Source organism: Euprymna scolopes, chromosome 2, assembly GCF_053919585.1.
Source record: "Euprymna scolopes isolate OS-2025 chromosome 2, ASM5391958v1, whole genome shotgun sequence".
Taxonomy (NCBI): domain Eukaryota; kingdom Metazoa; phylum Mollusca; class Cephalopoda; order Sepiida; family Sepiolidae; genus Euprymna; species Euprymna scolopes.
In genome coordinates, this window is record NC_136483.1 from 30,642,198 (window position 1) to 30,714,286 (window position 72,089).

General features: G+C 39.9%; 6 non-coding genes across 6 annotated transcripts; 2 read left to right on the top strand and 4 right to left on the bottom strand.

Moving 5' to 3' along the window:
• The first annotated feature begins 17,444 nt into the window (after nucleotides 1-17,444).
• Trnak-uuu (transfer RNA lysine (anticodon UUU)) lies at nucleotides 17,445-17,536 on the top strand. Its single transcript is given in 2 exon segments — nucleotides 17,445-17,481; nucleotides 17,501-17,536. It is a non-coding gene; the product is annotated as a tRNA-Lys (tRNA).
• A 5,517-nt stretch (nucleotides 17,537-23,053) lies between these two features.
• Nucleotides 23,054-23,125, top strand: Trnap-cgg (transfer RNA proline (anticodon CGG)). Its single transcript has one exon. It is a non-coding gene; the product is annotated as a tRNA-Pro (tRNA).
• Nucleotides 23,126-29,379: 6,254 nt separating this feature from the next.
• Trnae-cuc (transfer RNA glutamic acid (anticodon CUC)) lies at nucleotides 29,380-29,451 on the bottom strand. The gene has a single exon. It is a non-coding gene; the product is annotated as a tRNA-Glu (tRNA).
• Nucleotides 29,452-30,452: 1,001 nt separating this feature from the next.
• Trnap-ugg (transfer RNA proline (anticodon UGG)) lies at nucleotides 30,453-30,524 on the bottom strand. Its single transcript has one exon. It is a non-coding gene; the product is annotated as a tRNA-Pro (tRNA).
• A 29,392-nt stretch (nucleotides 30,525-59,916) lies between these two features.
• Trnae-cuc (transfer RNA glutamic acid (anticodon CUC)) lies at nucleotides 59,917-59,988 on the bottom strand. The gene has a single exon. It is a non-coding gene; the product is annotated as a tRNA-Glu (tRNA).
• An 8,944-nt stretch (nucleotides 59,989-68,932) lies between these two features.
• Trnap-ugg (transfer RNA proline (anticodon UGG)) lies at nucleotides 68,933-69,004 on the bottom strand. The gene has a single exon. It is a non-coding gene; the product is annotated as a tRNA-Pro (tRNA).
• Between the last annotated feature and the right edge of the window lie 3,085 nt (nucleotides 69,005-72,089).

Genomic DNA, 72,089 nt, shown 5'->3' on the forward strand with positions numbered 1-72,089 from the left:
CCAACACGAGATGGTTGTTTTTATATTGCAGAGTTTATCGATTCTCTTCTAAAGCTGAATAATTAGTAGAGTGTTCATATTACCTTTTAATTTCTAGTGGTTTCTTGTCAATATATTGAGTCTGTACAATCTATGCATTTTGACTTGGTATTTTAGATTATATCAAACACTAAATCAATTATTTTTTATCTCGCCAATGGAAAGTAATGCAGTTCTTGAAAGTTTTTTGTGTATTCTTTGCTGCTACAGATAGCAGCATTTCTCCCAGCGTTTTCCTTCTTATATTCCATTCCAATAGTTTCTTCCCCCAAAGTGCAGGACTTTGGAATTCCCTCTTTGTTTCCAGCTTTATTTACTGTATACATGTGCAGCCATTTAAAAGTAATGTAGACATATTGCCCTGTAGACATGATTCTAAAGAGTAGCCAAGTGAAAATATGCCTTGTTTTTAGGTAAACAACTTAAAAACGAAAGGATCTGATGTAAACGGTTAAATAAAAGATGCTTATATCTAAGTTAAATATGTTTATGCATCTTTATATATTTGTATGTAGAGGTTTTACTCTTGAAGCAATCAACCGATCATTATAAATCTTGAAACACAGCTGCCAACCGTGAGGCTGGGTAATGTGGGTTATATTTAGTTTAATCTAGTTTTATGAAAAAGGGCAAAAGAGAAGGCGAAAACCATTCATGAAAATTCAGATACCATTGTTTTTTTTTGTGTGAAAATTTAACAATAAGTATTATATATGAATTAATAAATATTCTTCAAATGAGGGTTTTTAAGGTGCATAATATGAGCATGACATCTCGTTTTAAAATTCAAATATTTCAGATTTGCATTAAATTTTATCCATAGTCATTAGACATAAATTATGAAAGATTTAGTGAATTTCAATTTCTACTTAAGATCTCTTAATCTTAAGTCTTAAATTATATATATATATATATATATATATATATATATATATATATATATATATATATATATATATAATCAGTTTTGTTTATTCGGTTTTATTTTATACTAGCATTTCAGCCCGGCGTTGCCCGGGTGTTTGGAGGTGTATGTTGAGCCAAAAAAAATGTTCTAGTAGGAAGGCAGGTTCGCACCCGGACCGCGAAGGATGAAAAGAACGTGAAAAAACTGACATATTTGCGACCACCGCCAAACCGAAAGAGACGTAGGTTTAAATTAAGGTTGGACGATCGAAAAGGGGGGGGGATGAATTTCGAAAATATCGGTGAAAAAAGCGACCCCTTCCTGTAGAAAAGTGCCCAGTGTGAGGATGAAGAAATTAATGTTTTAGCCAATTTTTCGGTATTTGTCGTATGAAGGATGGAGCTTCAAAACGATACTGATCTTGTGGAAAATCTGTCGCCTCTGTCGAAAGTTTTAGGCAGACATGCAAACATACATACATACAGTTATGTATTGGTAGCTCAGATTTTCGACTCAAACCGATTAAAAAGCTTATCCTATCTCTGAATACCCTTTATGTAAAATTTCCAATGTTTAGACCAGAAATTGTCTGAGTAATTTGGTAGAGATCGCATGGTCAAATTTTTTTTAACTTTGACCCCTATTATGACTCCTGAAAATTTATTGTTTTGGGCTCAAATCAAGTTAGATCCATGTCCAAGGAACCTATATCTAAAATTTCGAGTGTTTATGCCCAAAATTGGCGAAGGAGATTGATACAGTTCTCAAGGGTCAAATCGTTGAACTTTGACCCCTTAACAGCCAAATTTCTGGCCGACAACGGATTACAAAGATATTCCCAAATCTCAGTATCCTGTATATCAAATTTCAATTCTGTAGATTGAAAATTGACAGATATTGCGTTGGAAAATGTACACAAACACACACACAGACACACACACAGACACATCCACTTTTATCTATAAAAGTGAACGTGTCTGTCTGTGTGTCTGTGTGTCTATGTGTCTGTGTACATTTCCCTACGCAATAACTCTGTCAATTTTCAGTCTACAGACCAAAATTTGACATACAGGCTACTGAGATTTGGGAAAATCTTTGTAATCCGTTGTCGGCCAGAAATTTGGCTGTTAAGGGGTTAAAATTCAACAATTTGCCATTTGAGAACTCTACCAATCTCCTCCGCCAATTTTGGATCTAAACAATGTGAATTTTAGATATAGGCTTATAATAGGGGTCAAAGTTTAAAAAAATTGACCTCTGCGGTCTCTACCAAATTACTCAGACAATTTCTTGTCTAAACATTTGAAATTTTACATAAAGGGTATTCAGAGACAGGACAAGCTTTTTAATCGCTTTGGGTCGAAAATTTGAGCTATCAATATATAAATAAACGTATGTATGTTTGAATGTATGCCTAAAACTTTCGAAAGAGGCGACTGATTTTCACAGGATCAGTATCGTTTGTAGCTCGACCTGGGCTGAAATGCTAGTATATATATATATATATATATATATATATATATATATATATATATATATATATATATATATATATATATATATGTGCTCCTCATCTTAGGTTGAGCATTTGGGAAGTGATTTACAAATTACCATTAGCGTATGAAACGATCCTCTTTATTGTAAACAAATTGAGCTTAGGTATTTAGACAATGCCAAAACATTGTTAATTCACTGCACGCAGCTGTATAACGCAATGGTTAGAAGCTCCGTCTATCGTTTGGGCGATCGGGTTTCGATCCTGGTTTTAGGTGGTTACTTGTCTAGCCGCACTGGTGAGCTGCGAAACAGTGCTGTATGTGGATGACTATATATAGTAACACTCTTTTTACAACTTTTGTACAAAAAAAGCAGTAAACAAATAGTAACACTTTTTATAAATTACAACGACTGTTTTGAAATGCTAGGTCCATATAATACACAATAAAAAATAGGAGCCATTTCCTTGAACTCTTTATTTTCCTCTACTATACATTGAAGACTAATACTTTCTACATAAAGTTACAGAAAGTATTCAGTCAATAACATCACGTGGAATTTTGCATCGTAATTAAGTATTTACGTTTCTAGTCATTATTTCATACAAATACATAAAAATGCGCAGCTCCGAAAGAAATGATTAGCGAATGAGGTCATTTATATTATTTACTTTTAAGGCAATTGCTAATGATGTATTTATTTCTCTTCCAAGGTCGGAAAGTGGGATGGAAAAGTCAGCACCCTCGAGGAGGAGCACTATTACCTGAAAAGGTGTATGGACAACCCCGTCGGCATTAACCGGTAGAGGCGCTTCATGCGATTAGCAGTAAACTAACCCCTTCTCAAAGAAAGAAGGCAAATCCTAGGAGGGTGGCCCTCTTAGAACTGTACAGGATCGCATTATTTCGCAATCAACAGGGAAAATGTCATTACAAGGAGACGTAACGAACTATCACTAATAAGGGGTCATTACTATATGATCCCCTTAAGTGGAAAGTTGTACAATGTGATGGTTATTTACGTTACATTTAAATATTTACATACTGGTACATTCAAAGAAATAGAAAACAGGGAGTTAATTTCAAAGCTCGAGGAAGGTATGTTAAAGTAGAAAGCCTTCCGGCATCTGAGTACTTCTGCAGTGAAGGGGTGTGATTTTGCTAACGGATCGATTGGGGGGTATTATACTCCGGCAGCGCGTTATTTGGGGTATATTCTATTAATATACTTGTAAAACAAGCACAAGGTTGCAACACTGGGGCGATGGCACAGTGGTTAAAGCTTGATAGATTGTGTGAACCTATTAGATTAAAGACTCTTTTCTGGATTCGGACTAAAAGAAAAAAGGCTAGTAGTTGGAGCAGCAGCTCAAATGTGACACCAATACTCTATGAATGGCGAACGGTGGCTTTGTAGATATATAGGATACTGGTATGTGTAAGAGTTTTCTAGCTGGATAAAGGGAGCCCACTTTCCTTTCAGTAGTGTTAGCAAGGCCTTCTATGTATTTGTTTCAATTCATGCTACTTGTAAATGTTAGGCAAAGGCGGATGAATGCTGGATTTGCAGGTAAAGTGCTATTAACCATCGCAATTAGCGGTTAAAATGGTTTCTTATAATTGTTAAAAGAAAGAAGCAACCATTCATGTTTCCATTTCACTACAGACTGAAAGTACGTTTTTAAAGGTTAAGCAGTTGATTTTGGATAAGTGTATGTTTGCTTTTCACTCATGCTGGGGCAAGGGCGTGGTTGTTTATTAACCACGGAACATGTGATGTGTTATTCTTGTATACACCGACATATTTCGTCGGAAAATTTATTTTATCATCAAAAAACTTCTAAAAACTATAATATATGTATATTTATATATATAAAAAAAGAAATGTTTTTAAATGTTCTGTTCACTTCAATTTCCTCAAGTTAAAAAGTTTATCTTACACCACATCATTCGGAATGAAATTAAAAGAACGAATTAATAGGTCTTTATGCATCTTGGGATAAGTGATATAGAGGTTTAATTAATCTAATATATAAAAGGCTATATGTCTGTCTGTCCGTCTCCATATTTTCAAACTCTATCTTCTCTGAAACTAAAGGTCGCAGACTGGCGCTAGGGGCTTCAAATAATTGGATATTTTACGGACCGTTCTTCTGTGGGTCTTTATCCGGTTAAAATAGTTTTAAGGGATCAAAATTGAAAAATTCCTTATATTAGGTGCAAAAATAATGCCGTTTTTTGACGTTCAACTTCAAGTCAAAAAACGATCTTATTTTTGCACCAACCTAATATATTTAATATATATTATTTAATTGGAGTACATTATTGCGATGAGTATGATTTATTTATTGCGGACTATTATCCCCATCAGGTAAGACTCTGGCCGGTTTGGGTAGAATTGAAACCCGCTATCTTCAGACAATTTTCACCTGGAACAGTAGGGATTCTACGTCTCTATCCACTGCGCCACGGGCCCCGAAGGGCGGTCAAGGTTGGATTTTTTGGTATTATAAATCCACGTTTATATATTATCTGATTTTCCATGGTCGGGTCCGTACCGAATGGTATATATATTATAATATATAATAATATATTTAATTGGAATTCGTTATTGAGATGAGTATCATTTATTAAAATTAATAAATGATACTCATCTCAATAACGAATTCCAATTAAATAATATATATACCATTTACTATTGTGGATTATTATCCTCATCTTTCTTAGATATTGTTTCTTGATCGCCCTTCGGGGCTTGTGTCGCAATGGATAGAGACGTTGAATCTCGACGGTTCCAGGTGAAACTTGTCTGAAGATAGCGGTTTCAATCCTACCCAATGCCAGCCAGAGGCTTACTTGACCAAAACATGGTGAGACGACAACAACTATGGATGCCAGTAATTACTGAGAATGCAGTTAGAGACTCGGAGTTCCTATCCCGTGGCGGTTACTACCTGACGAAGGCCAGAGGAATAGTTGGCCGAAACGTCGTGAAACAACGTCTAAGAAAGATGTGGATAATAATCCGCAATAAATAAATTACAAATACATTTTGTACATTAATTTTCGTCTATTTTTAATTTTTAATTAATAAACAGATCGTATGCGTGTCACGTTGGGACAATGGTAACGTTAGCAGCTTTAGATGCTAGTTTTGGTTTCGATTTTAACTGAGGGCACCCAACTACTATTTTTATTTATTTATTTTTACTTTTGAAATTACGACTCTATAATAACAAATACGAAATCTGCACAAATTAAAATATCATATTCAAGCGTATTTTACGCCCGTGCAAAGCTAAGCGCCCCTCCCCTGCCAGTCTAATTTATAAAATTCACCTTGTCTGTCTGTCTCCATTTTTTTCAAAGGGCATCTCTACCGAGACGCCAGGTGCCATTGCGGCATGAGGTGTATAAAATGATTTCATTTTTTGTGGGTCGTTCTTTTATGGGATTATCGGTAAAAAAAAACAGAAACTAATCGACTTAAAATAAAAATAATGAAAACTTGACAGGCGTACGTATTCTTGTACGCTTGTGCAAAGATACGTTAAAGTCGATCCATTTTTAACTATTCCTTATCTGACTAACTACAGCTCAAATATTAACGATTTAGATTAGAGTGCTGTGTTAGTTTCGATTCTAGCTGATGACACCCATGATATATTTTTATTTTACTTTCGAAACAACCACTATATATTGGATATAATTTAATATTCAATAGAGAATTGGTTCTATAATAACAAATACGAAATCTGCATGAATTAAAATATCATAGTCAAGCGTATTTTACGACTGGGCTACTCCGGACGCCCTGCTAATTCATCATATTTTCATAACTGTCAGCCATCTTTGAAAATGGTTGCCATCTTCATAAAAGCAATACATTTACGCTTGGGGAAACAAACTATGTTATTCTTGTCTGGATAACCTTCCATTTGCTACCTTCATATTTCAGCTTTCTCACATAGTCGAAAAAATAAAATATCTAGAATGTTTAGGTTTGATCTTGCCCCATAATCTAAAATAAGCATGTCAAGTTTATAATTAAAAAAAAAAAACCCACAAATACTTACAATAACTTGACAAGTAGATTAACTGTATATTTTCATTAAATAAATATTGTATGTGAACCGTAAAAACCATATAGACTGCAGTTTAAATTGAACTCCCAAACATCGTTTCTCTTCATTACTAAATAAATAGTTTTATAAACTGAAATGTAACAAACTAATATTCAATTGAATTATTTCTTATTTCTTATTATAAAGCAAATACTCTATTGGTTATTATATTGTACCTAATATATAGTAGTGGTTTCAATAGTAAAGCATGATATAACTTGGGTATCATCAGATAGAATAGAAATGGAAATATCTAGCGCTCCAGCGTTATTATTTACCATCTAAGCTACCAACAAATGGATATCAAAACTTTAAAAATTAACCTACATTAACTTATATATGTATATTTGCGCATGCGTAGAAAAGTACTTAAGTTCAGTTACACTTGTAAGGATCAAATTTTATCAATTTTTTACCTCTTAGCAGCTATTTTTATCGGCTACAAATCAAATCGAATTTGTTCCATAGGTTCGAATTCCTTCTATATCAAGTTTCATTCCTAAAAATTGACAGAGTAGTTCTTTAGAGACTGTTCCTCATACTTACAGACAGACAAGGTCACTTTTATACACATGCACACACACTGCTTACGTCGTAGATTTCGACATTCGAAAGTGATTTGAACACCTTTAGATTGACAGATAAAAAGTATTAAAATTAAATTTTGCATGTCATGCCTTAATATTTTTGCTTTCCTAAACAAAACCAAAACAGTATTTTGAATTGAGTTAATATTCTATCAAGACTCATACCGTGAGTTACATTCGGTGATATCTATCGTAAAGTGATAATAAAAATCATTACAACCGTAGTATTGTGATAGTAAGTATTCTTTTGGGGGGGGGATTTATAGAAACCTCAATGAATAGTTTTATAGTTGAGCGACGACAGTTAAAGCATTTTGCTCTTGCTACTTTGCACTTAAAAAAAATCTTCCTTTGAAGATTGTAATGATGGGTATGGGGCAGCCAAACGAACTGCCAACATTGCCCTGCTTTTCATTGAAACCAACCGATAGCTCTTTTTAGTATCCTCGCTGTTCCCTTAAGTGTAATTGTCTGGATCTCTTTTGCACTTGGTCCCTCAGGAATATTAGTTAGTTAGGACTTCAGGTTCTTCTTCATAAGCCATGTTAGTAGTAGTAGTAGTAGTAGTAGTAGTAGTAGTAACTGGTACGATTGATATCTCCCCAAGATTCCAGTTTATTTTCATATCATATATGAGACCTTGATATTTGGTCTGTTTCTTCCTTTCAGCCCTGTTCAGACCTCCACCATCAGAGACACTTATAACCGCGGTTAGACAAACTGTGCGACAACATGATGAGCAAAATACATTGTTTAATTTTATGCAAAACAAAAAAAAACAAAAAAAAACATTGGATTGTGGAAGAAACAGTGATGCGGAAAATAGTCATTCCCAATTAGTTCAGCAGTTGATCAAAAATATTGATCAGTTTACCTTTTTCATGTATTTTCGTTAATACATATTTATTTAACTGTCGCTGCGTTCTCCCTCGTCAAGTATTCAAATACTAACACCACAACAATGATGAATACAATTTTTCACAGTATTATTCATATATTTTAGAGAGATCTTTAGTTTTCGATATCGGGGGAGGGGTGTAAATAAATGTAGCAAACGTTTAGTTTCGATGATCCGTGTTTTAACGTATTCGTTTCTTTCTTTTAAATTTATTAAATTCCATTAAAACTTTTTTGTATAAAATGAATATTTCGTTTATTATTTTTGTGATTGTTTTTTTTTATAACAACATTTTGAAAAATTAATGTTTATCACCGTTCAAAAGTATAAGTCAATAAGTACAAACATATTTCTATATAAATGTGTTTGTGCTAAAACTGTTTATATACAAAGTTGAACGATAAACATGTCGCCCTAGAAAAGACGATAGGATTCCATTTTTGTTTGATGAAAACCGGTTTCCTTTTTTTGTTGCAGACCATCTAATAGTTGGCAAGAGCTATAGGCGCCTCCTATCATGTCTAAAAGTGACACAATGTTCAACGAGCGAGATCGGAGATGTGCCGCTGTATAACTCATGCTCTCTACCGATTCTAGTTATGACAACAGGATCATTTCTAGCATCCTCAAAATGAAAATTCAGACGGTTCAACGTTTGAGGGCACAGCTCAACGAAGTTTCCGAACACGGTTATAGGCTTTGGTGTGGTTGCAAGTGAGAGCCACATCATGCCACCTCACATCTTCGGCTTGAAAGTCAATACCAAAGTGTACCTGGATGTGCCGATCCCTTGATGCAATCAGGTGGCCGCTGGCAGACCCTGGGTGTGGCAACAGAACTCGGTTCCGGCCCACAAGTATTAAGAGACTCATGTTTGGCTTCAGAAAGAGTGCTACAATTTTGTGCCCGTCTCTTGCAGGCTCCTCTTCTTCCCGACCTGAACCCGCTGGACTACTTCGTTTTGCCATAAGTTGAGTACATCATCAACATAACCTCCCACAACACCAAAGCCAGCCTAATTGCCGCCATCCGCAGAGTATTCGCAGTCCCCCCCCCCCCGCCGGTGTTTGTGAAAAAGGCATACTCCCAGTTCCGGACCCGTATCGAGGAGATGATTGAGGCTGACGGCTGTCAGCTGTACTACATGATCAAGTTATCTGAATTGACTTTTTCAATAAAAGTTTAAAAATAAAGCTGTAGTGTTTTCTTTAGGGTGACAAGTTTATCGTTCCACCCTGAATTTATTCACAAATAATTTCTGTTTTTTTCAACACTTAAAAAACCATTAATTGACCTGTTTTTGGTACTTGTGCAGAATACGGTACGTTCTGAAATAATAACGTTATTATTTAAAAGCTCAACAGATTTTTCAATAATTTTAATTAAAATAAGATATATTTCTGCACTAATAACTTTTATTTAAATTATTTCTTATAACTTAAATTGGTTTTCATTTGACAAATATTCATCGTTGGATTTGAATTTGTTTGTTTAATTGTTTGTTTTTTCTTTAAATTCATGATTCAGTTTTTGCAGTAGTCGACTGTGTATTGTTTCAAACATACATAATTCGCATATTTCTTGTTTTTTAATTTTATGTTAAAAATAGATCATTTCACTATAAATCGAATTTTCTTTTTTAATGCATTTCTTTTTTAATGCAAATAATAAACTAATTTTTAGTCTTTTAAACCAATGAGACAACAAAATGTTTATTTACAGAATATTGTCTTGCAGAAACAGCCCCCATTTTTCCTTTTTAAATTACGAGGTGTCTTCAATAAGGTTCCAGACTTTTTGTACAGGCATTTAAATTATCATAGACTCTTGAAAATTCAGTATGTTATTGCTATACATCTCATGAGATGACTGACCACTTTTTATGATTTCAGATTCAAATGAACAGCTATAGCAGGAATTGGAATACACGCTAATAAAGTCTGATTGTCACAGCTGGTGCATTTCAAAAATGCATTCTGGATGTGATGACACTTTAGAAGAACGGTATGCAATAAAATTCTGTTTTAGACTTGGAAAAAATGCCACAGAAACGTATGGAATGCTTGAGACTGCTTTTGAACCATCTTGCATGAATCGAACATCAGTTTTTGAGTGACATAAGGGATTCAAGGAAGGCAGGGAGTCTGTGAGGGATGATGAGAGGAGTGGGAGAAGTAAGGAAGTTGATTGGCGAAGTAAAGAATTTCATAGGTAAGGATCATTGTGTGTCTATAGAGACAATAAGTGCACAGGTTGATGTCCGTGTCGGAACTGTACACACAGTTAACCGTGAGGAACTTAAAACGCGGAAGATTTGCACAAAGTTTGTCCAAAGGTGCTCCATTTTTGTCGCAGACTATTTGACTAAGACAGGCGTCAAGACAGTTCCCTACCCTCGCTATAGTCCAGACCTTGCTCCCTATGACTTTTTGTTATTCCTTAATCTTAGCGAAAACCTTAGAGATTGTCGTTATGAGACAATTAGGTAGAGGAAAGAGACTGCGACGGAGGTCATAGACACGCTCACACAAAAGGACTCCATGGTGCCTTCCAGGAATTGTTGTACACACATGAAACTCTAGTCCTCTTTGAAGTAATCAAAGAGGACTAGAGTTTCATGTGTGTACTATCAATACAAGTGCCCATACGAAAAAAGTCTGTAAACTTCAGTATTGATAATCTGATGGTTCAATAATCTTGCTTGAATCTCAGATGTGTCATCATTTTTCAATGAATAGGCCTCCTATTGACGAAGGTCACAGTCAAACTCAGAACTTTTAAAAACGTAATTATTTTTTCATTCTTTATTCTCTACGTTGAATTAAAGCTACGACTACATGAGCTGCTATGCCTTTTCAGTTCCTATAGAAGAAGTTAGAGTTAGATACAAGGTCGGGTAGGTTGAAAAAGAAAAAAAAAGCAGCACACTAAGTAAAATGCAATTTTTCTTTCAAAAATGCCTTAGGAGCATTGTCGGCATTACTCAGGCGATTATCAATGAACTAACACCTTCTCTCAGAGACGATAAAGCCTGATTGTCAATGACGTATTCCCGTCTTGTATGAACCTACTCAAGCTGTGTCAATCTTTCTTCGAAGCCTAATGATAGGATTTTACATGAAATGTCACACAATACAAACATCAATTTTACTGCAAATCCAAATTCATTTTTACTCTAACCAACCAACCAACCAACCAACACCACTGCGATCACACAAATATACCCGTGTACAACACATGTGTGGCCACAGTGACCACGTGAGAAAGAATACTGACCAGTTGATACTCGTGGATTGATTGTGGTTATGAATTAATGTTAATAGTAAAAAAATTCTTTTTGGTGTTGATTTTCATGTTCATATTATTTTCAAATGAACATCTAAAAGAAAAAGGCAGGCCTTCTTTGCCTGATTAGATCTTATTTATTAATAACTAGCCTGGGTGCCCGGCGTTACCCGGGTGTGTGGAGGTGTGTGTTGAGCAAAAAAAAAAAAAAAGTGGTAGTAGGCAGGCTCGAACCCGTACCGCGAAAGAGGAAAAGAACGTGAAAAACACGAGACGTTTTTGCTGTTGCGTCCATCGGTAAACTGGAAGTGGCGAATGTTTAAATTAACGCTAGACAATTAAAAAAGGGGATGACTTTCAAAAATATCGGCGAAAAAAGCAACCCTCCTTGTAGAAAACAGCCCAGTTGAGGGTGAAGGAATACATACATACATACATACATACATACATTTAAACAGACAGGTGAGATTTGTATTATAGAGTAGCCTGCATGCCCGGCGCTGCCCGGGTGTTTGGAGGTGTGTGTTGAGCAATAATTAATAAATAAAATAAGATAAAAAATATGTGGTAGTAGGCAGGCATGCTCGATCCCGTACCGCGAAGGAGGAAAAGAAGTGATATCTTTGCCGTTGCGTCCATCGCCAAACTGGAAGTGGCGAAAGTTTCAAATAAGGCTAGTCAATCTAAAAGAGTGGATGACTTTTGAAAATATCGGCAAAAAAAGCGACTACTCTTTATATAAAAGTGCCAAGTTGAGGGTGAAGGATTTAATGTTTTTAGCAAATTTTTCAATATTTGTCGTCCGAAGGGTGGAGCTTCAAAACGATACCTATCTCGTAAAAATCCGTCGCCTCTGTCGAAAGTTTTAGACATACATACATACATACATACATACATACATACATACATACATACAGTTATATTATCGACTAGTCTGAGTGGAGGTGGGTGTTGACCAGAGCAGATGCTACAGCCAGATTTGAGCTATAAAAAACCAGAGAAGCCGAAAAGTTTAAATTTATAACTGGTGTCGCTCGACTGTGAAACGTTTATGCTAATCGGGTTTTCTACATTCTCAGGCGAAACTAGAGATAAAGAAGCGTTCTTACTGAAACAGTTCAATGAATATAAACGTCAATCAATTTCCACAATAAACTACCTCACTGAATGTTACATAGAACTAGTCGAATACCCGTTACAGGGCTGGTATTATGCTAGCACATAATAAAAATGAATTCACTATTCGGAACAGTTTTGCACCACTTTTACGTCCATGTACGCAGAGTAAAATCAAGATAATATATGTTACTAAACCTTATGTATAGAATCTTTATTTGAATTTTACAGAAAATATTTCGTCAATGGGACAGGGGCTGAAGCTTAGATGAATTAATTTCTTTTGGAAGATTTTTATACCAGACCTTGCCAAAAGTTTTGGATATATCAAGCGCAACATATCCTATCTTCATCTGCCTAATCCAGTGTGTGATATATATGTTCAGAAATTCCAATCAGAATTTTTACAGGAAAACCTGATTACCGAAATCCATATTGATCAGATATAAATTTTTATTTTCGAAATGGTGGACTATCGCTAGATTGATTAATAATTCAAAAAATTTAGCAAAGGGCGAGAAGAAACTTAGGGGCCGATAATTTTGCGTGTCAGTTCTTTCAAATGGGTACTACAGAAACAATTGTCTAGTTATCCGAAAAACATGATCCGGCAAGGCATTTGTTGTAAAGTTTGCAGAGATAAAGGCTAGCTCAGCAGAGCATTTTTTTTATAAATATAGCTGTGATAAAAAATTTTGAGATGTTGAGATTTTATTGTATAATGTTTCGAATATGGGAAGAATTGATTATCGAGTTAGACATCTGTCCACAGTAGAAAATTTGAGATAGAGTTGTTTGTGTAAAGTTTAAGGCGAACTTTTAGGCAAGTAACTCAGACTTATTAATTGTCATGCAAACATCATTGCAGTTGGGTAGTGGGGAAATTGTTGATTGCGCATTATTTACCACACTATTATAGATTTTCCAGAAAGTACGTCCCTAATTTCTGCAATTTAATCCGTTTTCTGTCATTTCACTCGTATGAGTTCTTGATGCTATAAGTTTTTGTCTATTTGAACCGGCGGAATACTTCTTGCCTCTGCGCAACAGCAGCTTCACAGTCACCATTCATCCATGCACAGATTATTGTTGCCAGATCTCAGCTGGTATGTTCACAACAAGTCTCTCCCTCTTAGTAAAAAAAGAATTTCTAATCTAACAGATACTTCACTATTATCCCAAGCCTCAACGTTATAAGTGTGTGCCAATTTTACAAGTGATTTAACAGAATGTGCTTTGATCAACTTATCGCACTTGTGCCCCCTCCACGTAGTACTTTCGACAAACCCGTCTAGCAACAAAATCCCAACCCTTCACTATAAAGTTCCCTAGATGTCGGAAAGCCTTTTTTCTAATAGCTTCTTCACTTGGACTGCTAGACTTTGGAATTCCCTTACTGCTTCCTGCTTTCCTGGCTACTAACATACAGGCGTTGAAATGTAATATGAACACACATCTCGCTCATATTCTCATATAGCTTCCTGTATACGTGGTCTCAAATAGTAGCCCCTAACGCCTAAGTGGCAATATACCTTATACAAGAATGAAACAGGTTGAAGTAAAATTTCTGTGTATGGACAACCGCTTATGTGCTTGTTTTGCCCCATTCAGTTACTTCATTTGCCCACTAATGCAAAGAGTGAAAAATGTTCATGTCATAAAGCATAATGAAATATCTGATGAATTCTCAACTCGTTGGTAACTTGTCGTTTTAAGTAACTGTGATTTAGTTTTGAATCGAAATTTTGACGTGTATCAACATTATCAAAAAAATGATTAGCGTTCCCGAGTGGGCTATGGCCGCCCGCCACAAAAACCTTCTACAGTATTGTACTGAACAGGTCGGGAAGTGAGGCGAGTCGAGAAAGTCACAATCAGTGAAAAGGAATGGGTAATGAACTATTCCTGTTGTTACCAACTGCGTCTATGTTTTTTTTATTATTGCATTTTCACTCCAAACAAGGTATAGTGTCACTTTGATGTAGGGGGCTACTATCAGGGACATAATTTCAGGGATACTATGTAGGGAGTTGAGCAGCAAGATGTCTGTTTACATCACACTTAAACATCTGCATGTTAGTATAGTTGGGGAAGCAGGAACTCGGAAGGGAATTCCAAAATCTACCTCTCCTAGGTGAGAAACTATTAGAGTATAAGGCTTTCTTACATCCGGGGATCTCTAGTGTAAGGGTAGGATTTTGCTGCTTGTTGGGTTCGTCGGGAGTATCAACGTCGAGGGAGCACAAAGGCTTGTCATTCGCCGGAGGACCTACCATTAAAATGCTTGTAAAACACGCAGAGGATGCAACATTTCGGCGATGGGACAGAGGTTGACGCCTAGCTGATAGTGCGGGGCCTATCAGATTGACGACTCTCTTTTGAACCGTCTAATAGGAAGAGACTAGTAGCAAATGCAGTAGCCCAAATGTGGCAACAATACTCCATACATGGCCAATTGAGGGCTTTATAGTGATACAGGATACTCTCAGGCGTAAGTAACTTTCTAGCACAGTAAAGAGGGCTCACCTTCTTGGCAATGCTCTCAATGTATCTGTTCCTACTCATGTTCCCCGGGAACACTAAGCCGAGGAGGTGAAACAAAGTACTTTCAGGTAATATATCATTAGCCATGGGTATTAGTGATTGAGAAGGTTTATTGTAGTTATTAAAGGAAAGAAGACTTAGTCTTGGCAGCATTGAATGTGACCATTCATTTTTGTCCCCATTCCACTACAAACTGGAGGTCTTCCTCTAGGGTGCCCGTCATTTCCTTGGATTCGTGTTCATTCGTTTTCCCCTCGTATCTGTTATAGACTTCAAAGAATGAAGCAAATCTCTGGTGGGCATTAAAATCACCAATACGTCGGAAAGTGCTGCATCTAAACTATCAAAGGCATAGTCCTTGGTCGAACATGAAATATAGGTAACCAACGCTGTAGGTTCATCTAAAGCACACGTATGCTTCATCATCTGATTCTAAGTTCTCTTGCCAAGAGAAGATTTTACGGATATCGAATCCAGTCCAGTGCATACTTGTCAGAGCCTTTACAAATGGAGTTGGAGGTATTCTAATATGTTAAAATTATTAAGGGAGATTGAGAGGTGTTGATTAGTACTAGAATATCTGAGTTCATTAGAAGGAATAGTGCCACATTAACAAGTTTACTCCTAAACTCACAGATATTTTAAAAATTTAAAAAGTCTGTTAGAAAGAGACGTTTTATCACGTTCATTTATATTAATCGTTAAAATAGGTTGGCCAAAGTGGGTATCTGTTGAATGCCAGAAAACAAAGATTATACAAGTAGACTATTATCCAAATCTATGGGAAACACCGATCAGAGATAAATGCAGGATGCTTTTCTACGCGCGAGATGGCATTATAGTTATCCCAATATTATACAACTGTTGATAGAGCAGCTGCTCTTAGCACTACATAAGAATTAGGGTACCTGTACTTCAAGTCAGAAACGATATGGCTATCAAATCTATTTCCCCAGTCTTTCAGACCAAGAACGGACAAGAGTAGTCGTGTGAAACTATGTAATAAGCAAGTGTTCTCAGAGAGAGAGAGAGAGAGAGAGAGAGAGAGAGAGAGAGAGAGAGAGAGAGAGAGAGAGAGATGGACGAAATTCATTGTTCTAGCCAATAAACTAGGCCAGTGATGTCTTTGATGTGTCTCCGTGATGGTACCTCTGTCAATGGTTAATAAACAAAGAATGGGGAGCAAACGACTATTTCTTAAACTATTTTGCCCCTCAATTTCAAAATAAATTATTGCATAAAATAGTAAACATATAATATGATTTTAAATAAATGTGAATTCTTAAGATGTCGTTTTTTCATCATGGCTGTGTCTGGTTTCTTGCTAATGAAATCGTATGTTGTATTTGAATGGTTTCAATTAAATTGTATTTGTGTCCGGAAAAAAAAAAAAAAAAATAATAATAATAATAAATAATGATAATAATAAATAAATAATAATAATAATAATAATAATAAATAATAAATAATAAATAATAATAATAATAATAATAATAATAATAATAATAATAATAATAATAATAATAATAATAAACTGGTATAAGCAAAATGGTAATAAAATAAATCCGATTTGGAGTTGTAAAAAAATTACAAGGGAGATAATTATGAAATCGTTATTTAACAAAGGGGCGTAATCGAAATCTAATACTCTACCATAGTGCATATGAGCGCGTGTGAAAATATCAGCAGTAGCGAAGGATGGCTGGTTTGCGAACAGATTAGCAGCAATAATAGCCGGAAAACGCGCATATGCAAATTAGGAAGTGTGCGCGAGAAGAAAAGTAAAAAGAGGAGAAAAATGCGTCACGTGATCGGGAAAAACAAAGTCGGTATCGAAGAAAATGGACACGTAAAGTAAGAACGAGAATAGCAAGCCGGAGAAGCGAGAAACCTTTTAAGCGGTGTCAGGGGAGTTACTCAGTAAATGTTTTTGTTAAAAAAGAAAAAATGCCCACTCGGATTTTTATTTATTTATTTTGTTTGTTACGGCTATGTTATAATCCACTGTGTGTTTTATGGTTATTATTATTATCATTATTATATTTATTATTATTATTATTATTATTTTAAGTAGTAGTAGTAGTAGTAGTAGTAGTAGTAGTAGTAGTAGTAGTAAAGGTATGCAGTGAAGTTGGGTCAATAATCGGTCATACATTGGGAAATTACCCTTCAATCTATTTATTTCCCAAAACAACAGCTTGAAGATATAAATGTGCGTGCCAACGATTTTTCTTTGTTGTATTCTTAAAATGAAATTGACGCGTGACCCCTCTCGTGAAAAAATATGACAGAAACTTCACAGACGCTTATATCTATTACTTGAAAAAGCATTCGTATTAAATATAATCGGTTGGCGTGTTTTCTGTCACGGTTGAGAAATCACAATAATAGAGTGTGAAAACTTACAACAAAAAATAACAAGTGTTTATTGAATAATGTCAAACGTGAGCCTTCATAGCTCAGTCGGTAGAGCATCAGACTTTTACGAGTTATCATGTGAGGTCATCTGAGGGTCTGGGGTTCGAGTCCCCATGAGGGCTTAACTTTTTTTTTTGTATGTTGTTTTTTCATATTATTTTGTTTTATTTTGTTTTGTTTTTGTTGTTGTTGTTGTTGTTATGAGTCAGATATCATAATATTAAAATACTTTTATAATAAGATCATAAAGTTTATTAAGATTTTAATAAATTGCAATTAGTATTTGATTCCAAACTGTTCGATATTTTAATGTTAAGCACGCTATGGGTTTCGGTATTGCTCCTAAATAACTTATTTTTACTTGAAACCATATTTTAGTAGTAGTAGTAGTAGCAGTAGTAGCATTATTATTATTATTATTATTATTATTATTTTTGCCAGTATTATTTTTATTATTATTATTAGCATTATTATTGGCATTATTATCATTATTATTATTAGCATTATTATTGGCATTATTATTATTATTATTATTATTATTATTATTATTATTATTATTATTATTGGCATTATTATTATTATTATGATTATTATTATTATTATTATTATTATTATTAGTAGTAGTAGTAGTAGTAGTAGTAGTAGTAGTAGTAGTAGTAAAAAGAACACGAAGAACATAAATTATAAAGCAGCAAGTTCAATCATACGCACGAAACGTGGAAAACAAGTTGCTTTGGGGGCTAAGATCACAATGTAGTATCTGTTCTGATGCTACATTGCTACACTCACTTCACTTTTTTTTTACCTCGGCCAGTGGAGGAGATATTCTTCATGACTGAGGCAATTTTAATTTTTGTTCCTGTCCAGAATGCCCCTTTTTGGGAAGTCAGATTTACACACATTAAAATCTGACTTTGTGTCTAACTCTGCCCTCATGGGAAGGCAAGTCAATAGGAAGTCGGTTTGGGATGACAATTTTGATCAAAGCAAACAAATTCAAAAGGGAAATAACTCCATGTTTTAGCAATTATGTTTTAAACAAACAAACAAAAATGTGATATTTTCTAATAAAGCTTAGCAAGATGACATAAACCCGTGTGTAATTAAAAGCAGAGAAAAATATGTACCATAAAAATGGTATTACCTTGAGTTATCTCCCTTTTGCATTCGTTTATTTCAGCTGTCTTTTCTGCTATTTTTTTTTCAGTTTTTCTCATGTAAAATATCACTTACTATTTTTAATGTTTAATGTTATTTTTATGCACTAAAATTACGTAATAATATCAAAACCAATGAAAAAGAAGCAGTGACCTTACATTGGGGCATTATCTAAAAATGCAGGTGTCTTTGTTGAACAAAAAAGTTACCGTTTTATTTATTTTCTCGGTACTTGTACAGTTTAATCAAGACATTAAAAAAATGAAAACATCGGAAAAAAAGGTTATATTGTACGTACCCATTATGGAATGAAGTTCTTAGAAAAAAATCACTTAATTTCATAAAGTATTTTTTTTTTTACAGTCAAAAACAATTTGTTATAATACCGATCAAAAGGTTCGATTTTTAGGAAGAAAAGCTAGAATTAAAGATGGGGAGGGAGTGTCGGCGCTTTAAACTGAGTTATCTCCCCGTGGCGTGCCCCCATAAATCAAAGATGGCTAACTTTAACGCGCTGTCATAAAAACGTGTTTTTCCGCTGTAAAAAGAAAAGAAAAAAAAATACTTGATCAAATTAAGTGAAAATTTTTTCGGAGATCTTCAAGTCCAAAACGGATACGTATTTTCATTTTTTTTTAATGTCTTGATTAAACTGTACAAGTACCATTTTCTCGCAAAATACATAACTGATATCGCTCGACTGTGAAAAGATTTTTAGTTGTTTTTTCCATATCACTATCAATTAAAAAGGCCATAAAAAAGCAGTTCGATTTCTATGATTAACTCAATCGATCTGATAAACGTACCTACCTTATCTTATTTATAAACTCAATATGTCTTTGTGTCTGTGTGTCTCCATTTTTACATTTTTCAAAGTGCATCTCCCCCGAGACGTAAAGTCGCAGAGCGGCGTCAGGTGGGTAAAATAATTGCATTTTTTTGTGGGCCATTCTTTTCGGGTGAAATATCTGCTAAGGGGTCTAAATTGAAAAAAGGTAACTTGGCAGACGTAAGTCGACTAAACTTGGCAGACGTAAGTCGACTAAACTTGGCAGACGTAAGTCGACTAAACTTGGAAGACGTAAGTCGACTAAACTTGACAGACGTAAGTCGACTAAACTTGGCAGACGCAAGTCGACTAAACTTGGCAGACGTAAGTCGACTAAACTTGGCAGACGTAAGTCGACTAAACGTGTTATTTGCACGCATGTGCAAAACTAGCCTAGTGGGGGATGCTCTTTTCTCTTCCCTGCAACCTCTCTCCCACTGAAAGGACGTTGCGAGTCTGTCGTTGTTTTATCGTTATTTCCATGGGAAGTGCTCGTTTGAGCTCCAATGTTTGGTCCTCCCCCTCGCCAATTTAACACGAAAAACACCCGTCTAGCTGAAACCACTATCAGTAATTTTCCCCACTCTTTATCTGTGCCAAATCAAATGTAGATTCCATGAACAAAACTTCTTTCTTAGAAGTGCACGCCTGTCGAACTCTCTTCTGTTTGCCTGTGTCTCACCTGATTACAACTTGGATGTCTTCAAGTCCAACATAAACAAATTCCTAATAAACCGTCCCCTTAAGTAAGACACTTTATCAGATCTCCATTACTAACAATTACTACAATATTAGCCCATTGATTACTGTACACTCATTAACCCTTATCCTCGAGTGGCCTACGGGCCTTGATAAGTGGTGACTTCCATGTAAAAAAAACTATAAACTATACGTTAAAGTCGGTTCATTTAAAACTGTTTCTTATCCATCTGATGATAACTTAAACGGTAAAGAATAAGGCTGACACTCTATATGCTTTAGTTTCGATTCTAGCCGATGGCACTGAAGTCATATATATATATATATTTTTTTACTTTTGAAATCACTACTATGTATGGGGTACAATAGAATATATAATCATCGATAGAAACTTGGTTCTATAATAGTAAATACGAAATCTGCATAAGTTAAAATGTCATATTAAAGCGTAGTTTACAACCGAGCAACGCCGGCCAACCAACTAGTTTATAAATAACGATAAGAATAAGAATACTCGCCCTGGAACGGGTAAAATTAATTACTTGGATAGAACAGATGTGCACCACTTGTATCCTTTTGCGAAGATGAAAATCAAGATATAATGCTCCTAAAACTTATCTCTAGAATTCTTATTGCAGTCTTGATGTTGGAATTTTTTGTACCAATAATAGTATACCCCCCGTTTACATTTATGATTTTTTATCTGGTTCTTGTATTTGATTTTTTGTATTTTGTATCTTTTTTATTCTTAGTTTCATACAATTTGGGTTTGTACGAAACTCCCTTTAATTGGAAGAAAAGGGAAATGCTAGCTCCGTGATAAGGCCACGAGCCCAGCGCGAGATTCGCCCTCTTTTTTGGTTCCAGCGACGTGGATATTTGACGTGTTCATTGCCCGCCACAGACAAGGAATTTTGGAGCCTCCTTCAAAGAAGAAAACCCGGCAAGAATACCCCGAGCATGCGACGAGGCATGCTTCTGAAAACTATTTACGTTGCTACGTTTTGCACGTATATTGAAGGAGTGTAATTATTAAAATAAAAGACCTTATTTTACGTGACAAGGAATTTTGGAAACTCCTACAAAGAAGAAAACCCAGCAAGAATATCCCGGACATGCGACGCGGCATGCTTCTGAAATCCATCTGTGTGTCTACGGTTTGCACGCAAATATTGAAGGAGAGAAATTTCTAAAAGGACTTTAAATGAGAAAAAAAAAAAAAGAAAAAGGCACGTACCTGACTGGCTTTCAATTTGTGAGTACGCTTCTAAAATTTACTACATATGAGGGTGTGATTAGAAACTACTATTTTGAATCTTATTATTGTGTTCGTTCATGGATACGACATATTCATTATAAGAACCAGTGTTATTTTTTTTCATTAAATGTTACCTTGGCGTTTTTTAAATTTAATGCCCGCAAAGGTAAAGATTTGCAACTAATTTTATTGTGAATAAAATCTCTTCTTCGTTTCAAAGCAAGACCTTTATATTATATTCTTTACCCCCACCCTTTTTATTCCTTGCTGTTTTTTTTTTCAGGTTAGTAAATTTAGCGTCGGATTTATCTGGAAGCTAGATAACATTCCGACATTGATAAAACTGCATTACATAATTTACATTTTAGAAAATGTCTACAATTTGAAGTTTAAGTTTAATGGTTCTTAAGATGAAACTGAAATTCAGGGAATCTTGCTTAGTTGGCCTAACTGAGTGAAATTTAATACAAATCTGAAATTTCAAACATGAGCTTGTGTTGGTTAATGAAGAGTATATATATAGTGTGGCAGAAATTTTATAGTTGGTATATTTGGAAATAATTACCTCCGTTTATCGCTATATGACGAAAAGAAAAAGGGGGGGGGGCAAGTTTCATTTAAATCTAGCGTCAAATGATTCCTCAGTTTTTTTTGTTTTATTTTAACCCCTCCGCCCACCGCTAAACTCTTTTATAATACCACAAAGAAACTGAAATTTAGTGGATTATTTATTAATGTCTAATATCAATTGTTAAAATCGCACACAAATCACTCTTTCCCTTTTACATTAAACTAAATTAAACTAAATATAGTCTACATTATTTATTCTTCTGCCTATCACATGTTTTCATAATGATCGATTAATTAGTTTAGGAATGACTCCTATGCAGAGAAATATATGGTACTTGTACATTAAAAAAATCAAAATATCGAACAAGTTATATTTTACGTATCTTTTATGGAATGAAGTTCTCAGAAAAAATTCACTTAATTTGATCAAGTAGTTTTTTTTTGTTTTTTTTTTTACAGCGAAAAAACAATTTGTTATGATACCGATGAAAAGGTGGCCATGTTTCGATTTTTAGGAGAAAGCTAGTATTTAAGATGGGTAGAGGGTGTCGGCGCTTTAGACTGAGTTATCTCCCCATGGCTTGTTCTAAAAATCCAAACATGGCTGCCTCCAGCGCGCTATCATAAAAACGTGTTTTTTTCCGCTGTAAAAGAAAAAAAACAAAACAAAACAAAAAGAATACAAAAAACAAAAAAAAAACAAAAGAAAACTACGTGATCAAATTAAGTGAATTTTTTTTTGGGGGGGGGACTTCAGTTCAAAACGAATACATACAATATAACATTTTCGATATTTTCATTTTTTTAATGCGTTCATTAAACTGTACAAATAGCAAATATATAAATATGTACACATGCCTCGCTTTTTGTAAGTGGTGATTTAATGATTTCCGCTTTTTAGAATGAATGAAAAATATTTTCTCGAAAATCTTACCTAATCTCTAACCTGACTCTTCAAGAAAGCGACTAGTTTTATTACTGCAATCGATACTCTCTCTATATTAATACATGTCTTCCGGCTTTCATGAATACGTGGTAAAGAATTTTAAAGTCTGTCAGTTGCTACGATAAGCTGACCTATTTCTTATTATATAACGCTTATATTATCTCTGACTGTTGTCTGTTGGCTCGTTGGTCTAGGGGTATGATTTTCGCTTCGGGTGCGAGAGGTCCCGGGTTCAATTCCCGGACGAGCCCAAGGCAATTTTGTTTCTCACTATCATAAAAAGGAACTTCACTTAATTGTTTGTTTTAAACATATTTTTTATCTCGACTTTTTATTTGTGTACACCTTAGCGTCCTCATACCTTGACCTATGGTCACCATGCTTGTTCAAGATATCGGTCATAGCCTAACTTAGAACTGGTTTAATCTGACACATTTAGGTCAAAGGTCAGGGTCCAAGAAAGGACAAAAGTCATACTTTGAGCGATAACTTTGGTTCTGTTTACCGTAAAGCTTTAATTGTTTTTTGTTTTTTTTTTCACATATGATCTATGGCTCTAATGTCCTCTGATAACAATGAGCACTACCCAACGGTGCGCTCTCTTGGTAACATATCACGTGCGGACGTGTGTGAGAAAATCAGCAGCAGACGTAGGATAGCTGGCTAACGAAAGTATTAGCTGCCGCCGTTAAAATACGTATACAAATTGACAAGTGCGTATGCGCTGAAGTCACAGGAAGAAGGAGAGAAAAAGAGAAAGGTAAAAAGGACAGAACATGGTCGATCAAGAAAAGCAAAGTGCCCAACGGGGAAGATGAACGTGTGAAGTCAAGAGCGAGAAAGCGCTGGCTTAAGCCGGCATCAGGTGGCGGGGACAGAGACAGAGACATTTAAAAAGCACATTTTATATGTAGTAGAACACGTGTGCGTGAAAAGACTCTTGAAAGATAATGAAATGCGTTATTTTGGAAAAAAGCACGAATACATGGATTTCATTTGCACTTTTAAAAATGCCAAATCAGATTTTCATTTCTTTCCTATTTTGTTTATTTGTTCCTATGCAGCGGTCCTAGACAACGTGTGGGTCCGACAGGTTTGAAATGTAACGACAGAGTTAAAAAGTAATGACCACGTTACCTACGCTTCTCTGTCATAATTTAAGGAATACTTTATACAAGAAGTAAAAATCAGATAAGACTCTGACCCATCCTTACGTTGTCAGACAGGGATATGCAGTCTCATGGCTGAAATCAAACTGAGTTGATTAACTTTGATAAAATCAAACTTTACTGATCATATTTCCATCCTCTGCAGAAGGTTGGTTAGACACAAGGTCAGATGTGGTTTTGAGAAGCCAGCGTATCTTGGCCTCAGAAAATACCCGAACAACCCTACCGGGACTCAAAGCAAGAATCATATCCTAGACTAACGAGCCTATGATAGTGACAGTAGATATTGAAGAACAATGAGTCAATTTATTGATTGATAATTGTCATAACTATTTTTAAAATTTATTTATCAAACTGGTTATTTTAAAAACCAAGATTACAAAGCGACATTAATTGTAAAAGTGAAAATTAATTTACGATATATATATATATATATATATATATATATATATATATATATATATATATATATATATATATATATATATATATAATTTATGTCGTGTTACGATTTAGACATTATAACTGATGTCGCTAAGCAGTAAAAAATAATTCTTGGTTTTACAAAAGCAGGAGAAACTAAAACAAAACAAAAAACTGCGTTGATTAAGGCATGTGACACAGATAAGCTTTGTATTATCTTTGAAAAGATATGGGTTGAATTTTATCATGGTTGGTTGCAGGTATGGTCAGAGGCTGCTGCTTGTCATAAATAGGGTCAGAATTGCCGATAAGAATAATGACGACGAGGACGACAATGATGATGATGATGATGATGATGATGATGATGATGATGATGATGACGATGACGACGATGATGATGATGACGATGATGATGACGACAGAAGTACATAAAACTACTGCTAGTTGTTGTCATCGTGGATTACCTTCAGACGGTTACTACCACTGTTGCTACTGCCATCGTCATTGTCATCATAGCGAGTCTCTACCTTCTCTGACGACAAGGCTGGTGACAAACCCCAAATAACTGATGAATGTTAAAAAGGCCCCTCTTTTATACACGTGAGCAGGTGCTGGTCATCGGGAAGAAAGGAAAATTGACCATCTGAAGTTGTAAAAAGATTAACGTCCGGTTTTTGTTATTAGTAGCTCCGACGTGTAATCTGGACACGTTAAATCAAATTTGGCGAAGTCTCAAGGTTTAAATTGCATAATAGAAAAAAGTTTGATAAAATTAAATAAAGAAAAGCGATATAGATTAATATTTTGAAAAATGTTAGTTTCCTCGCCATTTAACGGTTTCAGGGTAAGTAGAGGAGGGTTAAGGTTTCTTTCTACAGTGTATTGGCTTACCTGTATCTTTCCTTATTATCGGCTTTATCACATATTTTACATATCAAATAACAGGATGTAAAGTAACGACATATCGTCGCATTGTTAGACTAGTTAAACCTCTTTTCCCATCCGAGGGTCTCAGTCTGTTGCATTACATGTTAGAATCGTCATTGTTTGACTTTGTATATTGTTATTTGAATAAATATGCAGAGAAAATTGTTTTCAAATTTCTCACAAACAAAATAATAAGCGAAATTTAGTCTTCAAAATCCATAAAAATTGCGATGCTTATTTTAATTTTAACAAAGAAAAAAAAATACGGAACTGTTTTTTAAATTCATTCTTGTCTTTCATTTTTATTTTTATATCTCTACTTATATACAAAACACAATGTATGCGTGTGTGTTATGCACTTCGAAAGGACTGGGCCGATTGCTTTGAAATTTTATACAGATGCACGTCATGTATCTGGAAGTGTTTGTAGATAGATTTTGCATCGGAATGTTTCCAATAAATATCGAAAATCGAAAAAGGAAAAACAAAAATCGAAAATCGAAAATCGAAAAACGAAAAACGAAAATCGAAAATCGAAAAACTCCGATTAAAGAAGAAACATTCCTATTCGAGCAAAGTTTACATTCTTATACAGCCTAACCTTACGAGTGCATTTTAGAAAGTTTATCACTGCACAAGCAGAAATGCTAGGCGAATAAAATTAACAGAAGGTTCTTTGACAAGACAGCGGCGCGTTCGGTATGAATATGCCTGTTCAGAGCGCCATTCTACCATGGAACTTTTGCATTTTAAACTGTAATTCAAGCCAATATCTCTCTATTTCTACTAATATAAGGTTATTTGACTGTGTGTGTGAGTTCTTTTCTTACTGACTCCGAAATGGCTGCGCCGGTTGCTTTAAAATTTCACACATATGTACTTTATGTGTCTGGAAGTGTTCTTAGATAGATTTTCTATCGGAATGTCTCTGATAAGTATTGCAAATCCAAAATCGAAAATAATCCGGTTAAAAAAAGAACAGTCTGATTTTGACCAAAGGTTAACACCGATGCGATTTAACATCACCAGTGCATTTTAAAAGTTTTTTCACCGCACAAGTAGAAGGGCCCGGATATAAAATAAACAGCGGGTTCTTTGATAAGACGGGGGCGCGTTCGAAATTAACGTTTCTATTTATAGCACAATTGGACCGTGATACTTGACTTTAATATTTTAAACTGTAATTTAAGCCATTGTATGAAATAATTTTGTAAAATCAACCATATCTTCGCTATAGTGCAATGCATTGTGGACTACTGTGGAAGGCATGTGAAGCTTCAGTGTATCGTGGTGGGTCACCAACTAGAGCAGACAATCAATCGATATGATTGAAAAGATATACACTTTCATCGATTTCGATGACAATAAATGTATTGGAAGTGTGGAACATTCGTTGATCCTAATCCAAACTCGGGCAACGTCGGATCTCCCTGCTAGTATAGAATAAGGTTTCAATACAAATTGCATTTCTTATTTTTCTTTTTCAATGCATTGCTTAAATCGATTTCTAATGTTTTTAAGCTCTCATTTATTATCGACAGTGTGGCAGTGTGACATATCTTGCTAGTTTATACCACGTGGATGACGTCACATTTCAGCGAATAAGCCTGTTTTACGAAGGTCGCACTAACAGAACATAGCCAATACTAAAACAACACTAAAACAATATTTGTAAACGTTCGTTTTGTGATAATAGTGGCAAATTCGTTCTTTATGCGGGAATCATAAAAATCTCATAATTTAATAGCAAACAAATCACGTGTTCTTCGAATTTGATCATTTTGAAAGACGGTAACCAGATTTTTTTAATTCATTTAATAATCAGGATGAAGTTTTGAAGTGTTGAAATATAAAAAATTTAATTACCGTTTTTAATACAGATATACCCGTGGCGTGGTACTTGGCTTAGGTAGAGGTCGTCTTTGGGGGACGATAATGTCTGTGTAGAGCCAAGAATCACACCGAAATTTAACGTGAATTGAAGTATAAAAGATTTTGATACAATATAGAAGAAAATAAAAGTTATTTTCTATAATAAAAATGTTAATGGTACAATACGTGTTTGGTTAAAGAAGTTGAGTGAATAGACGTTTCAAGTCAATATATTCATAGAGTTAATATATTGATTTGTGAGTATTTGGCAGCGTGGCATTGTGTATGTGTGTGCGTTTACTTTGTTTTTGTTAGTGCGTGTTTAACTGTACGCAAGTTGATAAAGCTGTATGCGTGTGCCATTCAGTTCTTTCGCTTTGTCACCCCGGCCCCGAAGGGCACGGGTGGTTTCTAGAGAATATGTTCTTGGTTCCTTTCGTTCGGCTGACTCATAAAGACATTACCAAGGCCGTTTCAAAGAAAGTGGGCTCTCGCTACCGTACTAGAAAATTTCTTGCGCGTGAGAGTATTCTATACCTCTACAAAGCCACCATTCGCACATGCATTAAGTATTATTGCCACATCTGGGTTAGTGCTTCTACTGCAAGTCTCTCCTCTTAGACAGGGTCCAAAATAAGTCTTAAATCTAATAGGTTCGCACTACCAGCCAAGTTCCAACCTCTGCCTCATCGTCGCAATGTTGCATCTATGAGCTTGTTTTACAAGTACTTTAATGGAATGTGCTTGGATAAACTCTCAGCACTTGCTCCCCCGTGTTGTACATACTCCTGATCAACCCGACAAGCAGCAAAATCCCACCCCTTTACTGTTGAGGTCCTTAGGCGCTAGAAAGCCTTCTACTCTAATAGTTTATTCCCGCGAACTGCCAGACTCTTGAATTCTCTCTCTGTTTCCTGCTTCCTCTGACTGTATTGGCATGCAGAATATTTTGACATGCAATGTAAACATATCTTGCTACTCAACTCCCCACAATCTTCTATTAGATATAATCCCAAATACTAGCGCATTGCAAGTAACAATATACCTTGCTTGAGGTGAAAAGGAGTAAATAAAATAAATTACGCATAAAAAAATCTAGGAATTTCTTTCTTTTACTCAACCAAGGCTTGAGAGTCTAGTCTGCCCTACAATTATATTCATAGATGGTGCTGCTACACGAGGGAGAGAACGCCAGAAAAAAATGTATATATATATATATATATATATATATATATATATATATATATATATATATATATGGGATAGGATTGATGTGTAGTTTGCTTGAAGCATTGTGTGGGATAGGTATGTAGTAATGATTTAGAAGGCTGTCACAATGCGAGGAATGAAATATAGTCGTTGTTGATAAAAGTAGACGAAACAAGTGGAGATTTACAAATCAATAAGTACATACACATATATTTATTCAGTTGTAAACATATGTGTATGTACTTATTGATTTGTCAATCGCCACTTGTTCTCGTCTACTTTCACAAACAACGACTATATTTCATTCCTCGCATTGTGACAGCCTTCTAAATCTTTGCTACATATATATTTGTTTCCACATGTGACGGCACGGTCCTTAACAAATGCGTCCACGCAATTCTGAATACCACCGCCGAATCGACATGCCATGCCACGAACAAATCCGTTGAATCGATACACACGTTCCCAAGCAGAACCGAACAAATCTCGCCGAATCGACACGCCACGAAACGAAAATCCAATGCCGCGAGACACGTTATTAAAGAAGTGTATGTCAAAACCCGCAAACAGCTTATCGGCTTGTTTTTTTCATAGCTGTTGGGCGAAAACAAATTGTCACTTTGGGGTAAGATGGATCTAGTTCATTAGTGGACTTGATTTGTAATCGAAAGGTATCGGGTTCGCTTTTCACCGCAGGTAGGCCCGACTCATAGTCATACGCTTGTGCGCTTTCGCGCATGCTCGGCACAGATGGATGGTGGATCTATAAACTAAAAACAATCAATAAAACCATTGTAGGAGATGAGAGAGAACTTGAACAAACATACTGAGCTCACAATCCACACTTGTAAACACTGAACTGGAACTATGACATCACAAAATTAAATTAGCGAAAAGCAAAATATTTCCCAAGCGGGGAATCGAACCCCGGCCGCCGCGGTGAGAGCGCGGAATCCTAACCACTAGACCACTTGGGAATTGCTTGTGTTCGTACACTTTACAAAACTATTATTGGTTATAATACACATTCTTTTTGCTACTGAACGGAACGACTGAAACAGCATGACTTCTGTCTGGCAATCTCATTTTCACTCAACAGAAACGCTTTTTCACAAAACGTTGTGACTTTTTATTATGCAGTCGATACTATCCATCTATTAATAGTTTTCTTCGCTCTTCTTGTTCTCTTTTTCCCCTTTTTGTCCTTTCGTTTTCGTCATCGTCCTATATGAATGTTTTACTGATGTAAGAGTGCACACACACACACACACACACACACACATCACACACACACACATCACACACACACGCACGCGCATGCGCATGCGCACTCAAACACGCAGAGCACGTGCGGGAAAAATTCCCCTTTACTGATGATTAGAGCTATGACAAGAGAATATTCTTTGGTAAATTTTTACGACATGCCTAAGCGTATTATAAACACCTCAACCCTCCCATATTAAGAACAGCTTTCGGAATAAACACTCCCCAACCTCGAAAGCCGTACTTAGCATGAGGAGGTTGGGAGGGGGTGTTTATTCCGAAAGCTGTTCTTAACATGGGAAGGTAACGCTGGGGCACGTCGTAAAAATTTACGAAAAAATATTCTCTTCTACTTATGATATTATATAGTAAGAAAGTTTTACTTCATTATATTTGCAAAAAATAAATAACATATGATGAATATGGAGGGGAGTTTGCAAAATAGTAAACAAGAAAAGAGAGATTACAAAAACAAAACAAATAACTACCACCAAACACAAGAAAATTTACTTTCTTACTTCTTGAAGCAACAATATAACGCGCATATTCTGTTAAAGATATTAATTATCAACAATTCAGATTTTGTTATTTGATGTGATTTTCGGACAAGTTCAGTTTGTAAAATTTCTGAAACAAAATAACAGTTTTATTATTAAACATCATTTACATAAAATAGTTTTTAGAAGAAATAGAGAAAAGAAAAAAAAAACAAGTTGGGCTCGTCCGGGATTCGAACCCGGGACCTCTCGCACCCAAAGCGAGAATCATACCCCTAGACCAACGAGCCAGCTGATGCTGAGCTGATATTATAGACAATTCATTTGTTAGTTTACAATTTCACTTGATTATCATTAAAACTATTTGTGAAGTTAGTTTATTTATAGTTTCAGCTGCAGTTATAAAAACAAGGATTAATTAATACCGCCGTTTTACTGTATGTAACGCTTCATTTAAATCATGTGTTTCGGGGGATGCAGAGATTTTGTTATATTTTTATAACTGGTGTCGCTTGTATTAATCCTTGTTTTTGCAGCAGCAAACACAACTATAAAAACAAAACAATTCACAAATCTGTGCTGATTAACATAGATTTATGATGTTTCTTATATTCTTCTATATACGTGCAAAACGAATGGCCGATCCCGAAAGTGATTTTTTTTTACAAAGGAGTTACCACTTATCAATGGCTGGAGGCCATTCGGGGATAAAGTTTAATGAGTGTACGGAAGTCAATGGGACATATCGTAATCGTTAGTAGTGAAAAATTGGTAAATTGGATTACTTAAGGGGTACGGCTAATCAGGAACTTGTTTATGTTGGACTTGAAGACGACCATATTGTAGTCAGTTGGAAAGCAGGGAAACGGAACAATTCCACAGGACAGGGGTGCCTTTCTAAGAAAGAAGCTTTGTTATTGGAATCTACGTTTTTGATCTCCCCCTTCAACGAAATTCAGAAAATAAATCGGTACTTGTACAGTTTAGTCAAGACATTAAAAAATGAAAATATCGAAAAAAAAGTTTAAATTGTATGTATTCGTTATGGAACGAAGTTCTCCGAAAAAGAATTTCACTTAATTTCATCAAGTAGTTTGTTTTTTTTACAGCGGGGAAAAACACGTTTTTATGAGAGCGCGTTGAAGGCAGCCATTTTGAATTAAAAAAAAAAAATTTGATTGAATTTTAGAAATGCCAAAGGGAGATAACTCCAGTTAAAGCGCTAACACCCCTTCTTCCCATCTTTAATACTAGCTTTTCTTCCTAAAAATCGAACATTTTGCTCGGTATCATAACAATTTGTTTTTCGCTGTAAAAAAAACAAAAAAACTACTTGATGAAATTAAGTGAAATTTATTTTCGGAGAACTTCATTCCATAATGGATACGTACATTTTATTTCAAAGTCTAAGGAAAACCATTTGTAAACAAAAGTCATCAATCATGTTAGAATATTATTGAATAAAAAATTAGACACAAGTCAATATGATACTTTTTAGAGAAAAATAATGAAATTTTTACTTGTGTACCTATTTACTATGCCTCCCCACGGGACAGAGTTAGACACCAGGGTCGTTTTTTAACGTGGAGACAAGGTACAAAAATAAAAATTGTCTCAGTCGTGAAGGATTTCTCCTCCACCGAAAGACTGCAGCATCTGAAGAACAGATACTACACTTTGATCTTGTTTATATATTTTATTGAGAAAGAAAAAATTGAACATAAAAAACGTACAAAAAATTCAATTCAACAAAATTAGGCACAAGGCCCTACAAGAAATTGGGAGGGGGAGGGTACAGGGTCTTTTTGACTACGTAACAGATGAGACTTTGAAGTCTTACTCTTGACTGGCAACATTTAGCAAAATACCTCAATCACTCTGGATCCTAATCTAACTAATAACCCCAACGTTCAATGTAAAATTTAACTATGTACAATTTGTATATTCATTTCTGTATGTTGTGTGTGCATTTTTTTTTTTTTTGTGTGTGTGTGTGTGTATGTGTGAGAAAATAAAGTTCGATTTCATTAGAAAGAGTTCTTGAATTAATTGGCATAAAATGTTCGTGGAGTGGGAAAAAACTAATGAAAATGTTCATTTCAAAAATAAGGAAAATCTACTAATGTGTTGTTAGTAAGACCCCCCCCCTGTACTATTCTATGTGACTAGATCCCCCACTGTTTTCCGGGGAACCGAAAACAAGCAGAGCATCCCTAATGGGGTTTGGGGAAGTCGCCTTAATGGAGGTGGGAGAAAATAAAGCAACGGATGGAGGGGGTAGGAAGGTGACCTCTGAGTAGGGGGATGATCGGGGGCATCAGAAAATAAAGATGAGGAGCAGGGGGGGGGGGTTGGGCAGACTCAGAGGTTCTCTAATACCAAAAAATAAAATCAGGAACAGGATCTCATTTGTACCACCAGTCAAGAGTTACTTTACTGAACTTATAATGCTAACCTAGGCGGGATGGGTTCCGTAGGACCCAGCACCGCCCATGCCATGCCTAAGGAGGGAACACGTATTGAAACTTGGCTCCTCGACGGATGCACAAACTAGTGCTGTGCACCCACCTCTTGTCAAATTCCACTCTAGGCAACCTCTTCCAATCGCATCTGATCTTTACTTTAAGCAAATGTTTAAAGTAAACGATCAGATCCCGATCAGGAACAGATGTCCCTTCGTGGACCAACTTGAGGCGCGCGATCCAAATGGTCATGCGCGCTACTGCTAGGATCGCCAGGAAAACCAAACTTTCCTCCCTGGGGAACGGCGGCTCCATGTTGTACACAAAAGTTCCTACGTCGAGATCGAGCAGACACTCGGCATCGATGCGAGCTGTTACCCCCTCGACGTACCTTAATAGGGGCTGTATCCGGCTGCAACTAAAAAATGCGTGCTCGATTGTTTCGGGCTCGCGTTCGTCACAGCACGGACAGAAGCGACTGGTATGTTCTTTATACCGGAAAAGTACGTCGAAGAGGGGCAGCGCATTTCGGACCAGTCGCCAAGTCAGGGAGAATTCCGAGTTATTCAGAATCTCCCGTCCCGGCGCCCAACGCCATTGAGAACGGACAACCTCCATCGACCATCCCATCCGCCTACAAAGTGGATCCTTCGCGGTCCCCTCCACTAAATCCCGATACAGTTTCTTCCTTGGCTGATCGAGGACATTGGTCCCCGGCAAAGCTCTAAGAGCGGTTCGGCATTCGGAGAAGAACTTGGACTCCCCCTTCGGTCTACGACGACCTTCTACCGAAGGGTTGGGTTTGAGATTGGGAAACGAGTTCTCAACCACAGGGACCCAAGGAGCGTCTCCTTCAAGCGAACGACCCAGGAAAGCCAATCTCTCGGCGTTTCTGTGACACAAGAGACTAGGCTGACCCAGGCCTCCCTCGCTCGGATTTTGAACACAGACCTCTCTGCAGACATAATGCTTACCCTCGTTCCACAAAAGTGAATCGAGGCGCCCTTGTAAGCGGGTTAGTCGTTCTGCAGGGAGAGGAAGTACAGACAAACGGTAAAGGATGAGCGGAAAGACGTATGTAGCACACGCCTCCGCCCGACCCTTCAAGGACAATTTCCTTCCAATCCAAGTCTTTACTGACGATTTGACCTTAGACTGTACTTCCGACCAATTCTTTTCCAGCTGAAGTCCCGGTCCAAACCAGACACCGAGAATGCGGACCGGTCCATCGGTCCAGCTGAAAATACCTGGAAGCGAGTTTACCCCGGTCCAGGCCCCCAACCGCAGGCCAACAGACTTGCTACGGTTGAAGATGGCCCCTGTTACTTCTTCGTATCGAGCGAGCGCCTCGACCACCGCTTGAACGTCCGTGAGGCAAGACACGAACACGGTGACGTCATCGGCGAACGCGGAAACCCTGGCTCGTGTGCCTCCAGGGAGAGCTATTCCGCGCAGGACTGGTGTAGCCGCCTCGTCCCTTAACTTGCGAAGGAGGGGTTCCAACGCCAGGACATACAACAGAGGCGACAGCGGACAACCCTGTCGCACCGACCGAGAGACAGCGAATGACTCCGACAGCTTACCGTTGATCTGCACCGCTACCGTCGGCCTGTCATACAGAACAAAGATCCACTTGCGGAAGTCCGGATTAAATCCGGCGGCCTCTAGCACAGATCCTAGGAACCGATGGTCGACCCTATCGAATGCCTTGGACTGATCCAAACTGATCAGCGCGGCTTCGGCGTCGTCTTCTGTCCCCTCTATGATCGAGCGTATCAAGTGCAAATTGTCTTGAATCGATCTCCCCTTCACAGCATAAGTCTGGTCCGGTTCGATCAAGTCAGTGATGACAACCTGCAAGCGATTCGCAAGAATCTTTGCCAAAATCTGTAACTCTGTGTTTAGCAGAGTCAAGGGCCTAAAATCATCAAAGTTTTCCCTCCCACCATGCCGTTGACCTTTCCTCAGCAATGTGATCACACCTTTGGTCACCTGTCCAGGGATGGAACCCTGGGCAAACCAATGGTTGAACATATCCTTCAGAATAGGGACCAACATGGGCGACAGCCTCAAGTAAAACTCGTAGGGTAGACCATCAAGCCCCGGGGATTTGTTATAGCCGACCTGCTTCAACGCAGTAATGACCTCATGTTCAGTAATAAGACCATCACAGCTAGCCGCCCGAGCCGCCGTGAGGCGGGGCGAGTCAGCCAAATAGCTGCCAAACTCATCAACCCTGAGTCCGGGTAGTTGGGTGAAGCGCACCGATAGATGCTCCCGAAACCCCTCGCAGATCTCCCGAGTCGATACTAAGGGGTGTCCTTCCAGGTTATGTACTTTACGAATGTACCCATCCGAACTGCGCCTTAAAGCAGCCTTACGCTCAACAGCGTCAACATTCACAGCCTCGTTAGAAACTTTGTTTAACCTAGCCCTAACTACTTGACCTTCATACCGCTCGCTAGCCAAGCGGTTGAGATCTTGTTTAGCTAGTGCTAACTCTAGGGGGGCTCCCCCCTCCACCGCCCGGGTCAGCTTATCCTCTAAACGCTTCTTTGCCTTAGCCTTATCTATCGCGAGGCGTTGGCTATACTGGACAGAGAAGCGCCTAATTTTGGCCTTGAGACTAACCCACCACTTACTCCCTGTAACCGCCCCCACTAAAGCCCGCTGAATTAGCTCAGTGACCTTCAACCGGTAGTCCTCCAGCTCCAACAAGGTGCTGTTGAACTTCCAGTATCCGGCCAGTTTAGGCCTAGCGCTTAAGCTCAAACGGGCCATAACAAGTTTATGGTCCGAGTGTCCTAGCAAGTGGAACGTGGGGCAAGATAGGAAGTCTACATCGCCTCTTCTAACTAACATCCGATCCAAGTAAGTGCTTGGATGGGAAGGCACTACAGGATGCCACGTCCACATCTCCCGCCCCGGATGATCCAGACGAAATCTGTCGACGAGATCGCACGAGGCCATCAGGTCAGACAGACTGCTGTCACACCACGCCGACCCGCTAGTCCCCCCGACCTTATCTATTTTGGGATCAAGGATTGCATTCCAATCCCCCATTAAAACTAACCGTTCCGGATCCACTAAGAAGCCCTCCAACCGTCGAAAAAAGGTTGCCCTCTCTACAGCAGCATTGGGAGCATAAACAGCAACAATCCGAAAAACACTACAATTAACAGCAACATCAACAACAAGCGCCCGCCCGTCCTCGCCTGCGTGAACAACATTCACCGACGCTGACAGGGTGCGACTCACTAGCAAGGAGATTCCACGACTATAGGTATTGCCATATGCTGAGTAGACATCGTAATCGTTTACCAGCACCTGACAATCCGCGTCACAAACAAAGTGGGTCTCCTGGATAGCGGCAATATCTACCTTGAGGGACACCAAGTCTCTCACAACGCGCGAGGCCTTGCTTCGACACCTGATGCCCCTCACATTCAATGTAGCCAAGTTCAAAGACATGATCACTTACCTCAAGCACTGTCACAGACGGGTCTGAAATCCTGGGCAGTGAGGACATGGCAGGCCTGGCCAAGGCTGCCGGTAAGTAAATCCGATGAAGGTGATCCATCCTTGGCCACGCCCCCCACGTCCAGGGGGAAGGTTAGTTTGAGTGCCCTGTATAGCGATGGGTGTACATACATGGGGATTCTACCCTCACATTTAAAGAAAATGTTGGTCAGTGAAGGATGGTCCCTATCCACCAGCTGCTGGCCTGGGATCGCATTCTTCGCTGCCTTAATCATTGCCCACATTCCTCCAGTCCTACCGTCCTTGTTGACCCTAACGAAAGTGGTCAACAAGGGAGCGTCCTTGAATTTAGTGGGATCTGTTACTAGGTCTCCACCGACTTTTTCAAAGTTTTTGAGTTTATTGTACCGGACCTTCTGTTGTCCTTTAAGGTCCGGAGCCGGTTGGAGAGGGTCTGTTTCACAAATCCTGCTTCCTGGCAGGAAGGGGAGCTTTTTGGTCCGTTCAGTGCGGACTTTGGGAGTGGGGGAGGGGACCTCTTTTGGTTGATGGGGAGGCTGAGCGCTTGGGGAGGGGGTAGCCTGCTCGTTTTCTTCTTTTTGGCTCCTGTCACGGGATGAGGGGCGGGAAGAGTTTCTTGGGGCCTTTATAGGAGAGGGGGAAGGTTGTTCGGGTTGCTGGGGTGTTGGGATCACAGGGGGCTCATCCTGTGTTGTTGTTGCGAGGGAGTCCTTCTCAGTCTCAGTGGGGGTAGGAGGGTTTGCGCGTGTCTTGCGGCTTTTCCTCCTCCTGGCCCTCCTGATCTCTGTTGCGCTCAGGGCCATAGAGACTGTTGTTGTCTCTTCCTCTGCCTCTGACGCGGCCTCCTCCTCAGATTCTGGTAGTTTCCTCTTGTTTGAGGAGGAGGGTGTCTGTGTGTCCATTTTCTCCGTCTCGCTCTTCGGTTGTTCTTGGTCTTGGGTGACTGTCTGCAAGGATGGCTGTTTGTTGATCTTGCCTTTCTTTACGACCGTCACCCAGCCTGTCGGTGCCTCTGGAGGATTTGCGGCCGGCGCGGGAGCAGCGGCTTGATTTGTTGTCACGCTTGTTCCCGCCGCTTTTGTGGGCTTCTTCCCTCCATTCCTCTTCGGACAGTGCTTCGCCATATGCCCTTGTTGTGTGCACAGCCAGCAATGGGGCCTCCTCCCTTCCACTATAAGGGAGAGTGTCCACTCTCCGAACTTGAGTGTGGCTGGGATGGCGTAGAATCCAGCCTTGTCCAGGACCATCTGTACTTTGTAGTCCCTGGTCATGATGTTTCTTAATCCGCGGACCGGGGTGACTTCCTCTACGTCCCCATACTGGCTTAGGATAGCCCCCAGTTGTTTGGCCTCCATATAGCAGGGGACGTTTAGAGCAGAAACATTTGCTCTCCTCTTGTTCATATAGATGGGTTGGAGCTTTATGTTCCTGCTCTGATGGCAGGTCCTGGACAGCCTGACTGCGTCTTCGGAGGTGGGGAGCAGAACATCCCACTGTGCGTAACTCCTTCTACAGATGTAGTTGGCGGGAATGTTCTGCTCCAGCAACACGTTCATCATGGTGTCCTTGTTGACGCCCGTCAGACCCCTTGTCTTGGTGTCTGAAGTTATCAGCGAGAGCACTCTTTTCTCCAGAACTTCCACTTGACCCGGGAGGGGTTGGATGTTGTTCCCCTGGGTATACTCCTTGTAAGTGGAGTCGAAGAGTGCTCTGTAGTCTTCGGGCGTCAACTTCCCTTGCTGCTCTTTGGGGCCCCATGCCGGTCCTCCATCCTGGTGGGTGTCAGCTGGACTCGGGTTGGGGGGCGTAGCTGATGTTGTGGGGCTCTCCATTGTTATGGGCATTTTTGGTTTCGGAACGGGGCCGTTACCAGGCAAAGTAGGCCATTGTGTCTTTGGCGTTGTTTCGTCCTGGCTTGGTTTGCTCTCCGGGCCGCTCCCCTTTCTTATTTTCTTCCTTTGCTGGGTGGCTGTCCCCTTGGGGGATGGAGGTGTCTCCCCTTCTGGTGCCGTGTTCCCAGCTGGAGCCTTGGTGGGTACTGTCAAGGGTGTCTCTCCTTCCAGCTTGCTTTTGTTACCACTGGCCAGAGAGTCACCCCTTTTCCGTATTTGGTCCTCTTGGGGAGTGTTGGGGGGCCAATCACTGTCTTCCCCGCCGAATAGTGAGCAGATGGAGGCTATTACGTCTTCATCCAGCGCCTCGGTTTGGTCCGCGGTGCTGATTTCCTCCTTTTCTGTTGGGGAGTCGCCCTTTGGGTGAGCGGGGGATGGGTTCCCCGGTCTTCCTCCCTTGGTTCTGCCGTCCTGGGGTGCAGCTGGTTGGCTGGGTTCTGCACTTTCCCCAGCTAGTGACTTAACGGCAGCTTTTTCCGCTGGGTTGCCCTCGTGGGGAGCGGTTGCAGGTGCTTTTCGGGGGGTCGCCGCGGGCTGCGGCCCTACCCTCCCGCTTTCTTCCAAGGTCGCCGCGCGCCGGGGCCCTACCTTGTTTCCTGGCGCCGTCTCGCCGGGAGATGCATCAGCTCCCTCACATAGGGAGTCGTTAGCAGTTGAGATGCTGCGCATTTGGGGTGACGTACCCCTCCTGCCTGGCATCGTGGCGGTTGCACTGGCCGCTGGCGCGGACCAAAGTGTAGTGGGGGAAAAGAAAACCCAGGGGAATGGAGGGGGAGGAGGAGCGGACTTTGAAGAAATTAGAGTTTTTGACTTCCCCTCACGGGGATGTCGGGTTAGCAGCTCAGATCCCCCCGTGAGGGGGGAGAGCAGAGAAGAAAGACGCAGTGGGTGCTAGCGGGTCAGAGTGCCGCGTCGCAATTAAGAGAGAGAGGGGATAGGCATCCCTGCCCACAGAGGGGAGCAGAAACGAAGCACCCGCCCTACCCCACGTCACCCTACCCACTAACTTACCCCAACGGAAGCGAGAAAGAGAACCCTGTCTGCTCGATCCACTGGGAGAGCAGCGAAGATAGACAAAGTTTGGGCCTGGCAGGTCAGAGTGCTGCTCAGGCAATTAAGTGTGGAGAAATTAGACCATCCCCTGTCTCTAGAGGGAAGAGACCGGAACGAAGAAAAAACGCATGCAAAACAAAAACAACAAAAGCAGGTCTCAACTACCAGCTAGTGGTGCTGGTCCCGAGATTCCAGTCTCCCAAAAAAGGGGATCGGTTTCCGGGTCCAAGCTCCCACAAATGTGGAGTCGGTCCTTTAGGTCCTGACTCCCCAAAGGAGGGGGTCGGTCCTTGCTAACGAAAGTTAGTATGAAAACACCTTAACCTAGCCCGAAAGCCCGGTGGCGGAAAGTTTAGTAACTGAGAGAACAGATACTACACTTTGATCTTGTTTATATATTTTATTGAGAAAGAAAAAATTGAACATAAAAAACGAACAAAAAATTCAATTCAACAAAATTAGGCACAAGGCCCTACAAGAAATTGGGAGGGGGAGGGTACAGGGTCTTTTTTGACTATGTAACAGATGAGACTTTGAAGTCTTACTCTTGACTGGCAACATTTACCAAAATACCTCAATCACTCTGTGGATCCTAATCTAACTAATAACCCCAGCGTTCAATGTAAAATTTAACTATTTACAATTTGTATATTCATTTCTGTATGTTGTGTGTGCATTTTTTTTTTTTTTTTTTTTTTTTTTTTTTTGTGTGTGTGTATGTGTGAGAAAATAAAGTTCGATTTCATTAGAAAGAGTTCTTGAATTAATTGGCGTAAAATGTTCGTGGAGTGGGAAAAAACTAATGAAAGTGTTCATTTCAAAAATAAAGAAAAGACTACTAATGTGTTGTTAGTAAGACCCCCCTGTACTATTCTATGTGGCTAGATCCCCCACTGTTTTCCGGGGAACCGAAAACAAGCAGAGCATCCCTAATGGGGTTTGGGGAAGTCGCCTTAATGGAGGTGGGAGAAAATAAAGCAACGGATGGAGGGGGTAGGAAGGTGACCTCTGAGTAGGGGGATGACCGGGGGCATCAGAAAATAAAGATGAGGAGCAGGGGGGTTGGGCAGACTCAGAGGTTCTCTAATACCAAAAAATAAAATCAGGAACAGGATCTCATTTGTACCACCAGTCAAGAGTTACTTTATTGAACTTATAATGCTAACCTAGGCGGGATGGGTTCCGTAGGACCCAGCACCGCCCATGCCATGCCTAAGGAGGGAACACGTATTGAAACTTGGCTCCTCGACGGATGCACAAACTAGTGCTGTGCACCCACCTCTTGTCAAATTCCACTCTAGGCAACCTCTTCCAATCGCATCTGATCTTTACTTTAAGCAAATGTTTAAAGTAAACGATCAGATCCCGATCAGGAACAGATGTCCCTTCGTGGACCAACTTGAGGCGCGCGATCCAAATGGTCATACGCGCTACTGCTAGGATCGCCAGGAAAACCAAACTTTCCTCCCTGGGGAACGGCGGCTCCATGTTGTACACAAAAGTTCCTACGTCGAGATCGAGCAGACACTCGGCATCGATGCGAGCTGTTACCCCCTCGACGTACCTTAATAGGGGCTGTATCCGGCTGCAACTAAAAAACGCGTGCTCGATTGTTTCGGGCTCGCGTTCGTCACAGCACAGACAGAAGCGGCTGGTATGTTCTTTATACCGGAAAAGTACGTCGAAGAGGGGCAGCGCATTTCGGACCAGTCGCCAAGTCAGGGAGAATTCCGAGTTATTCAGAATCTCCCGTCCCGGCGCCCAACGCCATTGAGAACGGACAACCTCCATCGACCATCCCATCCGCCTACAAAGTGGATCCTTCGCGGTCCCCTCCACTAAATCCCGATACAGTTTCTTCCTTGGCTGATCGAGGACATTGGTCCCCGGCAAAGCTCTAAGAGCGGTTCGGCATTCGGAGAAGAACTTGGACTCCCCCTTCGGTCTACGACGACCTTCTACCGAAGGGTTGGGTTTGAGATTGGGAAACGAGTTCTCAACCACAGGGACCCAAGGAGCGTCTCCTTCAAGCGAACGACCCAGGAAAGCCAATCTCTCGGCGTTTCTATGACACAAGAGACTGGGCTGACCCAGGCCTCCCTCGCTCGGATTTTGAACACAGACCTCTCTGCAGACATAATGCTTACCCTCGTTCCACAAAAGTGAATCGAGGCGCCCTTGTAAGTGGGTTAGTCGTTCTGCAGGGAGAGGAAGTACAGACAAACGGTAAAGGATGAGCGGAAAGACGTATGTAGCACACGCCTCCGCCCGACCCTTCAAGGACAATTTCCTTCCAATCCAAGTCTTTACTGACGATTTGACCTTAGACTGTACTTCCGACCAATTCTTTTCCAGCTGAAGTCCCGGTCCAAACCAGACACCGAGAATGCGGACCGGTCCATCGGTCCAGCTGAAAATACCTGGAAGCGAGTTTACCCCGGTCCAGGCCCCCAACCGCAGGCCAACAGACTTGCTACGGTTGAAGATGGCCCCTGTTACTTCTTCGTATCGAGCGAGCGCCTCGACCACCGCTTGAACGTCCGTGAGGCAAGACACGAACACGGTGACGTCATCGGCGAACGCGGAAACCCTGGCTCGTGTGCCTCCAGGGAGAGCTATTCCGCGCAGGACTGGTGTAGCCGCCTCGTCCCTTAACTTGCGAAGGAGGGGTTCCAACGCCAGGACATACAACAGAGGCGACAGCGGACAACCCTGTCGCACCGACCGAGAGACAGCGAATGACTCCGACAGCTTACCGTTGATCTGCACCGCTACCGTCAGCCTGTCATACAGAACAAAGATCCACTTGCGGAAGTCCGGATTAAATCCGGCGGCCTCTAGCACAGATCCTAGGAACCGATGGTCGACCCTATCGAATGCCTTGGACTGATCCAAACTGATCAGCGCGGCTTCGGCGTCGTCTTCTGTCCCCTCTATGATCGAGCGTATCAAGTGCAAATTGTCTTGAATCGATCTCCCCTTCACAGCATAAGTCTGGTCCGGTTCGATCAAGTCAGTGATGACAACCTGCAAGCGATTCGCAAGAATCTTTGCCAAAATCTTTAACTCTGTGTTTAGCAGAGTCAAGGGCCTAAAATCATCAAAGTTTTTCCTCCCACCATGCCGTTGACCTTTCCTCAGCAATGTGATCACACCTTTGGTCACCTGTCCAGGGATGGAACCCTGGGCAAACCAATGGTTGAACATATCCTTCAGAATAGGGACCAACATGGGCGACAGCCTCAAGTAAAACTCGTAGGGTAGACCATCAAGCCCCGGGGATTTGTTATAGCCGACCTGCTTCAACGCAGTAATGACCTCATGTTCAGTAATAAGACCATCACAGCTAGCCGCCCGAGCCGCCGTGAGGCGGGGCGAGTCAGCCAAATAGCTGCCAAACTCATCAACCCTGAGTCCGGGTAGTTGGGTGAAGCGCACCGATAGATGCTCCCGAAACCCCTCGCAGATCTCCCGAGTCGATACTAAGGGGTGTCCTTCCAGGTTATGTACTTTACGAATGTACCCATCCGAACCGCGCCTTAAAGCAGCCTTACGCTCAACAGCGTCAACATTCACAGCCTCGTTAGAAACTTTGTTTAACCTAGCCCTAACTACTTGACCTTCATACCGCTCGCTAGCCAAGCGGTTGAGATCTTGTTTAGCTAGTGCTAACTCTAGGGGGGCTCCCCCCTCCACCGCCCGGGTCAGCTTATCCTCTAAACGCTTCTTTGCCTTAGCCTTATCTATCGCGAGGCGTTGGCTATACTGGACAGAGAAGCGCCTAATTTTGGCCTTGAGACTAACCCACCACTTACTCCCTGTAACCGCCCCCACTAAAGCCCGCTGAATTAGCTCAGTGACCTTCAACCGGTAGTCCTCCAGCTCCAACAAGGTGCTGTTGAACTTCCAGTATCCGGCCAGTTTAGGCCTAGCGCTTAAGCTCAAACGGGCCATAACAAGTTTATGGTCCGAGTGTCCTAGCAAGTGGAACGTGGGGCAAGATAGGAAGTCTACATCGCCTCTTCTAACTAACATCCGATCCAAGTAAGTGCTTGGATGGGAAGGCACTACAGGATGCCACGTCCACATCTCCCGCCCCGGATGATCCAGACGAAATCTGTCGACGAGATCGCACGAGGCCATCAGGTCAGACAGACTGCTGTCACACCACGCCGACCCGCTAGTCCCCCCGACCTTATCTATTTTGGGATCAAGGATTGCATTCCAATCCCCCATTAAAACTAACTGTTCCGGATCCACTAAGAAGCCCTCCAACCGTCGAAAAAAGGTTGCCCTCTCTACAGCAGCATTGGGAGCATAAACAGCAACAATCCGAAAAACACTACAATTAACAGCAACATCAACAACAAGCGCCCGCCCGTCCTCGCCTGCGTGAACAACATTCACCGACGCTGACAGGGTGCGACTCACTAGCAAGGAGATTCCACGACTATAGGTATTGCCATATGCTGAGTAGACATCGTAATCGTTTACCAGCACCTGACAATCCCCGTCACAAACAAAGTGGGTCTCCTGGATAGCGGCAATATCTACCTTGAGGGACACCAAGTCTCTCACAACGCGCGAGGCCTTGCTTCGACACCTGATGCCCCTCACATTCAATGTAGCCAAGTTCAAAGACATGATCACTTACCTCAAGCACTGTCACAGACGGGTCTGAAATCCCGGGCAGTGAGGACATGGCAGGCCTGGCCAAGGCTGCCGGTTAGTAAATCCGATGAAGGTGATCCATCCTTGGCCACGCCCCCCACGTCCAGGGGGAAGGTTAGTTTGAGTGCCCTGTATAGCGATGGGTGTACATACATGGGGATTCTACCCTCACATTTAAAGAAAATGTTGGTCAGCGAAGGATGGTCCCTATCCACCAGCTGCTGGCCTGGGATCGCATTCTTCGCTGCCCTAATCATTGCCCACATTCCTCCAGTCCTAGCGTCCTTGTTGACCCTAACGAAAGTGGTCAACAAGGGAGCGTCCTTGAATTTAGTGGGGTCTGTTACTAGGTCTCCACCGACTTTTTCAAAGTTTTTAAGTTTATTGTACCGGACCTTCTGTTGTCCTTTAAGGTCCGGAGCCGGTTGGAGAGGGTCTGTTTCACAAATCCTGCTTCCTGGCAGGAAGGGGAGCTTTTTGGTCCGTTCAGTGCGGACTTTGGGAGTGGGGGAGGGGATCTCTTTTGGTTGATGGGGAGGCTGAGCGCTTGGGGAGGGGGTAGCCTGCTCGTTTTCTTCTTTTTGGCTCCTGTCACGGGATGAGGGGCGGGAAGAGTTTCTTGGGGCCTTTATAGGAGAGGGGGAAGGTTGTTCGGGTTGCTGGGGTGTTGGGATCACAGGGGGCTCATCCTGTGTTGTTGTTTCGAGGGAGTCCTTCTCAGTCTCAGTGGGGGTAGAAGGGTTTGCGCGTGTCTTGCGGCTTTTCCTCCTCCTGGCCCTCCTGATCTCTGTTGCGCTCAGGGCCATAGAGACTGTTGTTGTCTCTTCCTCTGCCTCTGACGCGGCCTCCTCCTCAGATTCTGGTAGTTTCCTCTTGTTTGAGGAGGAGGGTGTCTGTGTGTCCATTTTCTCCGTCTCGCTCTTCGGTTGTTCTTGGTCTTGGGTGACTGTCTGCAAGGATGGCTGTTTGTTGATCTTGCCTTTCTTTACGACCGTCACCCAGCCTGTCGGTGCCTCTGGAGGATTTGCGGCCGGCGCGGGAGCAGCGGCTTGATTTGTTGTCACGCTTGTTCCCGCCGCTTTTGTGGGCTTCTTCCCTCCATTCCTCTTCGGACAGTCCTTCGCCATATGCCCTTGTTGTGTGCACAGCCAGCAATGGGGCCTCCTCCCTTCCACTATAAGGGAGAGTGTCCACTCTCCGAACTTGAGTGTGGCTGGGATGGCGTAGAATCCAGCCTTGTCCAGGACCATCTGTACTTTGTAGTCCCCGGTCATGATGTTTCTTAATCCACGGACCGGGGTGACTTCCTCTACATCCCCATACTGGCTTAGGATAGCCCCCAGTTGTTTGGCCTCCATATAGCAGGGGACGTTTAGAGCAGAAACATTTGCTCTCCTCTTGTTCATATAGATGGGTTGGAGCTTTATGTTCCTGCTCTGATGGCAGGTCCTGGACAGCCTGACTGCGTCTTCGGAGGTGGGGAGCAGAACATCCCACTGTGCGTAACTCCTTCTACAGATGTAGTTGGCGGGAATGTTCTGTTCCAGCAACACGTTCATCATGGTGTCCTTGTTGACGCCCGTCAGACCCCTTGTCTTGGTGTCTGAAGTTATCAGCGAGAGCACTCTTTTCTCCAGAACTTCCACTTGACCCGGGAGGGGTTGGATGTTGTTCCCCTGGGTATACTCCTTGTAAGTGGAGTCGAAGAGTGCTCTGTAGTCTTCGGGCGTCAACTTCCCTTGCTGCTCTTTGGGGCCCCATGCCGGTCCTCCATCCTGGTGGGTGTCAGCTGGACTCAGGTTGGGGGGCGTAGCTGGTGTTGCGGGGCTCTCCATTGTCATGGGCATTTTTGGTTTCGGAACGGGGCCGTTACCAGGCAAAGTAGGCCATTGTGTCTTTGGCGTTGTTTCGTCCTGGCTTGGTTTGCTCTCCGGGCCGCTCCCCTTTCTTATTTTCTTCCTTTGCTGGGTGGCTGTCCCCTTGGGGGATGGAGGTGTCTCCCCTTCTGGTGCCGTGTTCCCAGCTGGAGCCTTGGTGGGTACTGTCAAGGGTGTCTCTCCTTCCAACTTGCTTTTGTTACCACTGGCCGGAGAGTCACCCCTTTTCCGTATTTGGTCCTCTTGGGGAGTGTTGGGGGGCCAATCACTGTCTTCCCCGCCGAATAGTGAGCAGATGGAGGCTATTACGTCTTCATCCAGCGCCTCGGTTTGGTCCGCGGTGCTGATTTCCTCCTTTTCTGTTGGGGAGTCGCCCTTTGGGGGAGCGGGGGATGGGTTCCCCGGTCTTCCTCCCTTGGTTCTGCCGTCCTGGGGTGCAGCTGATTGGCTGGGTTCTGCACTTTCCCCAGCTAGTGACTTAACGGCAGCTTTTTCCGCTGGGTTGCCCTCGTGGGGAGCGGTTGCCGGTGCTTTTCGGGGGGTCGCCGCGGGCTGCGGCCCTACCCTCCCGTTTTCTTCCAAGGTCGCCGCGCGCCGGGGCCCTACCTTGTTTCCTGGCGCCGTCTCGCCGGGAGATGCATCAGCTCCCTCACATAGGGAGTCGTTCGCAGTTGAGATGCTGCGCATTTGGGGTGACGTACCCCTCCTGCCTGGCATCGTGGCGGTTGCACTGGCCGCTGACGCGGACCAAAGTGTAGTGGGGGAAAAGAAAACCCAGGGGAATGGAGGGGGAGGAGGGGGAGGAGCGGACTTTGAAGAAATTAGAGTTTTTGACTTCCCCTCACGGGGATGTCGGGTTAGCAGCTCAGATCCCCCCGCGAGGGGGGAGAGCAGAGAAGAAAGACGCAGTGGGTGCTAGCGGGTCAGAGTGCCGCGTCGCAATTAAGAGAGAGAGGGGATAGGCATCCCTGCCCACAGAGGGGAGCAGAAACGAAGCACCCGCCCTACCCCACGTCACCCTACCCACTAACTACCCCAACGGAAGCGAGAAAGAGAACCCTGTCTGCTCGATCCACTGGGAGAGCAGCGAAGATAGACAAAGTTTGGGCCTGGCAGGTCAGAGTGCTGCTCAGGCAATTAAGTGTGGAGAAATTAGACCATCCCAGTCTCGAGAAGTGAGACCGAAACGAAGAAAAAACAACATGCAAAAACAACAAATGAAAAAAGAAGGTCTCAACTACCAGCGATAGTGGTGTTGGTCCCGAGATTCCAGTCTCCCAAAAGAGGGGATCGGTTTCCGGGTCCAAGCTCCCACAAATGTGGAGTCGGTCCTCTAGGTCCTGACTCCCCAAAGGAGGGGGTCGGTCCTAACTAACAAAGGTTAGTAAGAAAGAACACCTTAACCTAGCCCGAAAGCCCGGTGGTGGGTCAAGTTTAGTAACTGAGGGAACAGATACTACACTTTGATCTTGTTTATATATTTTATTGAGAAAGAAAAAATTGAACATAAAAAACGTACAAAAAATTCAATTCAACAAAATTAGGCACAAGGCCCTACAAGAAATTGGGAGGGGGAGGGTACAGGGTCTTTTTGACTATGTAACAGATGAGACTTTGAAGTCTTACTCTTGACTGGCAACATTTACCAAAATACCTCAATCACTCTGTGGATCCTAATCTAACTAATAACCCCAGCGTTCAATGTAAAATTTAACTATGTACAATTTGTATATTCATTTCTGTATGTTGTGTGTGCATTTTTTTTTTTTTTTTTTTTTTTGTGTGTGTGTATGTGTGAGAAAATAAAGTTCGATTTCATTAGAAAGAGTTCTTGAATTAATTGGCATAAAATGTTCGTGGAGTGGGAAAAACTAATGAAAATGTTCATTTCAAAAATAAGGAAAATCTACTAATGTGTTGTTAGTAAGACCCCCCTGTACTATTCTATGTGGCTAGATCCCCCACTGTTTTCCGGGGAACCGAAAACAAGCAGAGCATCCCTAATGGGGTTTGGGGAAGTCGCCTTAATGGAGGTGGGAGAAAATAAAGCAACGGATGGAGGGGGTAGGAAGGTGACCTCTGAGTAGGGGGATGATCGGGGGCATCAGAAAATAAAGATGAGGAGCGGGGGGGTTGGGCAGACTCAGAGGTTCTCTAATACCAAAAAATAAAATCAGGAACAGGATCTCATTTGTACCACCAGTCAAGAGTTACTTTACTGAACTTATAATGCTAACCTAGGCGGGATGGGTTCCGTAGGACCCAGCACCGCCCATGCCATGCCTAAGGAGGGAACACGTATTGAAACTTGGCTCCTCGACGGATGCACAAACTAGTGCTGTGCACCCACCTCTTGTCAAATTCCACTCTAGGCAACCTCTTCCAATCGCATCTGATCTTTACTTTAAGCAAATGTTTAAAGTAAACGATCAGATCCCGATCAGGAACAGATGTCCCTTCGTGGACCAACTTGAGGCGCGCGATCCAAATGGTCATGCGCGCTACTGCTAGGATCGCCAGGAAAACCAAACTTTCCTCCCTGGGGAACGGCGGCTCCATGTTGTACACAAAAGTTCCTACGTCGAGATCGAGCAGACACTCGGCATCGATGCGAGCTGTTACCCCCTCGACGTACCTTAATAGGGGCTGTATCCGGCTGCAACTAAAAAACGCGTGCTCGATTGTTTCGGGCTCGCGTTCGTCACAGCACGGACAGAAGCGACTGGTATGTTCTTTATACCGGAAAAGTATGTCGAAGAGGGGCAGCGCATTTCGGACCAGTCGCCAAGTCAGGGAGAATTCCGAGTTATTCAGAATCTCCCGTCCCGGCGCCCAACGCCATTGAGAACGGACAACCTCCATCGACCATCCCATCCGCCTACAAAGTGGATCCTTCGCGGTCCCCTCCACTAAATCCCGATACAGTTTCTTCCTTGGCTGATCGAGGACATTGGTCCCCGGCAAAGCTCTAAGAGCGGTTCGGCATTCGGAGAAGAACTTGGACTCCCCCTTCGGTCTACGACGACCTTCTACCGAAGGGTTGGGTTTGAGGTTGGGAAACGAGTTCTCAACCACAGGGACCCAAGGAGCGTCTCCTTCAAGCGAACGACCCAGGAAAGCCAATCTCTCGGCGTTTCTGTGACACAAGAGACTGGGCTGACCCAGGCCTCCCTCGCTCGGATTTTGAACACAGACCTCTCTGCAGACATAATGCTTACCCTCGTTCCACAAAAGTGAATCGAGGCGCCCTTGTAAGCGGGTTAGTCGTTCTGCAGGGAGAGGGAGTACAGACAAACGGTAAAGGATGAGCGGAAAGACGTATGTAGCACACGCCTCCGCCCGACCCTTCAAGGACAATTTCCTTCCAATCCAAGTCTTTACTGACGATTTGACCTTAGACTGTACTTCCGACCAATTCTTTTCCAGCTGAAGTCCCGGTCCAAACCAGACACCGAGAATGCGGACCGGTCCATCGGTCCAGCTGAAAATACCTGGAAGCGAGTTTACCCCGGTCCAGGCCCCCAACCGCAGGCCAACAGACTTGCTACGGTTGAAGATGGCCCCTGTTACTTCTTCGTATCGAGCGAGCGCCTCGACCACCGCTTGAACGTCCGTGAGGCAAGACACGAACACGGTGACGTCATCGGCGAACGCGGAAACCCTGGCTCGTGTGCCTCCAGGGAGAGCTATTCCGCGCAGGACTGGTGTAGCCGCCTCGTCCCTTAACTTGCGAAGGAGGGGTTCCAACGCCAGGACATACAACAGAGGCGACAGCGGACAACCCTGTCGCACCGACCGAGAAACAGCGAATGACTCCGACAGCTTACCGTTGATCTGCACCGCTACCGTCGGCCTGTCATACAGAACAAAGATCCACTTGCGGAAGTCCGGATTAAATCCGGCGGCCTCTAGCACAGATCCTAGGAACCGATGGTCGACCCTATCGAATGCCTTGGACTGATCCAAACTGATCAGCGCGGCTTCGGCGTCGTCTTCTGTCCCCTCTATGATCGAGCGTATCAAGTGCAAATTGTCTTGAATCGATCTCCCCTTCACAGCATAAGTCTGGTCCGGTTCGATCAAGTCAGTGATGACAACCTGCAAGCGATTCGCAAGAATCTTTGCCAAAATCTTTAACTCTGTGTTTAGCAGAGTCAAGGGCCTAAAATCATCAAAGTTTTCCCTCCCACCATGCCGTTGACCTTTCCTCAGCAATGTGATCACACCCTTGGTCACCTGTCCAGGGATGGAACCCTGGGCAAACCAATGGTTGAACATATCCTTCAGAATAGGGACCAACATGGGCGACAGCCTCAAGTAAAACTCGTAGGGTAAACCATCAAGACCCGGGGATTTGTTATAGCCGACCTGCTTCAACGCAGTAATGACCTCATGTTCAGTAATAAGACCATCACAGCTAGCCGCCCGAGCCGCCGTGAGGCGGGGCGAGTCAGCCAAATAGCTGCCAAACTCATCAACCCTGAGTCCGGGTAGTTGGGTGAAGCGCACCGATAGATGCTCCCGAAACCCCTCGCAGATCTCCCGAGTCGATACTAAGGGGTGTCCTTCCAGGTTATGTACTTTACGAATGTACCCATCCGAACCGCGCCTTAAAGCAGCCTTACGCTCAACAGCGTCAACATTCACAGCCTCGTTAGAAACTTTCTTTAACCTAGCCCTAACTACTTGACCTTCATACCGCTCGCTAGCCAAGCGGTTGAGATCTTGTTTAGCTAGTGCTAACTCTAGGGGGTCCCCCCCCTCCACCGCCTGGGTCAGCTTATCCTCTAAACGCTTCTTTGCCTTAGCCTTATCTATCGCGAGGCGTTGGCTATACTGGACAGAGAAGCGCCTAATTTTGGCCTTGAGACTAACCCACCACTTACTCCCTGTAACCGCCCCCACTAAAGCCCGCTGAATTAGCTCAGTGACCTTCAACCGGTAGTCCTCCAGCTCCAACAAGGTGCTGTTGAACTTCCAGTATCCGGCCAGTTTAGGCCTAGCGCTTAAGCTCAAACGGGCCATAACAAGTTTATGGTCCGAGTGTCCTAGCAAGTGGAACGTGGGGCAAGATAGGAAGTCTACATCGCCTCTTCTAACTAACATCCGATCCAAGTAAGTGCTTGGATGGGAAGGCACTACAGGATGCCACGTCCACATCTCCCGCCCCGGATGATCCAGACGAAATCTGTCGACGAGATCGCACGAGGCCATCAGGTCAGACAGACTGCTGTCACACCACGCCGACCCGCTAGTCCCCCCGACCTTATCTATTTTGGGATCAAGGATTGCATTCCAATCCCCCATTAAAACTAACCGTTCCGGATCCACTAAGAAGCCCTCCAACCGTCGAAAAAAGGTTGCCCTCTCTACAGCAGCATTGGGAGCATAAACAGCAACAATCCGAAAAACACTACAATTAACAGCAACATCAACAACAAGCGCCCGCCCGTCCTCGCCTGCGTGAACAACATTCACCGACGCTGACAGGGTGCGACTCACTAGCAAGGAGATTCCACGACTATAGGTATTGCCATATGCTGAGTAGACATCGTAATCGTTTACCAGCACCTGACAATCCCCGTCACAAACAAAGTGGGTCTCCTGGATAGCGGCAATATCTACCTTGAGGGACACCAAGTCTCTCACAACGCGCGAGGCCTTGCTTCGACACCTGATGCCCCTCACATTCAATGTAGCCAAGTTCAAAGACATGATCACTTACCTCAAGCACTGTCACAGACGGGTCTGAAATCCTGGGCAGTGAGGACATGGCAGGCCTGGCCAAGGCTGCCGGTAAGTAAATCCGATGAAGGTGATCCATCCTTGGCCACGCCCCCCACGTCCAGGGGGAAGGTTAGTTTGAGTGCCCTGTATAGCGATGGGTGTACATACATGGGGATTCTACCCTCACATTTAAAGAAAATGTTGGTCAGTGAAGGATGGTCCCTATCCACCAGCTGCTGGCCTGGGATCGCATTCTTCGCTGCCTTAATCATTGCCCACATTCCTCCAGTCCTACCGTCCTTGTTGACCCTAACGAAAGTGGTCAACAAGGGAGCGTCCTTGAATTTAGTGGGGTCTGTTACTAGGTCTCCACCGACTTTTTCAAAGTTTTTGAGTTTATTGTACCGGACCTTCTGTTGTCCTTTAAGGTCCGGAGCCGGTTGGAGAGGGTCTGTTTCACAAATCCTGCTTCCTGGCAGGAAGGGGAGCTTTTTGGTCCGTTCAGTGCGGACTTTGGGAGTGGGGGAGGGGACCTCTTTTGGTTGATGGGGAGGCTGAGCGCTTGGGGAGGGGGTAGCCTGCTCGTTTTCTTCTTTTTGGCTCCTGTCACGGGATGAGGGGCGGGAAGAGTTTCTTGGGGCCTTTATAGGAGAGGGGGAAGGTTGTTCGGGTTGCTGGGGTGTTGGGATCACAGGGGGCTCATCCTGTGTTGTTGTTGCGAGGGAGTCCTTCTCAGTCTCAGTGGGGGTAGGAGGGTTTGCGCGTGTCTTGCGGCTTTTCCTCCTCCTGGCCCTCCTGATCTCTGTTGCGCTCAGGGCCATAGAGACTGTTGTTGTCTCTTCCTCTGCCTCTGACGCGGCCTCCTCCTCAGATTCTGGTAGTTTCCTCTTGTTTGAGGAGGAGGGTGTCTGTGTGTCCATCTTCTCCGTCTCGCTCTTCGGTTGGTCTTGGTCTTGGGTGACTGTCTGCAAGAATGGCTGTTTGTTGGTCTTGCCTTTCTTTACGACTGTCACCCAGCCTGTCGGTGCCTCTGGAGGATTTGCGGCCGGCGCGGGAGCAGCGGCTTGATTTGTTGTCACGCTTGTTCCCGCCGCTTTTGTGGGCTTCTTCCCTCCATTCCTCTTCGGACAGTCCTTCGCCATATGCCCTTGTTGTGTGCACAGCCAGCAATGGGGCCTCCTCCCTTCCACTATAAGGGAGAGTGTCCACTCTCCGAACTTGAGTGTGGCTGGGATGGCGTAGAATCCAGCCTTGTCCAGGACCATCTGTACTTTGTAGTCCCCGGTCATGATGTTTCTTAATCCGCAGACCGGGGTGACTTCCTCTACGTCCCCATACTGGCTTAGGATAGCCCCCAGTTGTTTGGCCTCCATATAGCAGGGGACGTTTAGAGCAGAAACATTTGCTCTCCTCTTGTTCATATAGATGGGTTGGAGCTTTATGTTCCTGCTCTGATGACAGGTCCTGGACAGCCTGACTGCGTCTTCGGAGGTGGGGAGCAGAACATCCCACTGTGCGTAACTCCTTCTACAGATGTAGTTGGCGGGAATGTTCTGCTCCAGCAACACGTTCATCATGGTGTCCTTGTTGACGCCCGTCAGACCCCTTGTCTTGGTGTCTGAAGTTATCAGCGAGAGCACTCTTTTCTCCAGAACTTCCACTTGACCCGGGAGGGGTTGGATGTTGTTCCCCTGGGTATACTCCTTGTAAGTGGAGTCGAAGAGTGCTCTGTAGTCTTCGGGCGTCAACTTCCCTTGCTGCTCTTTGGGGCCCCATGCCGGTCCTCCATCCTGGTGGGTGTCAGCTGAACTCGGGTTGGGGGGCGCAGCTGGTGTTGTGGGGCTCTCCATTGTTATGGGCATTTTTGGTTTCGGAACGGGGCCGTTGCCAGGCAAAGTAGGCCATTGTGTCTTTGGCGTTGTTTCGTCCTGGCTTGGTTTGCTCTCCGGGCCGCTCCCCTTTCTTATTTTCTTCCTTTGCTGGGTGGCTGTCCCCTTGGGGGATGGAGGTGTCTCCCCTTCTGGTGCCGTGTTCCCAGCTGGAGCCTTGGTGGGTACTGTCAAGGGTGTCTCTCCTTCCAACTTGCTTTTGTTACCACTGGCCGGAGAGTCACCCCTTTTCCGTATTTGGTTCTCTTGGGGAGTGTTGGGGGGCCAATCACTGTCTTCCCCGCCGAATAGTGAGCAGATGGAGGCTATTACGTCTTCATCCAGCGCCTCGGTTTGGTCCGCGGTGCTGTTTTCCTCCTTTTCTGTTGGGGAGTCGCCCTTTGGGGGAGCGGGGGATGGGTTCCCCGGTCTTCCTCCCTTGGTTCTGCCGTCCTGGGGTGCAGCTGGTTGGCTGGGTTCTGCACTTTCCCCAGCTAGTGACTTAACGGCAGCTTTTTCCGCTGGGTTGCCCTCGTGGGGAGCGGTTGCAGGTGCTTTTCGGGGGGTCGCCGCGGGCTGCGGCCCTACCCTCCCGCTTTCTTCCAAGGTCGCCGCGCGCCGGGGCCCTACCTTGTTTCCTGGCGCCGTCTCGCCGGGAGATGCATCAGCTCCCTCACATAGGGAGTCGTTAGCAGTTGAGATGCTGCGCATTTGGGGTGACGTACCCCTCCTGCCTGGCATCGTGGCGGTTGCACTGGCCGCTGGCGCGGACCAAAGTGTAGTGGGGGAAAAGAAAACCCAGGGGAATGGAGGGGGAGGAGCGGACTTTGAAGAAATTAGAGTTTTTGACTTCCCCTCACGGGGATGTCGGGTTAGCAGCTCAGATCCCCCCGTGAGGGGGGAGAGCAGAGAAGAAAGACGCAGTGGGTGCTAGCGGGTCAGAGTGCCGCGTCGCAATTAAGAGAGAGAGGGGATAGGCATCCCTGCCCACAGAGGGGAGCAGAAACGAAGCACCCGCCCTACCCCACGTCACCCTACCCACTAACTTACCCCAACGGAAGCGAGAAAGAGAACCCTGTCTGCTCGATCCACTGGGAGAGCAGCGAAGATAGACAAAGTTTGGGCCTGGCAGGTCAGAGTGCTGCTCAGGCAATTAAGTGTTGAGAAATTAGACCATCCCAGTCTCGAGAAGTGAGACCGAAACGAAGAAAAAACAACATGCAAAAACAACAAATGAGAAAAGAAGGTCTCAACTACCAGCGATAGTGGTGTTGGTCCCGAGATTCCAGTCTCCCAAAAGAGGGGATCGGTTTCCGGGTCCAAGCTCCCACAAATGTGGAGTCGGTCCTCTAGGTCCTGACTCCCCAAAGGAGGGGGTCGGTCCTAACTAACAAAGGTTAGTAAGAAAAAACACCTTAACCTAGCCCGAAAGCCCGGTGGTGGGTCAAGTTTAGTAACTGAGAGAACAGATACTACACTTTGATGGTATTTATTTGCTCCCCCACTGAGCAAATTAGGCACAAGGCCATTTTTAATGTGAGGTAAAAACCAGCTCCCCTAAAAGGGGTCACTCTGGTTACCAAAAATAATAATTGTCCCAGTATAGAGGGTTTCCCCTCCATTGACTGGTACAAATTATCTTAAGTGCAGCATCTGCCGGAACAGATACTACACTTTGATCTTGACCAAAAGGCCAAGTAGCAGGATAAATAAGCAACTCTTGTTTTATTGCAACAGCATTAAATTGATTAAACGAAATTAATACACATTCCCTGATCCATACTTTTTTGAAACTCAGTGGGATTTCTATACCGATTGCCGACGTTTTCTTTTCAACTAGCCAACTTGAAGGGCGATCATTATGTAATTTGAAGTTTAAGAAAGTATGTACATTTTCATTAATTCGGTATCTAAGATTTTAATTTAATCTTAATATTTTCATTTACTAATTATCGTTGAAATAGTTTCAGAACACAGATAATTATTTTCTTTCAGATATTTTTAAAATTGATTTTTTCGAACTTGAAATTCGAACCAATTTCCGTATTATTTTCATCATTTTTCATTACAATTTTTTTAACTCGTTAATTTATATTTTGTGAAATCTTTTAGAGATTAACTCTGGTCTGTTATTTTTTTAAACACAATCACAATTTAGACATAAAACCTTTTTTAAAAATCATAGTGATCTGTTTTTCTGCAACCATGTATATCCATAGCTAAACGAGACCAGAATAAATCTATATAATTATAAAACTCAAATGACCTTGTAATGATGTACGTAACCCACTTTCCGGTTTACGACATCCGGTTGCGCATGCGCGCATGACATGCGCACTGAAATATTAACGTTATTATTTCGAAATTATTATTTAACATGGGAAGAGTGGGGTTTAAAATAACTTAAACGTGATACAGAAATGAACGATGTAAAAAAAAAAACGATGTAAAAAAAAAGCAGACAGTATTATTTGAATAATTTATACGCGAAAATAAAAACAAAAGAACAATTGGGACGCTGAAATATTAACGTTATTATTTCGAAATTATTATTTAACATGGGAAGAGTGGGGATTAAAATAAACAAAAAACGAAAGAACAATTGGGACGCTGAAATATTAACGTTATTATTTCGAAATTATTATTTAACATGGGAAGAGTGGGGTTTAAGATAAACAGAAAACAAAAGAACAATTGGGACGCTGAAATATTAACGTTATTATTTCGAAATTATTATTTAACATGGGAAGAGTGGGGTTTAAAATAACTTAAACGTAATACAGAAATGAGCAACGTAAAAAAAGCAGATATATCAAAATTTGACTTTAACTATAGTAAGTATTATGATATCTGTGCAGTGCACATTTACATATAAGTATGGCCAACCACTTATAATTTAGTAACTGTAAAAAAATTTTTCCAAAAATAATCAATTATAATAATAAACAGAACGACTCATAGAATTCTATCTATATTCTTTTTTTCATTTTAATATACTTTCATAGAAATGTATCTGTTATGTAAAAAAAACAAACTATTTTCTTTACGTCACAAGTGTCACGCTCATACATGAATTCCATAGCTAATATAACATACTGACCCAACGGGTCACGGGTAGTCTAGTATGCATTAAATGTGATCATGGTTATCAGTCAGGTATCAGTTCTTGATAATATAAAGAAATAATAACAATCCATTCGAATCCTTTTATTTCTGGAAGAATAAAGTGACAATGTAATGGATGCGCTCTACGATATTCCATGTCGTTCACGAATCACAGATAATAGTGACAGATGATCAGATGTGATTGCAATGAATAAGAAGCGCGGTCTTGATGAAAGCAATTCAGATCTGTTCACGTAGAAGCAAAAGTTCTATAACGCTGCTCAAATTACAATCGTATCTCTTTCACAAAATGTACAGTGAGAAACGTATTAAGGCACATGTGTTTAGAAAGATGCAACTATGTAAAATGCATACAGAGTCATTAAATGTTAACTGGAGAGATAAAAAGAAGTTCAAAGTTGGCAAATAGTGCGAATGAGACCTTCAGCTAAAACTGGAAAAAAATAACAACAAAATGCAATACCAAATGACACAGTAGATGCAAATGATAGCTCTTTTGCACAATAATAATTGGATTTTTTTTTAACAAATGCATTATTCTATGCATTCATTCCAAACATACAACAGTTCAGTTAATACTAACAAACAAACCGATATTAACAAACACATTATTTGTAAACAGTCGTAAAATATCTTAGTTTTTGTGATAATAGCAAATTCGTCCCTTATAAGCCTATATTTCCATGCAGAGATCACAAAAATTTCATTATTCTTTAAGAATCCGGCTTAAAAACAAACAACACATCGCGTTTTCTTAAAAGTTGGCCATTTTGAAAGCCACCAACCATATTGTTTAATTCATTTACTTAATCAGAATGCAATTTTAACGTGTTTTTTTGTTTTGTTAACTATACTACACAATCACGCTTTTATTAATTATATGTTTTATTACTTTTAAGTAAATATGATAAAATGAAAATGTATATAAATATATATATATATGTGTGTGTGTGTGTGTGATTTTCAGTGGTCTCCATGTTTTTTAATTAAGACGATAACATAAACAACGCGCCGTTAACTTATAATAAAAAAAAATATCTGGAATAACAAAATGGCGACCAATAAAATCCATGAAATAATACACGGGGGAAAATGCCAAACGACAAAATGTTTCTTAAGTTTTTGTTCTCAATATTTGTGGATACACAATATTTTGAAGTGTCCCTTTTTCTATGCAGATGTAGAAATTGTCTGATTTTTCTACTGTAGAACACGCAACATATACTTGTCCATGTAAGAAGCAATCATAGTGTAGATGTAAGTTGCACAAATGTAAAAATTGACGGAAAATCGCAAGGATTCGGGCCAAATTCTGCAAGTGTACTAGTCTTTTTAAGTTCGCCTTTTTTTATTTTTTATTTTTTGAGTGGATTATCAGCGATTGCAAACTAACTAACCAAAATGCAAAAAATTCAATAATTAAAGATGTTTAAAGGGGTGCGCAGTATCTAACTCAAAGCCCTAGTAAACCCATCCCCCTTATTGGAAACACTCAAGGGAAGCACGGAATCAAATTATTGTCAGTATATTTGGGAGAGGTTCTTTTCGTTTTATTTTTCAATATTTTCAGCAGATTATTATTGATTTGACACTTAGCTACCAGATTTTTAGGGGTCTCTCTATTTCTAATATAACGTAAGTATATCTATATGTTTGTGGTGGTTTCACGATGAAATTTCCTATAATTAATATTAATTATTAATGTCATTATTTTAAGTAAATATAATATCTAGGTTTGGATATGAATTCCTAAACTAATTTTACTCTAAATAATTTAGGTGACTGAAATAGGAATCTCATTAGTCACTGAGCAAATATATTAAAATTCCATGTGAATCTTTAATTTTCTGAATAGTAAAAATGTGATCCACAATGGTCGATTTGCTGCTAATATTCATTTTCGATGAATATTTAACAGAAAAGCGACCGCATGTGGCTAATTTTAATCACATCATTACATTTTCAATAATCACGTGATTAAATTTTTACCATTTAAAATTTATACATATTGTAAACACATTCTGTTTACATTAAACGAGACCGAAGTTCCTTTTAGTGATGTCACATGACGGCGGGCGGTGATATTTTCCAAAATAAAAAAAATGGCCACATCGTTACAAAGAAAATCATTTAATTTATTAAATAAAAATTAGGTATAAAGTTATCATTAAAAAGAGAGATATAAAAACACGCATGAGTACGATGAAAATACAATACCTGAAATGTCGAAGCAGTCGGTCCAGAGGTTATTTAGATTATCGGATACAAACATACCAAGAGTTTCATTTTTACACACACACACACACACACACACACACACACACACACACACACACACACAAACACACACACACACACACACATATATATATATATATATATATATATATATATATAGAGAGAGAGAGAGAGAGAGAGAGAGAGAGAGTTTCATTTATATTAGTCCTCGCGCGAAAGCGCAGGGCACAAAATGTTTTAAATAATAATAATAATAATAATAATAATAATAATAATAATAATAATAATAATAATAATAATAATAATAATAATAATAATAAAGTCTTTCGCTAGCGAGGACTACTATTGTGCGTAGCCAGTTATACACTCCTTTTGAAGTTTTCACCTCTATTTTTCTCGTTATCTACTGAATATTTTTAATGAAACCTATATGAAATATGTTCCTTATTAAATTGTAAAGATTTTCTATTCTGAAAGAAGTTTTTAAAAATTTAATCTAAAAAAGTTATTTTAAAGTTTTTGTTAAAAAAATTCAGATTTTCTCATTATTCAGACATGTATGACAAAGAGGAAGTTGCAAAAAAAGAGTTGTAGTGTGAGGAGAATTACAAACTGAAACAGAGAAAATATTCAGACCTTTAATAATACAAAGAGGGGGTTGCAAAAATGAGGTATGGTGTGAGGAGAAATACAATCTGAAATAGAGAGTAGGAGAGTTTTTATAAATACATACAAAACTACATTCATCTTTTTTTTAAAGCTAAATTAATAAATTAAATAAAATATGATCTTAAAAAGATACGATACAAGTTAGAAAAGCATTTCATCCAAGGCATGAAAATTGTTAAAAAAAATGTTTTTACTGCAGGATTTAAAAATAAAGGTACAAGATTCAATTTGAAATTTATTTATCTTCAAAGTGCACTTGTATACATTTTACAAAGTAAGGTATTAAATTTTTATACCTTACTTTGTAAAATGTATAAAAGTACACTTTGAAGATAAATAAATTTCAAATTGAATCTTGTACCTTTATTTTTAAAGCCTGCAGTAAAAACATTTTGTTTAACAATTTTCATGCCCTGGATGAAACGCTTTTCTAACTTGTATATATATATATATATATATATATATATATATATATATATATATAGAGAGAGAGAGAGAGAGAGAGAGAGAGAGAGAACGAAGGAAGACGTTAAGGTCACAATCATCACATAGAACCACTGCAACACGAAATTACAAAATTAATTCGGCGAAAAAATCTTTCCCAAGCGGGGAATCGAACCCCGGCCGCCGCGGTGAGAGCGCGGAATCCTAACCACTAGACCACTTGGGAATAGCTGCTTATCGCTAAACTTAATATCACTCTTATTTATCGCTTATTACACCCATTTCTTTGTGTCAGTGAACGATTAAAACCGCATGATTTACTCATAGCAATGTCATGTTACTAAACGTCTAACCCGACTCATTGTTCACTAAACAGACACATTTTTGCATTAGATGTTTTAACATTTTATTATGCAATCATTACTACCCATCTGTTAATCATAATTTATTTTCGTTTTCTTTTCAGCATTCACTTTCCTTTTCACCGATCATTTTTCTTGTTCGTCTTCTATCGCTGTTTTAAAAATGTAGAGATAAACAAACGCACACAGATAGATAGATAGATAGATAGATAGATAGAGATAGATAGATAGATAGATAGATAGATAGAGAGAGAGAGAGAGAGAGAGAGAGAGAGAGAGACAGAGACAGAGACAGAGACAGAGAAGGCGAAAGAGAGAGAGAGAGGCGGGGAGAATAGAGAGATTAGCATTTACTGATATATACAAGAGTATGACATTTTCATTTCTAAATGTAGAGATGAACACACGCATATATATATATATATATATATATATATATATATATATATATATATATATATAATACGAGCAAACAGTTAATAAAGCATGTTAAAAAACACTTTGAAATAAGTTTTTTTTTTTTACAAGGGTGTCACCACTTATCAAGGCCCAGAGGCCACTCGAGGATAAGGGTTAATAGGTATACATTAGTCATTGTGATTTTAGCATAGTAAACAGTGTAACTTGGATTACTTAGGGGGACGATTCAATTAGAACTTGTTCACATTGGGCTTTTTCTTTTTTTTTCATAGGTATCAACTCATTATCAAGGCCAAGAGGCCACTCAAGGATAAGGGTTAAAGAGTGTACAGTAGAAATTGGACAATATAATAATCATTAGTAATGAAAATTTGTTAAATTTGATAACTTATATGGAACGGCTCATCAAGAACTTATTTACGTTAGACTTGAACACAACCATATTGTAGTCAGCCGGAAAGCAGGAAAACGGAAGACAATTCAACAGGCGTGCAGTTCTAATAAAAAAGCTTTGTTCATGGAATCTACGTTTAGGTTTAGGCACAGATAAAGAGTGGGGGGAATTATTGATAGTGTGTACAGCTAGACGAGTGTTTCTTGTGAAAGTTTTGCGAGGGGGACCATAGATTGAAGCTCAGTCGAACACGTTCCATGAAAATAACGATACATCAGAGACAAACTCGCAACATCTCTTCTGTGAGATAGAGGTTGCAAGGAAGAGAAAAGGACATCTCCTACGAGGCTACGAAGTCTATTTTGAACTCCATCAAGGCAGGCCAAGTCCTTTCTAGCAGCTCCTGCCCAGATGTGGCAACAGTATTCCATCCTTGGACGTACCTGGCTCTTATATAGATAGAGAATTGCATCAGCAGTGAGATATCTACTGGATCGATAGAAAGATCCCACCATTTTTCCAGCGGCTTTGGCAACAGATTTGATGTACGTGTTCCATTTAAGATCAGGAGTAATGGTCAAGCCCAGAAGCTTGTCAAAACTTGAGGCCTCCTGAAGACGAGAGCCATTCATTTCAATTGATGCCAGATGTGGATCAGAATGTTGATGATGTAAAGAGAGAAGCTTGGTTTTAGATGCATTAAAAGTAACCAGCCACTCCTTTCCCCATTGTACTACATGCTCAAGATCAGAGGAGAGAGAATTGGAGAGAACTTGGTCGTTTACTGTCTTAGATGTGCTACCATAAATGGTAGTGTCGTCAGCATAAATGTCTACAAATGATGTAAGGATGTGATTTGGAAGATCATTAATGTAGATCAGGAAAAGAGTTGGGCCCAGGATGGACCCCTGAGGGACACCGGCATTAATACTGTGGGCTTCTGATTTTTGCCCATCAACTACTACTCTTATGAACCTATCAGAAAGAAATGATTTAATAATTGAGAAGACATTTCCAGCTATACCATAGCTAGAGATCTTATGAAGTAAACCTTTATGCCATACCCTATTCATTTACTCACATAAAATTAATATACGAAAGTACAAATTTATGCGTAAACTTTAAGTATTTACTTCAAAAGTGCTCAATACGTAGGTAGAGCTAATTAGTAAGTTATAAAATATATATGGCGATTAAGCTACATTGAATATTCCGCGTTTCATCACGGCCACCGAGAGTAAGAAGAAGGCCTGTTAACTGAAAAATGTCTGCAGGCAATGTAGGTAAGATTTGTCAGACTGTCAGTACTATATGAGGACAATTTGAAAAAGAGCAATAAAACATTTTTAAAAAGAAAAAGAAACACAGTTCGATTAATACTGAAACTGAACTTTATTCAATATAAAATATAAATATTATCTATGTAAAATTAAGTAATTTTAAAGCAATATTTAATTTAATACTGATAAAACTGAATCATGAATTTAGGGAACAAACAATTAAAGAAACATTAAAGAAATATTTTTTGGCCTTCGGAACAAGATCAGTGTAGTATCTGTTTTGATGCTACATTTTACCTTTTCTGTCTTCGGTCGGTGGAGGAGAAATCTTTCATGACTGAGATTATTTTTGTTCCTATCCTGAGTGCCCCTTATTGGGAAGCTGGATTTTCTCCACAAGATTATATGTTGAAATATTTAAATAACTATTACTTTAAATACAGAAATTATATTTAAAGTTTTGGTTTTCTGTTCTTCTATGTCCATTTTTTCCCATGTTTTTCATCAAAATGTGTAGCGTATTAGTTGTCTCACAAGCCATCATCAGTGATTGCTCACTGGCAGTAACCTGTGGTGTTCCCTGGAGACCAAGTGACAAGTCTCCCTAGATTCCCAGTGTTCTCTACCTTTTGATCACTTGTGCAGATGATTGCATGTTATCGCAACAGCCGTTGTCACTGATTTCTCGTTGGCATCGGCCATTGGTGTTTCCTGGGGTTTGGGTGACAAAATGCCTCCTCAAGGTACCAGATTTGAACTGCACACTTCCAGTGGAGATTTGGTCAGTACTCTCTCATCTCGGTCTTTCCTCCTCCCTGACCCTTCACAACTAGTTGGTGTGGTGTGGCACCAGTCGATGTCATCTACACCAGTTTTTTTATTATTCTTTTTACTATTATTATTATGATAATAATAATAAGGGTGCTTGTGCAGTGTACGCACGTGTTTTTAAATATTATTTTCAAGTTAAATTAAATTTTAGGTTTGTATTACTGTACACATAGATTCGAAAAAGTTGTCAAAACACAAATATATCACAAATAAATGTTATCAAAGGCAAGATAAGTTACTCTTCTACCTATCTGGGAAGGTTTTTAGTGGTTTTACTCACTTTAAAACGTGTAATCGCTTCGAAAATCATACAATGTTTATCAATATATTTTAAAAAGAAAAATGTCGGCATGTTTGTAACTTATCTTGCCTTTGATAACATTTATTTGTTTTTTGACAACTTTTTCGAATCTATGTGTACAGTAAAACAAACTCGTTATGTAAATTATTTACAATTAAAATGTTATAAAAAACAAAAAAATTGAAGTTTGAAATATATTTCAAAGAAATGAATTACGCCCCGTGCTAAAATATTGATAATTCACCAATCGTAAAAAAAAAAAAAAAAAACACTGCCGTGAAAAATGCTTACTTTCAAAGGGTTTGTATTACTGTACACATAGATTCGAATAATGGCGCCATTTTGAATTTTCCAATACATCGGTAAACAATGTATGTTTTTCGAGCTGAATAAACATGTTACATTGAATAAAAACACGAAAAATACATCCAGTTTGGTAGAAAAGTAACTTATCTTGCCTTTGATAACATTTATTTGTTATATATTTGTTTTTTAACAACTTTTTCGAATCTATGTGTACAGTAATACAAACACAAAAATTGTTTGTTTTGCAGTAAAAAAAAAATAAATAAATAAAATGAAATATTCGACTTTCTCCAATAAAAATAAAAGTTCAAACACGAATTCACTTACGATATTTTGATTAAAATTATCCCAAATGTGCAATTATAATAATTATTTTCCGAATGGAGAATTGTTCTTTTTCTTTAGAACATACATGGACAATCGGTAACACATATTGGTAGCCATATTTTTTTATGCCTGTTAGCATGACCACGTGGTTGAATACCGGAAGCTGTCTATACCTACAACTTAATTAGGAAGTGACGTTACGCTGTCATATGCACCGGCCTTCTTTCTCGGTAGCCACGGTTTCATCCACTCTAGGACTCTTCAGGCTTATGCGCATAAGCCTGAAGAGTCCTAGAGTGGATGAAACGCGGAATATTCAGTGTAGCTTAATCGCCATATATATTTTATAACTTACTATATATATATATATATATATATATATATATATATATATATATATATATTGTTTTTAGAATATAATTAGCCATTGACACATGGTTCGTCGACTACGACTCGTCAGAGTGGCTGAATCTAGCGAGATTCGAAATCGGTACCTCATAGCTTGAACTCTTACTACTGGACCATCTCGCACAACTGTTTGGATATGTCGCGATTTACGTAGATGTTATTTTATTTGTTTTTATTTTTGTTTTTGCGATACGTTTCAGCTACTCTGATGAGTCGTAGACGACGAAACACGTGTCAGTAGATAATTATATTTTAAAGAGAGAGAGAGATTGTATGAGAGAGAGGGAGAAAGAAAGAGAAAAAAGGGAGTTAGAGGGAGTGAGAATAGATATATTCCCATTTTCTGATAATATATATATATATATATATATATATATATATATATATATATATATATATACGCACAAGAGTAGGACATCTTCATTTCATTATATTTTCTTAAAACTAATAAAAGTGTATAATAAATAAAATACGATTTTAGTAAGCAAGAAAAAAACAAACAAACAAAAAAAAAAACAAAAACAAATAAACAACTAATAATTTACACCAAACGCAAGAAAATTCGCTTTTGTACTAACCTTTGTGTCGTCGAAGTAAAAATGAACTCTGCTTAATACAAATCGGATGAAGAATACAGGAGGATTACACTCATGATCAAGACAACGTAGGGTGAGTGATAATCAGATGGAACGGTACTCTTCGACATCTTCGGTCTTCATCAGAGGGTCAAACCTTTTGTAAGCAGGTACCAATTGACCACCTGGAACAAAGGCACGACCAAAGTCCGGGATGTCACCAAAAAGAAGAGAAAACAGTACAGATATATCATCTATGAATTTGTTATCTTCATTTTCTACTTAGCCAAGCACGCGCGCTTTCCAACATAGCTACCAATTTGGCTGTGATTTTGACGAATTTTAGGCTAAAAAGATTGTAAACAACTTTTAAGGGATTTAGTAGAACCGTAAACTTAAGTCTGAAGGTGATTGCCAATCCAATTAGGGTATTATTATTATTATTATTATTATTATTATTATTATTATTATTATTATTATTATTATTATGTACTCACTAGAAGTATTCACACAAGCATCATCAAAGATTTCTCTTTGAGAACAACTTGTGGTATTCTCTGGAATCTGAATGACAAGTCTACCCAGATTTCCAGTACTCTCCTCCTGTTCGATAACCTTTGCAAAAGAATTTGCGTTGTCGCAACAGTCGCTTATCATTGATTTCTCGTTGGCAATTTAATAATAATGATAATAATAATAATAATAATAATAATAATGATAATTATTATTATTATTATTATTATTATTATTATTATTATTATTATTATTATTATTATTATTATTATTTTGTAAGCCTAAAATTTGCAACCAAGACCTCCCTAAATTACAAACAATTTTGGAAAAGCACGTTTGTTAAGCTTAGTAAAAATAACGATAACAGACGTATTAATAATAAAAAAAACATCCGTTTCCTGAGATTCACCCTGTATATATATATATATATATATATATATATATATATATATATATATATATATATATATATATATATATATATATACATATATATATATATATATATATATATGTATATGTGTGTGTATATATATGTATATATATATACATACATATATATATATATATATATATATATATATATATATATATATATATATATATATATATATATATATATATATATATACATGGGGTACAAAATTGGTCAAAGGGAAAATTATTCCCAACTCGCATTTATGTAAAAATGCATTTTCGCTTAAATGATTGAATTCATTCACAAAGTATCGCTAACAAAAACAAATGAAAATATCTACATAAAAAAGCGATAGATTTAGTAGTCGTGTGAGGTTAGTCGCGTGGTAGATGTTTAGGCTTCTTATCACGGGGTCCCAATTTCGAACATCCGTAGATTCGGCCACTTTGATGAGTCTTAGATGACGAAACACGTGTCAGTGGATAATTCTATTAAAAAATATATACATATTGCTTTTTCTATCCTTTCTCTCTGTTATCCCATCATATCGCCTATATTCCTCATTCTGTAAACCCTTTGAGTTGATAATGTTGTAACTCTACGCTTTATCTTCTTAGTATATATATATATATATATATATATATATATATATATATATATATATATATATATATATATATATATATATATAGAGAGAGAGAGAGAGAGAGAGATGTGTGTAGATAGATAGATAGATAGCATTTAGAGTAGATCACACAATCATCTCACTTGAAAAGCTATTTATGCATAGACATAAAAACGTTCAGGAGGCTCTGTATCATTAATTGGACCAATCAATTTCTAAGTGATCAAACTTCGAGCCAGATATATTTACCATCAACGAACTATCGCCCGCATGCATTGCAACTGTGCGTTCTATTAAATATGCAACATTGCACATGGTTACAAACTAACTTCGAGTTCGATTTATCAAAATGATGAAAATCAAATTGTGCAGAAGAATGTTGAATCATTGCATTTTTGTACAATTATATATTCAGTAGTTTTTATTTTTAATTTGAATGTGTTTAACTCAGTTTTGCATTTAAAGCTTTCTTTAAGAAATAATTGTTATAGAATAGTTATAAGTTGGTAAACATGATTTTGTAACAATCATTGCTGACGTAACTGAAGAGAGCTGTAACAGGAAGGACTGGAGCTGCCGCTGTTGCTGTGATTGGCGCAGTTGTTGAGCATCATTTATTCATTTCCTATGGATCAGATGATTATTGTTGGCATTGGTTTCTCCGACATCTTTCTAGTTACGATTTTTTATAGGGTACTTCTGCAGTTTAAATCCCGGTTTTCAGTGAGTCTCGTCCGGCAACGTCCGGCGAACGACAAAAACCGTCGGATTATATCGAGTGAGCAAAAAGTGACGCAACTGAGCAGACGACAAAAAAAAAAAAAAAAAAAAAAAAAAAATGGAAAGAATAAAAAAAAAAAAAGAAAAAGAAAAGAGCTTCAAGCAACAAGTCTTTAATCTTGTGACAAGGAAGGAAAATAAATAATTCCAGGTTGGAATTTATTTGTAAGTCTCCGGAAACGTTCCTCCCGTTTTGTCAGGAAAACCGGCTGCTGGCAACAGAGAGGAGATGGACAAAATGTTGTCGAAAGGGTATCTTAAAATAACGAAACGTTACCGACGGTTTCGGCTGGAGGTGCAATAATGGCCGGTGCAGACACTGGAACTCCTTACGCCATGGTACCTTTTTCCAGAGTTCCTATCTCCGGCTATCTATAATTATAAGATTAATATATTTATGGGCGTACGAACCGGCTACACACAAAAGCCTACGGCGAGAATGCGATATCGGATCGAATCTCACCGACTGGAAAAAAATTCTTGAGGGATATTTGCCAAGACTATTTCCTATGGATTCCAGGATTTTTTTTTTTTTTTTCAGAAGAATGCATAAAAAATTGCCGTCGTTGGCTGCTCCAAACTTTTCTTTGGATATAAAAAAAAGTGTTAAAATCATACAAAAACAATAATAAAAAAAATAAATAAATAAAAATATACACTTGCTTCATTGGAAAAAAAAATTAATGAAGAAGATATATAACCTCCCCTCCCTCCCTGCAAAAAAAATTTGTTTGTTGCTTAAGATAAAACAAATACGTTTTCATTAATTCAAAGAAAAATAACTTTCTATAAATAAACAAACAAACAATATATATATATATATATATATATATATATATATATATATATATATATATATATAATTCAAAGAAAAAACTTTTATTTAAAAAAAAATGTTGCCATAAAAAACAAAACAGTAAAAATTATGAAATTATTACGGTATGTTATTCATTTTATTTATTTTCTTCCTTTTTTGTATTGACTTCCGTTCGCTTGGTATAATCCGGCGGTTCTCGTCGTTCGCCGGACGTTGCGAGTGAGAGTCCTGGAAAAACGGGATTTAAACTGCAGAAATATCTTTTCTAGAAATGCATCTGGCACTTACAAGAAAGACCAAGTGCAGGCTGCCAACATCCCGAAGTGAAAGCGTTTTTATGAAACGGGCTGTATTCGAACTTGATACACTAAGGTTGTCATTCTGTGTCGTTACTCACTTAGTCACTGTCACCTCACCGTCACTGCTGTTGACTGTTGTAGTTAATCACCGTTTCCGCTGGTAGAAATTATAGATGCAAAGGGATGTTGCTATATTATTTTGTTTGACACAACCGTGAAGGTGAAGGTGAACCTCAAAGAGCGTGTTATAGAGTTCGTTCAGTTGTCACTGATACAACGTTTAATAATTGGTTGGTTAAACGACAATGTTTATAAAAAAATGAAATGGTGTTGAATTTTAGCCACAGGAGTCAAGTATCCGACGGCTTTATGATTGTCAGAAACGAGAGAGATGCGAATTATTAAAACATGTTCTAACATGTCGTACCTCTCGCGTTTACAACTTGGCACAAATGAAAGAACCCTTTGATGGAATTCGAAAAAAAAAAAAAGAAAAAAAAGAAAGAAAACCATAGGGCTCGTCCGGGATTTGAACCCGGGACCTCTCGCACCCAAAGCGAGAATCATACCCCTAGACCAACGAGCCGGCCGCTACGGTAACATTACATTTTTCTATACAATTAAATAGGTCAGTTTATTGTGGTAATTAATTGATTACTCTATTCGTAAAACTGGTTCAATAATAATGCTTTTGCATTTATAGTTTCTTATTGCGATTACATTGTTTTTGATGATGATGTAAAAGGGCTATTAAAATAGTTGTTTAACGACGTAAAAAAAGCCATCAAAATAGTTGTTTAACGACGTAAAAAGGCCATTAAAATAGTTGTTTAACGATGTAAGAAGCCGTCAAAATAGTTATTTAAAAGTCAACCGTCACACAACTTTTTCACATGTTTTTGCATTTTTAGATTCCTTATAGAAAACGGACATCTCAAATTACGTTTATAATGATGACGGGCAAGGGATACTCGTCTCCATCATCAGTTAAAGTTTACATATGATAGAGAGTTCATCGGACTGCAAATTCGAAATAAGTAGGTAAAATGTTCTTCTGGCTCATAAATGTTTTTGCCTTTGTTATTCTTTCGGGATGATAAAGACTGCTGAATATATTCTAATATATTGCGGTGTCGCATTTCAGTTAAACGCAAGAGGCGTAGTCGTTTCCTTTATATCTTGTGTCGTCACTATATTAGAAGCCTTTTTATATTTGTACTTACAGGCCGTCCGACATCGCCCGGTCGTAAAATATGTTTAAATATGATATTTTGATTAATGTAGATTTCGTATTTATTATTATATTATATTGGGCCCAATGTCCGATTTAAAAAGTTTAAAAAAAAAATCACTTGTCGCCACCATCGAGAATCGAAACCAAAACGTTTAGTTTACGATTTACTTTTCCCTTTGACGTTAATGCCTGAGCTATGAAGACATGTTTGCTACAAGCCTAAAAATTAAAACATCAATCAATACATTACTTTGGGGAATTGCGCCAAATCTGGGGGTAATTACAACAACTAAAAAAAAAGTGCTTTTTATATGCGTGGTTGCTAAAAGAGCACTTTTAGCTCGTTGGCGCAATTACCACAAAGTACGGTAGCTATTACATTAGGCATGCATATTCGAAATGCCGTCGTTTGACCTTTAGCTGGCAAAATCTATTTTTTTAATTTTCACACTTTTGCACCAATTTTTCCCGGCTGAAACACAAATATAAAGTTTTGCACGGGTTCGAATACCCTATATATTAATTTTCATGTCTGTAGACCAAAAACTGACAGAGGAGTTTGGTAGGCAAAATTTTCAACAAAATATATACGCATACATAAATATATATAGAAAGTGGTTTGTGTTTACTATAAACTTTTTATGCAAATATTGCGCAAGCATGTAGAATATCTGCGTGAATATAATTACACGTAATATTTAACGAAATTTTTTTTTTTTATACAGTGATCACCACTTATCAAGGCCCGGAAGTCACTCAGATGATCATCTCATAATAAAATCGAAAAAAAAAAACAAATAGGGAATTAAGTAAAATGGATGTTTAAAAGAATATGCAAATTATCTAGATCTTTTGCAGATAAATGCAATTCCACGATCCATATATAACAAAGTTGTATTTTCTTTTTAAATAAATAGAAAAAAGAGTTTTTTTAAAATGTGAATATTAATACACACAAAAAATTTATAGGAGTATAGATTTATAATCCTGACTGCAGATCTTATAGTTAAGTCTCGCTAAAATCAGCCACGCTGATGAGCCGTACTGACGGCGAACCACGTAACCGTTGGTAACAAATATTATAAATAACAATATATATGCGTTCTTCATTTTACCAAATACGTAATACATATTAATACATTAACACGTATGACATCAATGCAAAAACAAACAATAACAAAGTCTCTCTTTTTCACACACACGCACACAAACATATATGCACAAATATATTTTCCTTAAGTCATGGCGAAATTTCCACTATGGTATTGTGCTCGTATCAATTCAAATGTTTTAACACTCAACATAAATCTAGAAATAAAGAAGTCGCCTAACTGAACCAGTTTTATTAATATGCTAGCAGGTAGGTGGGGGGGCGCCCGGCCAATTCTTTATTAAATATTATATTGTACTTAATGTATAGCATTGATTTCAAACGATTAAAAAAATGATTTGGGTGCCATTAGTTAAAATCGAAACCAAAACATTTAGCATTCTAGCGACGTTCTCTACCTTTTTAGCTGTCGACAGACAGATAAGAAAGATTTAAAATTAAACCACTTCAAGCTAATGAATTTGCTAAATGAATGAATGAATAATAAAGCTGAATGAATTTGCACATGCGCAAAAGTAATAGAAATATGTCGGCTATTTGAAATGAACATTTTGCATTTCGACTTGCCGACATATTTCTGTACGCATTATTTATCCATCCAAATAAAAATTTTACTCGTTAAAAACTATCCTTGATTTATAATTTCTACTTCCTATTAATTTCAGTAGTTTAATCGTTTATCGGTTAAATATTTTCACACACACATATGCATACATTTATTGTTTTATTTATATACTACCAAAGTTAATTACTTAACCAACTAAATCTATCTATATTATCTATAAAAGTGAAAATGTGTGTGCATAAGGACAATTCACAACATATACTTAACTAATGTTTGATTTACAGACTTGAAATTTGATATATGGGGTATTCAGACGTGTGGAAGACTTTGTAATCGGTTTACATCCAATAAAGGGCTGCTAAGAGGTAAAAAATGTTAAAATTAGTACGTGAGGGGGTCATCGAATTTGATCCTTTTGTCAACTGTTTCACGAATGCGTATGCATGAATTGTTGAGATGACAGATTATTTATGTTAAGAATAAGTAGGTTTGCAAAAATTTTTGTGGAACGTGTCAAGCTGACCTTATGGTTATTGTACTTGAATCACTGTCTGTAGGTTTTGGTTTCGATCTCGGCTCGAGTATATTGTTTACTTAGAAGACGTGAACAGTTAAAAAAAATAATACTCGCATGCATATGTCTCAGTTTTTGTTATGAATGAAAATATAATATTTATGCGTATTTTACTACCGGGCACCACAGGGTGGCCTGATATTATTATATAAAATATATATTACATAAAATATATATTATATAAAAT